The sequence below is a fragment of the Numida meleagris genome, chromosome 1 (assembly GCF_002078875.1).
Source record: "Numida meleagris isolate 19003 breed g44 Domestic line chromosome 1, NumMel1.0, whole genome shotgun sequence".
Classification (NCBI taxonomy): Eukaryota; Metazoa; Chordata; class Aves; order Galliformes; family Numididae; genus Numida; species Numida meleagris.
The window spans coordinates 114,347,746-114,419,834 of record NC_034409.1 but is presented as its reverse complement, the minus strand read 5'-3'; the positions used below and the strand labels follow the sequence as shown (position 1 = coordinate 114,419,834).

Genomic DNA, 72,089 nt, shown 5'->3' with positions numbered 1-72,089 from the left:
TTGAGGGGGAGGATCACCTCCCTCGACCTGCTGGCCATGCTCTTTTTAATGCACTCCAGGATACCATTGGCCTTCTTGGCCACAAGGGCACACACAAGGGTTCCTCTACAGGATAATCCTAATTAGTAGTTACAAGCATTTCTTATAGCTTTGCTTTAAAATAGAACCTTATATGATACTACAGGTTGCCATAATACCATATCACATTCCTTTATGATAAAACTTTAGGTGGAGGTATGCTTTTTCGTTCAAATGCTTCTTGTGTTCTAAAACCAAATTATTTCTGAACAGGATCAAAAGCAGGAGTATCAGAATGGAGAAGCTACCATGAAGCTTCTCAGGTAACAGTAATGATAGTAAAAATTAACTGCAGTAATTCAGGATTAGTCATAAGTTCTCAGAATCATACCTTTTGTTTTATGCTGTGCCTTACAAAAGGCACCCCAGATTATTTTCATTACATGATGATCAGAACATGGCTTTTTATTTTAAGATCTTTAGCTGCCATAAACTGGACTAGATTCATTACCTGCAAAGGCATATCTCTTAATGATCTTTCAGCTATGTTAGCAGTAGTTTTTGTGCACTGTGCACTGTCGAAAGAGTTAGAATTATCAAAATATCACAGTATATAATTTGATAGATTTTCATGTTTCAAGATGCAAAAGTTTGTTCTGAGAAGTGAAAAGAATGATTCCATTAGGTAGCTATTGATATTTATTTGAGGGCAAATCACATTTTTGTGTGCATTAAACACAGCATATCCAACTGGTCCAGGGAGGAAACTTTCTCATTATAATTAGCATTGATGTGGCATCACCCAAAGTACTGTGTGCAGTTCTGGGCTCCAGCACATAGAAAGGATGTTATGGTCCTTGAAATCATCCAGAGGAGGGCACCAGAGGTGGTAACAGGGCTGGAGGCATGTCCTGTGAGAGGAGGCTGAGATCACTTGGTCTGCCCAGCCTGGAAAGCTCCCTGAGGAGGAGAGGCAGAGGGAGATGCTGGGCTCTTCTCCTGTCAGTGACGGGAGGGGAATGGCACAAAACTGCCAGGAAAGGGCCAAAATGGGCATTAGGGATTTTTTTTTTACCTTGCGGATGGTCAAACACTAGAATAAGCTTCCTAGTGTGGTGGTTGATGTCCCCAGCCTGTCAGCGCTCAAGAGGCATTTGAGATCCTGGTATTGGTCTGCTGTTCACTTTTTAAAAAATCACACTTCCTGCGTCTCAGCATCACCTTTACAAACCAGTTGTTAGTTGTTTTTTTAAAAAATTTAATTATACTGTGCAATTAAGATTATTTTCTGCAGTTCAACTAAGAATCAAAAGTAGTAACACTCATATTACTGTTTTTTCTTCAAGAAGGTTGAGTCCATATCCATCATATTAAGTATTAAATACTTAAAAAATAATAATGTTGAAGAACTCGCATGCATTCATTCTTCTGATATAGGAAATGATTCATTTCCTTCATTTTATCAAAGTGTAAAATCATTTTTTACTTAAATATTTAAGATTATCAGTGAAGTTATCATCAATCAATTCATACTTAATTTTTAAATTGGCTCTTCCCAACCTATTTTTAAAGTTGTGGTTGTAAAAGAATGTCCTTTCCTTTTATCTAGAAGAAAATGAAGTATTCAAAGATTCAGTTGTCCATCTTTGATTCTTTGGTAACACAAAGACTTTCTTCACCACATTTTTCTACGCATATTCTAGCTTCAGTTTTTCAGATATCATGTTGCCATGATATTTGCTTGACAACAAAGTAACTTTCTAGAAACTCTATTATTATTTTTAAATGTAAAATTCATTCTGTGTTTGTTGGAAGACTCTCTGATATTGCTAGGTCTAATATCCATTAGTACCTTAAACTGATAGTAGGATATCCCAGAATTTTAACATGTAAACTCTTACTTGTGTAAACTGTATTCATGCAACATATTCTAAAGCATTCAATGTCTATAAACTTCTGTACAGTGAGAACATCTTCCAAGATGGGCAATGATACAAGTCAATCATTTGTGACCCCTGCAGCGATGCCAGAGCTGCATAATACCTTGTTATGGCCATTAAGAGCCATAACATCCTGGATTCATAAATCATCTGGTTCTGTTTGTAGTTGTTTGTTTCTTTTACACCAGCCCCTAGGGAAAGATGCTGCCACAGAGCAGAACTGTAGAAGGTTTAGGCTAATTCCTTAAATTCCACCCACCTCTCCCTGTGCTGTAACCATTCCACCTCATGGCTATCTGCAAGCCCGCAGGTGAGAAAACAAGATGTTCCAGGAGAAAAGACCTTTGTGTGCTGCTAACGTAATGAAAAGATCTGGGTTTTGTAGGGTTTTAGAAGTAAAATTCTAAATGTAATGCTATGTATTGTACAAACTTCAGCTTAAGTAATGACTTCTAGAAGAAATTAAAGAAAAATAAGATTTAGTTCACGAAAGCTTTCACTAGAATAGTTACAGATGCAATTAGTAAAGCTAGCTTGTGGATACTGAGTAATTTCATCCAAAAAAAAAGTTATCATAAACAGGCAGAACTGGAATAAAATATTGATATTGAGACCACTGTTAACAATCCTTAACAACTCACTTCTCAGAAATTTGGATCCCAAGGATAAATTTTACAAACAGATTATAAGAATCATCTACTCTTTTAAGTTAGATCCAAGCTTTCCATCACACTTAAGTGATATTTTAATGTGGTGGCAGAAATGTATGTCTATTTCTAATTCTACTTTTATTTCTTGATGCCCTTTTAAAGGCTTCATTGTATTTATTTTTTTTACTTCTTACGAAACCTCTCTCAGTCCAATACTATCATTGGGAAAAAATCCACACCAAAAGCATGGCATAGGTAGTGAATGTATTAACTTCAAAGCTCCAGGTCATGTTCATTCTTTATTTCTTCTCTTAATGATTACCCTGACTCTAACACAAAGGTTTGTTAATCTTTATTATTGTTATTATTGTTGTTGTTGTTATTATTGGTGATTTTTTTTGCTTGTTTGCTTGTTTCATTGTTTGTTTGAACAGGCTTGAAAAAAAAAAAAGGGTTTTGATTCCAGATGGTAAATATTTATTGCAGGCACTTCCATTGTGCATTTTCATAACCTGCAGCATGGGCTCTGATGACCACAAAAATTGTCCAAGGAGAAGATATACAATTCACAGTATTTTTTTTTTTTTTTCTTTCCGGGGAGTTTACCCTGCATGTTTGCTAAACCAGAAAAGTTTGCTGTATATGTTTGCTAAACTAGCACAAGATGTGTTAAGTGAAGTTTTTTAAAGTAGTATAATATTAGTGTAAAAGAAGGAGATGCTCTAGCCTGGGAGAGTGTCTGGTGTCAGAGTAGATGCCCTGAGAACATCTTCCTGAGTATTCCCCATGAAGATTTTAGTGTGTTTTCCAGAACAGTGCAGGTTTCTCGCATACGCATGTCTGCAAACGTTTTGCAAATCTTAGGACACTAAAAACCACACTCAACATCACCTTCTGTGGAATTGCTCCTACAAAATGCCTTAGAATCAGTCAATACCGTAGCCTTTCCATAGAATTCGTAACTGATGCTAGATAATACAATAACTTTTTCATTTTTTTTTAAATCTAACACATTATTTGTAAGTTGGCTTGGTTTCTGTCCTCACTGTGATAGTTTGAGAATGCAAGCTGAAGAACTTAGCTGTCTCAGAATCCTATATTCTGTCAACTGAACAAGCTTTTATTATTTCACCTATTGTGAATGTAAAGAGATTAACTGAGTTAACACTACACTGAAATTATAACTAAGAACAAAAGCCAGTGGTCTTGATTCTTAATGTCTTGCACAAATACAGTTTCTGTGTTGTTGCTGTGAGTGCCTCATCATCTCTGGTTCTTCTTAGAGGAATTGTAAGATATGCATTTTGTAAGGATTTTAATTTTCCAACGTGATTGATACATCTCTTGATATCACAAAAAGCTCTGTTTTGTTTGCGTGTCTGTCTGTTTTTGTTCTTTTTAATAGTAGTTCTAACATTGTGAAGGAGAGATATAGGGACAAGAACTCTGAAATTGATGTGTATAGCTTTCCAAAGGAGTCATCATGCTCCATTTTATAATCTGTTTTTTAACTGTATATATTTGCCACTGAATTTATTGGATTCAATTGAAAATCACGTTAGATGGAATAGTAGAATCTGATTTGTCATGAATTTTTCCTTGGCTTAAATAATTGTGATTATGCTAAAGCAAAGATCTAATGGCAATATATCTGCTAAATGCTGTATTTTTAATCAAGAATTGTGCGATTCTTTCAGATTTAAAAAATATTAAGATAGGAGGAGAAAAAAAATAATTAGTGGAAGGGTTCATAGTGTGGTTTCTGTGAATAGTCACAAAAATTAGAGGAAAATGTTTTTATGTTTTCTTTAACCATGATAGTAATTCAACTTGCTCAGCAGAATCAGAGTGCATTGAATGTAATGAAATGTAAACTGGTGTGAAAAAAAATAATAATTATAAAACTTTGAATGTTTACTTGTTCTTTTTCACAGCTGCTGATGGAGAAGGTATGTTGGAGAGGTAGTTTCACTTGTTTTATTTGGAAAGTCATGTGCAGCAACGGCGTTATTCTTGAACTTTCTGAGACTGATGAAATGCTTCACAAAAGAACAAAAAAAGAAATCTACAAAAGTGAAATCAAATCTTTATCCATTGAAATTTTGCCTGAATTGTCAATGGCAACTTCTATTAATGAGGTCAATTCTTTGATCTCTAAATAGAGTAGCATATACTTTAACCTATCTCGTAAAAATAGGTAGACAAACAAATTCAAAACACAAATCTAAGCATATTCTTGCTATACTAGATTGCTATCATTAATCTATTTTGACTATTAAAATTTTCGTGTTCCCAATTAAGCAACCCTTCCAAAAATTTACAAAAATGTGTCAGGTTTTAGTATGTAGGTTAGATGCAGAAATGTGGAAAATAATGGGAAAGCATGTTTGAGGACACTTTCTGTTAAAGAGCTAAAATTCTGTACTGCAGAAAGGTGAGTTTTGCTTTGATCTTGTTGTTGCTTTGTTAAAAGAAAGAGAGAAATATCCTTTAGGTGAAACTCTTTATGGGAACTTGCTTAACTGAACTCTATCCCTAGAACTCCATGGTTGCATTCTAGGCCAGTAATCATACAGAATATGAGGATTAAAAAAAGAGATATTTCATTGTCTATGTTTTCTAAGACAGAAATCCTGCATTTTCTTTTCTTTTTTTCTTTTTTTTAATAGCTGTGATCTATTCAGACAAATAAACTTAACATTTTCTTCTACCCACGTGTGTAATCAAGAATATAATCTTAAGATATTTTTATTACAAAGAAAACAATGAAGTTGAAATGTATTTTCTGATTCATGCAAGTGAATCATCATAACTGTAAGTTTATTAGCACTGAAATAAATAAATTGTTCACACACTGACGCCCAAATTTTCTTCCAAACTACATTTTCATTAGTGATAAGAAATTTGAACCTCGTCAGATCTGCTGTCACAGTCAGATCTTACAAGTTTTATTCATGGAGGAAGACTCCAACGCTGTTCAGGGTGACTGCATCTTAAAGAAGAAAATATAATTTTAGTTAGCACTTCAGATGCTCATAGCAACTTTTTATATGAAAAGGGGATTTGGAGGCATAGGAGTTCTTAGTTGTACAGCCTGAAACACACAGTCAAAAACCTTTGAAGTTCAAGCCAATTGCATATTAGCATTTGCTGAGCTTTTTATCTCAATGCAACAGTGATCTAAGGTCATTTGTACTAATATCTGCTTTTGATCCAAACAGTGACATTATTTTGAAATGTCATTGCTGCCTAACAAGTTTATTAGAACACGCATTCTGGCAAGGTGAGCATTCCAATTTGCAAAATTATCTAAAATACAAAAGTTTTTCAAAGGTGTTCAGTACCTACCATTTAAAACCATTTAGTCTGTAAACACTGGTATTCTCAGACTGAAAGAACTGTTTTCCAGAGTAGCCAGTGCCATCTAGCATGTAGGTGGTTAAATCAGCTCATGAAGATGTAATGTAGAACTATTAAAGGAGTTTCCAAATATTAAAGATGTTAACTTGCAGTTTATTTTATCTGAGAACAAGAGATAATTGACAGTATACTATCTGCTTCTTTATAGCTTTTTCAAAATATGTTATGTCCTTGTTAGTATAAAAAAGGTAAAGAATGTCATCAGTCTGCTATGAAATAAACAATTCTGTGTCCAGGTGCTGAGCTACTAAATGAAAAGATGCTATATAATTTTCTTTATTTCTTATGATATTTTTATTAGGCAAATGTTTCACCATTATGTTAGTATAAAATGTACTAACATTTAAGGGGAGGATTTTCCTTTTATTCCTTAGTCACTACAAAATTTGTTAGGATGCATTTACTGGTAGGCACTGTATAAATGCAGCATGTTTGCTGACCCAGCAGAGATTAAACTAAATGAGAACACACTAGCTATAAATTTGACAGAGTTCATTTTCTAAAGTGACTGCTTTATGCATCTGCAAATGGCCAGAAATAGAGCATGAAGCTCTTAATTCTTTCTACACAAATAAAAACTGAAGTACTGAATGTCTTCATTTAACATCTTCCAAGCAGCATTATTTTTATTAGATACGAGAGCAGAGTACAATTTGTAAAAATGAGGGAGATCATATAGGGTTTTTATATTATACACCTTAAATAAAAATGACCTGGATTTTGTTTATTTGTTTGTTTAATGATCTGTATCAATTCTTAAAATGTGGCACAAATCACTGGATTCCAATTTTTTTCAAACTTCTGTATTAACAGCTGTCTGGGGGTAGAACATTATGTAAGTTTCATTGGAACATGAAAAGTATTTTTCTATGGGATTTTATTTGTGATTCAGTCAATTTCCAATTCAAGTCACTAACAGCAATTCTACTGACTAGAACAGAATGGCATTATTAAAATTTGTATCAGTTACTGTACATAAGGTGATTGAATTTAAAGGCAGTAATAGGCTTTGTGGCAGTTACCTCTTTCAAAACAAATATCTCAAATAGCCAGGTACTGTAAACGTAAGTACTATCTCTTAGAAAAAGTAATAGTTCCTCTCCTATGCTCTTCCTGGGTACTTGTTGGCTTTTGGTGGCATATAGCAAAATAAAGCAAAATGTAATATGTGGTCATTATTACTTATTGTAGACTTAATTCTTCAAAATTCACAGCGTCCAAAAGGATTATTTACAATGAGTTGGGCCTTTAAATTACATCATACAAATTGAAAGAAATTGCTGTTATCCTATCATGTTATATAAAAGAAAATATAAAAAGGTTAGTCTTACACTAAAAAAACACAAAAGTCACAAACTCATATAGGTTTAAGATGAAAATGAAAATAGTGAAACAGAAGGACCCTGAAGAGGTTATTTAATGCATTCTAAAGATAAGTAAGAAAGATGTCTTACATGAGGATAGTTCTCAAATGAAAGAGATGTCTGAGAGTAAAGACACTAAAAAAAAACAGTAAAAGAATATCAGATTATCAGAACTTCAGTAAGGTGTTGTCAAAAGAAAATGTTTTGATTTTTTATTTCTCTTTAATATCAGTTAAATACTGGAACTGCTAAACTGGAGATGATACTAGAAATTTTTTGTTTCTCAGAAACTTTCAGGATAGTATGTTACATTTTATGTAAAAAATTATAACAGGAAATCAGATAAGGTTGCTACAATGATAACCCTGTAAAATCTTTCAAATCTATGCATGACCATAATAAAATCTTGTATTTTATTTTTTTGTGTTTTTCTCTCACTTTAAAAAATAGTCTAATGTTGTGTTAGAATATCATGTTGCTTAGAATATAGATAGTAGTTAAAAACATAGTGATTCAGCATTGTATAGAAATAAAATTTTGGTTTCTTAGCTTGTTATATTTCTTGTGATGTTAATGTATGTTAATTTCCCCCTAGTTATAATCTGACTATCAAATGTAGTTATATTTAGTACTTTTTTTTTTTTTTTTTTTTACCATTAACAATGAGTCATATATACTTCTCCTGACAGGAATGTTGGTTGAATAAATGGAAACAAAATATGTGTGTGTGTGTATGTATGTGTATTAATAGTACACTTCTATTCCCGGAAGAAAGTGTTATTTTTAATTTATATTTTACAAAGAACAGTAACATTTAACTTTGAAGGAAAATGTAACTACTAGTTCTTTATGGATGCTTTACTGTATGTGCACTACCTTTATAATATTATGCCTATTTATTAGATTTTATTTGGGTTGAATAATAGTATTAGTACTTCCACCTGGGGGAAAGGAGATGTGTAATATCACAGTGTTAAGATATTGTACTGCAAATCCTTAAGCTGGGAGGGAAAACTGGTTATGAAAATAGTGATTGTACTTCTTCCTGCATTTGAAGTGAAGAGAGAAATGGCAGAGCAGGGAATCAACTGTACTCTAAGTCTAAAATGCCAAGAGATTAGGCATGCCAAGGCATCTCAAGAACTGTGAGCACTAGAAATACATTGAAGACTTTCAGTATATTGGCTTCAGTGTCGTAGATTCTCATAGGGGAAGAAAAAAATCTCCACTTATATGGCATGGAGCTTGGAAGTCCACTGTGACTGCATTTCATTCACAGGTGTAGAAGTAATATATCAGATATTAAAATTATAGAGATTTGGCTCTGTGGCATGGACCCTAAAATTACTAAGGCTTCTGGCTCACTGGGGCTTCTGTAGCTCCCAGCCTCTGGTTTTAGTGTGATCAGTTTTCATGGGAATGTACAGTTTTATGGCATAATGAAAAGTACTATTGTCAAGAACTTATCTGTTTTGTCTGAAACACTTATCCCAAATGATATGCTGACTTGTCACTCAAGATTTTTCACAGTCAGATAGAAATTGTTCATCTCTGCTCTCCATCTCTCTCAGCACCTTTTAACTCTATGCCACTAAGAGTATCTTTGTCATTGGAAGGGATCAGGATCTTACCACTACCGGTAGCAACTCTTAACTGTACGCTCAGGGGAGTGTTAGTCAAATAGCAAAAAAGTTTTGTTTTTCTCCCTGAGCCCAAACAAGCTCACACACATTTCATTATATGAGATGGTACTAAAATTGTATAAAAGTCCATATGGTAACATCTGTAGAAATGACAAATATAAGCAACTTCACTCTTTGATGTGAGTTAGGATTCAGGGAAGATAATGTGATTCTGCATTCACTAACATTTTGGACATTAATTTATTTTTTTCCTATTCAACTGGATATTAATATTACTATTTTTCAGCCTAAGTACACCTTTTTTCGTACTTTTTTTTGGCTTAGTTTGTATGTATGTTTGGCAATAGTACCCCTAGTTACTCTTCCAATTGGAAAGTCGTATGTGGATAAAAAAATATGTGTACACAAGACTAATTGCACCCTGAATGGGTGCACTTTTTGGGAAGGTGCGTCATGTGAACATGCTCTAGGCCTTAGGATATATGTTCTGTGCCGGAAAATTCAATGCAATTTTCAGGAGATAAGTAATTTGTTTTATAGCTTGTTTTCAGAAATTGCTTTTGGAATGTTAAAATTTATTTTTCTTAGCTGATAAGTCAAAAATTTGTCTTTTCATTCACTGTCTATGTTTATTGTCACATTAAAAATTGGTGCTTACCGGCAGAAGACTGAATTACAAGTAAAATTCAACTTTTTTTTTCAAAATGTTTATGCTCCCCCTCCACTCCACCCTCCACATTTGCAAGCCTTCAAACATTCCAGGTTTATACAGCTTAAGTCTTATTTATTCTTAAAGTAGATGATGTTTACTCAGGTATTGTGGCATTGAGCTTTTGTTCTTGTAATATAAGTGTCACATTTAAAGAGACATAAATAGCCACGAGTTGTTTAACCAGGTACTATAGACTGTAATTGGTTAGAATAATTCCCTGTTCTTTAAATACATACCCAAACTAAATGAAATAACTTAGTGTGGCCACTAAATTCTAAACTAGTGCTAAGCCAGAAACAAATATATTATATGTTATGTTAATTAGTTTACATGTTTTAGTCAAAGTTGCGAAGCACATCTGTAAGTGAATATCCTTGTTTTCCTCAGTATACCAATCTAAACTGAAACCCAGGAAAACATCTATGACATAGATGTCAGATGCTCAACACTGTCTGTGTCAACTTCTGTTACACATTCTGTGTATTTGTTGTGGTGGTAAGAAGCCAGAGCTCTGTGATTTCAAGGGTGTTTTGTCTAATTTTATTATTTTTTTACTTATGGAATAAAACTAGCAATTTGCTAAGAGCTGTATCTTTCGTGCATTTCCAATTAAATCTGTTCCTGCCCTCACAAACACTAAAGGAATAAACTGTATTAGGTAGATATTATTCAGGAAAGTCTCTGATGTATTATTAACAGTCTACAATGTGTTTGGAACTTACGAATTCTTAAACTGTTTTTATTTAATAGACAAAATGATGAAGCAAACCTCCCATAATATAAATATAGTCTTTGAAGAACAGATTTCACATGAAAGCTGACTAGATACACTGAAATAACTGTTTCACTGGAAAATTTTCCAGATGCACTATATAAATAGAGTTTTGCCTTCCAGTTTAGAATGCTGTGAAACTAAAGCTCTCCTTTCTATTTTTTATGACTATAATAATCTGTAAACAAGTATTATGTAAACTGAGCAAGTTTATTCTGTGCCTGGAAATATTAATAGGATTTTGTATGCAAGGAACTTTACAGGATCTATTCGGTATCATCATGATTGTCTAAGCATTTTCATGTGGGTTAAATACTTATAGCACCCAACTCCTGATATCTGAATTGTGAGCTATTGTCCCTTCGATCTTTCTGTAGAAAATGGAAAAAGAGGATCACTTCCAGTGGGTGATTCAGACTACTTAGTTAGGCTCTTCATTCAGACACCAAGTTTAGGGTGATGATAAGCTGTCTTATTCCTTCCCTCTTCTCACCCCCTCAAATGATGTGAAACATTCATCTAACACCTGGAAGTTTACAGAAGTTTAGAGAACCAGTAATGGTTAGAGATGTTATGGAGAAGATATCTTCATTACCTTTAATTCCATTTTTTTGTTGCTGTTCCCAAATTATTGCCATTTTAAATGTTTAAACAAGTGTGTTGCTGAGGAAATAGAGATGCATATAAAGGTAAATTTTTGCCACAAATAGTGTTCACTCTGAAGAGAGAGACAAGGGCATGTAAAAGCTTCAGTTGATTTTTCCATAAAAAATTCACGTCCCAATGCCCCTAATGATTTAATCTCATTTTCATAACAGCAGCAACTTTACAAAAAAGGAGAAAAAAAAGGGACTACTGTGAGAAGCAAGAGCTCAGGATCTTATGATCTGACAAATCTTTGAATACGGTGTAACTCCAAATAATTCTCTGAAGTGGTAAGCTTTTCAGAAAATGGCTTTCTGCTCTGAATGGCAATAGACCATTATTTTAAAGTAACAGTTTTGTAGGTGAAAATACAGCATAAGATTAGATTTGTAACCTAGTATTGACTGAAATACTGGGGGGGAATCAGCAGCCAAACCATATGTCACAGGGTTCAGTGACTTGATTTACGTCCATTCTAAAGCATAACAGCAGGAGTATGCTATTGCATTAAATGTTCACATGAATAAACATACAGCATCCTGAGAGCCACGAGCTCCAGTTTTCTCCTCCCTACAATGCTGTAGCTTCTCCACAAGTCTTTTACAAGATAGACCAAAGCCTACAGACATAACATGGCTTTAGCATTCATAGTCGAGGCAGCTTTTATCCCATTTTCCTTCCCTTTTACAATGTTCTTATCACCTATTGGTGTTCAATTCCAATTTGACATTAATTAAAGGGGGCAAAAATTGCTTTCTGACAATTAATAGTGAAATGGCTTCAGAAACTCGCCTTGGACTTTCATTCATTTCTCACGAAACCTCAACCAAAGGTTTATTTGCAGAAGAGCAGAGCTGGAGGCTGGAAGAGTGCTGGCACATAACCATGCTATGAGGCCTTTTTTTCTTATTTAGACATCTGCTGTTGTCCAGTGTGGGAAGGAAACTTGTTTTTATGGTCTCCATGAGCTTTCGATATGACTCAGTGTAGCCATTTCTGTGTTCTTCTATACTTTCAGAAAGTGTGTCAAGTACAGAATTAGCAGATTTTTCATCAGTATCTTGCATGATACCTAAGAGAACCCTGAAATACCAGCATTCTTGATTAGAAAAATAAAATAAAAAGTCCTGTTCCTAATAAAGTCCTGCACCAAAAATATCAGTAATTTCTCCCCAGTTTCTTTTTCTTCCTGAACATTGTGCTTATTCAAGATGCATAACACTTGACCATTCTGGAGTTCAACCATGTGTGCAGCACACCTGCTTACAGTGGTAATATTTGTAAATTGTTTTTCTCCTATAGCTGAATATTTAAAACATCTAAAATGATCTGGAATTAGATAGTCCATCTCAAGGGACCACTTAGTAGTATTGCTGAAAATTGCAAAAATTAAACCTCAATAAACTGTACTATGTTAACTGTGAATTAAAATAAAATAATATATAATTTAGCATCAATAAGTGGTACTTGTTTCTTCTTCATTGGTCATGAGTGTCTCCAAATCTTATAACTTTTCAGATTTATATTTTCCCTGCAGAGATACTAAAAGGTATGAAATTGATTTTTCCAACACAAAGATGTGTTCTTGAATATAGATTTTTATTACCCTATGTCCATAGCTATTTGGACCATCTAAATGCTAGAAAATTTTATTCATTAAAGAAACATATCTTTCATAATGCTAAATTCCTAAGAGAAAATCCTGTACTTGCAGTAAGGCAAATTTTTGCTTGATTTGTTAGGCTTTACAAATCCCTCACAGAGTCCAATAGAATCCTATCAATGCCAAGTTGGCAGTGGCTGCAGTATTAGCTACAAGAGAGCTTAAGAAAGACACTGTCAACATTTCCTCCTACAGGCCCTAAATAGCTATGGGACATGAACAGAGCTTTGTATAAAAATGTGCTCTTGTCCAGCACGTAAAGAAAATCAATTCTGAATTCATGCTCTTGTGTATCATGACAGTGCCTCTCCTCCTCTTCACTAGGTTTTTTACTCTGTAAAGCTACAGCAGAATAGTCTGAGTCTGCCCATTCTGAATTTTCATAATTTCAGTAGACTGAAATGGTTAGATTAAGTCTTGTAAAAATGGTATATTCTCTCTTCCTTTTTCTGTAGCATTTTCTCTCTCAAAAATAAAAAGACAAATACAGTAGAGCAATTCCTGAAAAATGCAGATTTTTGGGGAGCAGTGGAGTGCTTTAGGCTTAGAGAGAGGTGAATCATGATTCATCATCATTGTTTCACTTTAGGAGTAAGTTAAATTCTGTGACTTGAGGAAAAGTGCTGCTTCTTCTGGACCACTGAACATAAATCCATGTATCAGCGCTGCCCTTCCTTTATCTCTTGAAACAGTCAGATCTCTTTGTGATAGATGTCTTTGTTTTCCTACACCTGTCCAGTAGAGTGGCTGTTATATATTGCCACAGAACATCATCTCATTTTAAATAAGATTCAAGATATTCATCTTCAAAAATAAGCCAGTATAATGTCAGTGTACAGGATCAGGCATTCGATCTTTGTCTGTGACAGCTCCCAGTCAAATATTAAATATTACCGACAGTGACAAAACTTAAGGAGAAAGTAGGGTACTTCACAGCCCACAGGCAATCCTTGTCATAACAAATACGTTTTCAGTTCTTCCAAACTGCATGTGACATTTAACAGGGCTTATACCCTGTTAAAATAATTAGTGGCTATGCCAAAGTTAGGCAGATAGAGATTTATGAGGAATTAATTAGTTAATTTATTTTATTTTGCAAAATATAACAGCTGAGAAAAGTAAAAAAAAAAAATAAAAAAAAATCAACCCAAACTGAAAACATAAATTTCATGTTGAAATACTAAATGTTAGTATGGTAGTTACTGAAGTATTTTACAGTTTACAGAGTACAACTAAATAGGAGCAGGTCTCTTGTGCAGTATGTAAGTATACATATTTGAATAGTGTAAGGATCTTTCTACTGAATTCTTTCAACCACTGGATAAGCACAAATACTTAATTTCTAGCACAAGGCATTTTGTAACATTATTATTTTCCTTAGCACTACAGAAGGAAAGCTCTTACAAACTCTGTCTCAATATTGAGATGCCTGTTTTTGGTGTTGTTGCATTCTCACCGTGTGATTGGTAGTTTTGTGTGAAAAAAAATGAAGATGTTTAGCCAAAAATCCAACATGCAAATTAACTTTATATATAGTTTATGTGCTACTACTCATTAAATACTACTTCCTTCTTTTTAAGATACTTTTGAGAAATTTTTTTGATATACTGGAGTCAGAAGTTTTCTGAAATTCAGCTTCTCCAATGAACTTCTAATGTGATATTTCAAAATTTTGTTCTTTTGACTTAAAATGATGAATAAAAGTGTTGTCTTCTCTGTCATGATGGAGAAAAAGGCACCGGGGAATCCACTTTGACCTTTCAAACTAAATGCTTACTTTCTGAAAGACTGCTAAAGGTAAATAAGAAAATATAACTCTTCTTTTTCTACCTTTTGAGAGATTAGTCTTTCCCAGGTCCTTCATAACTCAGCTACTACATCTGTAATTTTCAGCAGAAGTTTTTCTTCCATGATGCGGAAGTCATTCATTCTTCTGGAGGATTTTATTTTCTGTTCATTTTGTACTCATACTGAGTATTATAGAATTTCCAATTTAAATATTTTCACTTTTATTTTTGACCCCTCTTCATGAACAATTCATTAACTTTTACTGCATTTAAGACTCATTGACTGATGTTGGTGTTTCTTTTGTGGACTCCAAATAGTCTACTCAAACACTGTATAAGGAGGCCAGGATAACATTCAAGAACGAGGTGCCTGATTTCAGTTGTCTCTGCATAGGCAACTGCAGTTCTGCCATGCATTCAGAATTTCCTTATAAATGGAGACCTGATCAACAAAATCAGTATATTTAGACAACAACTCATCTCCTGCTGAAGATGTCATAGTAAAGACCACTGCCTGTATTATCTAGGAGTAGGTTTCTCCCACATGCAGCAGGAGAGCTAGTATATTGAAGACATCCCAATGCTATCATGTGACAGAGCCTGCAGAGACTTGAACCTCTCTGGGAGCAACTATTCATATCAAGGAGGGAAATGTTGCGTATGGCAATAAATACATTTGCATAGGCAGTTCAATCACACTCTCAAAAATATATAATCAAATTACTATTAAGGATTTCCTTACTACCAATACAGTGCTTAATTTACTGCTTAATATTTCTACAAAATAATATATGTTTGAAGGTATGTGTCTGTTTTGTGGAAAAGCTTCTACTGTTCCAGTTAAACAAGATTTGAGGTTTGTGACTTCAGCGTGAGTTGAGATCTTATGAGAAGCATGTACTGCATCTGTAAATGTTAGTTTCTTATGTTTATATGGTTTTAGATCCCTAAGTTCATCTTAAAATTTAGGGACTTAGTTTACAACATATCTGAGATTTCTTCTTTGACAGCCACTGAGTCATTTGACTTTAAAAGAATTTGTACTTTTATTTCTCTTTCTTCTTTGAAAATGTGAGCTGATGAATTGCTAATGAAACCAAGTAAATAAAACAGATGGAAACTTTTTCTAATGGATACAGAAGGAAATGTCTGATTCTCTTACTGTAACCACTCAGTCAGAATATATTACCTGGGTTTACGTATGGATAATAAGAACTCATGAAAGTGTTACTTTAAAATAAATTTAGGATTTACAATGTCAGAAGCTAAAGTCACTTATTTCTAGGTTGTACATCATCTGGCGTTGCTGGATTAACAGTTTGTCTACTGTGTTGTCAGAAATGGCTGAAATGTTATTTTATGAGTAGAAATTGTTTGTTACAGATGCATTCGCTTTCAGCTAATAAGGCCATATTATGTGTGGGTTTGTGGCTGTGTGGGTTTATCCCTACATGAGATTGTAAATGAAGAATGACAGAGGAAAAAAGCCCTTTAGTTATATCATTTTAAACCAAAATAAAGCTGTTAGATGAATGACAATAAGATATCACACAACTGCCAGCATTGCTAATTAATAGGCTTTGTAATATTGTGCAGTATGACTTTTGTTTGTGGCTAAAACTGAATGCTAATGATCTATGTAGTTTTACAATATAGATAGCAGATTGTGAAAAACTGTTATAAATGCAAAGTCTCATTTGTACGAAATCTGTAAGGACAAATAAATATATCTGTGATTCTCTATTAAGTGATTATCCTCTCAGTTTTGTGTTGCAAAATCCTAGTTCTAAATCTCTGTGTGGCTGTTTTCATATGTAAGATGCTCAACCTTAATGCTCCTCTATAAAGTCTTATCTTGTTCATTAAACTGAGGTCCATCTTTACTCCTGCTGAAGTTAATATCAACTTCCTTGTTTAATTTGCCAAGTATGAGTTTGACATCCCTTTATTCCATTAATGATAACCCTCTTGCAAATTAAATAATAACTTCTGTTTTCTATAGGAGTATAAGCAAGAGGTTATTGCAACATATATATATATAACTTCTCTTTTTAGCTGCATATAATAATCATATATAGTGCATATACATAAACCAGTGTATGGTAAGAATATATCTTATTCCTTAGCCAGACATAATACAGTTCAGTACTTTGTATAATTCATCAGCCTTCTAGTTTTCTGGAACCTGAGTGAGTCCTGGGAGGCAACATATACTAATTTGAAGGTGCAATCATGTATGACGTTTAGCCATTCACTTTTTAAAACCCTACTCAACATAAAATATATATGTATTTATTAAAGAGAAAAATTGAGTAAGAAGCTGCTGAAAGACACATATAGAAAAAAAAAAAAAAGACTAATAACAAGTTTAGACTTTTCTGGGAATTTCCATTTCTCGTAGGTAAACAATAAGCAGAATCAGAAATTCAGAAATGTCAGCCATATTCAACTGTCCTTCAGTCAACCTACATCCTAGAACATTTTAAATATATCCACTGGGATTTTTAGCACCAAAATATTGTGGCACCTATCTGAAAACTACATTTAACATATGTCAGTAAAAGTATTTTTTAAAAGAATACTTTTTAGTTGACAGCAGTATTTCAAAATTCTGTAAATCCAAGTATATTTGTCTTTAAGCTTCATAAACCCTCATGGGAAAATGATCCAAAGGATTAGTCATGATGAAGTGAGGAAGAATTGACCCTGCAGGGAAAAGATCATCTTATTCTTTTTCCATTTTGATTTGTTAGGGTAAATAATATCTAACAGACAGAGGTAGATTAAGTCTGAAGAAACAGAAAATCTGACTGAAGATAGGAACCTTGTTAAGGAAGTTAAAGAATAAAGTTTGGAGAGCAATAGGGACAGGTCAAGATGGTAAACCACTGGGAATTTGGGGAAAAAAGTCTGTACTCCTTGACTGGGAAACCTTGGACCTAAGAAGTCAATCCAATGCAAGCTACAGGAGTTTGTATAAGACTTGGAAAGATAAATAGAAGGAAGAGGAGGAACTGATTTAGGAAGGGATTAGATTTTAGGTAGAGCCAAGATTGTAATCTCTTCCTGCCAGTGGATTTGATTTAGCTCCCTAAAAATTCAATTGTCTGTTACAACCTATTGTAGATATATCACTTAAAAAACAACAAGGACTTTTAAATATTAAGTTGATGTCTTTCCTTCCCATTGCTGCAGAACTTCTTTGGTTAATCCATACCTTTGACTAAATCTGAACTACAGTACTTCTCTTGTATTTGCTGGAATGAAAGAATATATATATGTATGCATATATATATATATAAACAAGACAAAAATGAACAAGCAGACTACTTTGTTAATTATTCAACATTATTGGACAGCAACAAATGCATCTTGATGTTTGGGGACTTTTGTGAATCGGTTAATAGGATATTCAGATAGTGAAAAGAAGACTGCTGAGAAATGGAGGATTAGTAGCCTGCTACCTGTATGAAAAAGACAAACAAAAAAACCACAAAACATTTATTTGAAAAGAAAGTCTGTGAATACAAGATTTTCTTACCTTGTATTATGAATATTTATATTTTATGGAAAGAATACCAATCATCTACTATGCTCACTGCTAGTACCAGCACTCCTACCAATACTTATTTATTTGCCTTTAGTTCATGCTCATGTGCTCTCTAAAATCTGAATTGTATAAATAAATAGCTGCCTTTTCTTTGAGTAGCATCTTGTTGAAGATTCTCTGGGATAGCACTATCTATTTTCTTTGATAAGCAAGGGTGCAGAGGGATCTGGAAGGCTGGATTGCTGGGCTGAGGCCAACGGGATGAAATTCAACAAGACTAAGTGCCGGGTCCTGCAGTTTGGCCACAACAGCCCCAGGCAACGCTACAGGCTTGGGGCAGAGTGGCTGGAAGACTGTGGAGGTAACAGACCTGGCGGTATTGGTCGACGCCAAGGTAGCCAAGAAGGCCAATGGCATCCTGGCTTGTATCAGAAATAGTGATGCCAGCAGGAGCAGGGAGGTAATTGTCGCTCTGTACTCAGCACTGGTGAGGCCTCTCCTTGAGTACTGTGTTCAGTTTTTGGCCTCTCACTACAGGGAAGACATTGAGGCCCTGGAGCATGTCCAGAGAATGGCAATGAAGCTGTGAGGGGTCTGGAGCACTAGTCTTACAGGGAGTGGCTGAGAGTGCTGGGATTGTTTAGCCTGGAGAAGAGGAGGCTCAGGGGAGACCTTATCACTCTCTCAGCTACCTGAAAGGAGGATATGTCAAGGTGGGAGTCAGCATCTTCTCCCATGTAACTAGTGATAGGACTAGAGGGAACGGGCTCAAGTTACGCCAGGGGAGATTCAGTTTGAATGTTAGGAAAAACTTCTTCTTCGAAACAGTGGACAGGCTCTGGCACAGGCTGCCCAGGGAGGTGGTGGAGTCACCATCTGTGGAGATGTTCAAGAAATTTTTAGATGCTATACTGAGGGACATGCTTTAGTGGGAAACATTGGTGATAGGTGGTTTGTTGGACTGGATGATCTTGGAGGTCTTTACCAACCTTGGTGATTCTATGATTCTGTGATACATTTTTCATTTTGAAATCACACTCAGCACTGACATAGTCATCAGTTTATAAATTCACATGGTGCTAATCATAAGAATATAGTCACCTTCTTGCACCTTGTACCTTCTGTTTTTTGGAAGTACACTTCGAGTATATGAAATTTTTCAGATATGTCTCAGTATTCTCATATTTTACCATAATGTTAATTAATGTTCCTAAGGAGAATCGATATAGATCAAGCTGTGAATGTTATACTTTACCTAATAAGTACTGCTTGACATTTTTTTTTTCTTTTTTGTTATATTAATTCAGATTTGGGCCATGGAAGACTTGGAGAACACTTTTTCTGAATTACTGAGAAAAGCAGTTATATGCTAGATGTTCATGGAGAAACTGGCTATTCTTAAGTGAAATGAAATCAAATATTTAAATTCCTCAGAGTTTACCTACTGTGATCCATGTCACTTATTTTATTCTATTTACTCTAAAGCTGTTGCGTTTACAACAGTTTATAAAAGGCTCTGATGATCTGCAGTGGGCATGCTGTGATTTCACTGATCCCATTAGATATTCATTTGGAGTATCTATCATTTTGTTCCTGAGGTTGCTGAGATTTCTGCTGCATTCTTTGTCCATGAGAGGACCAGCAGCTGAAAAATGGGAAGGATTTTTCACTTGTACTCAAAAGTTTTTTTGTATGATCAGTTTCTGTGATATTAATAAATAATTAGTGATCCAGTGATCCAACCCCCATCCCATGGCATGAATCTATTCTGTAGACAGCATTACAAGAACCTTGAGTATATCTGGAATGTAAAGCGTATCTTAAATAAGGGAGAAGCTATGTGTAGGATGTAGGAGAGAGTAACTATGGAAAACTACCCTTGTTTCAATGGGGCGTTTTTCTTTCTTTTTCTTGTTTCTCCCCACTCTCCCTCCCCTCCCCCAGTGAATCAGAAGATAGATGTGATTGGCTAGTTCACTTTTGCCTTTCTGTGAAAGGGCACCACTAAGCTCCCACAGTCCTGAGTCAGTTGTAGTAGTGATGAACTTACGTTCCCTTTGCTACTTGGATTTGAAGGGTGGAAGTTATTCTCTCTCTCTGTTCAGGTGAAGAAAGAGTGTGCACAGGGATGGCATGGTTAGGAACTGCAGATCCCTAACTAAATAATTCATTGTCTTTTGGGGAATGTGATGGAGGAAAATTATAATATACACGTTTTTGTAGTCTTGTCACTAAACATATAGTTAGCCAAATTGTAGACACTGTCATGGATATTTTTCATCAGGTTTTAAAGGTTCAGAAGATAGGAAAGCTACTGATTTTCTTTACAGAATGTAATGTGTGTTAAATTGTATGTAATTGCTTGGAACATACAGTAATGGTGTTGCAAGGAAAATCTGAAATCTTCGCTAGTCAGCAAAAAGCCTTTGCTGCTCTGCTTGATATCGGTATGTTTGCTATGTGATTGGAATATTTATGAAAGACAATGTCTGTTTTATATGGTAGATCTTGCTTACAAAAGAAAGAATTTAACTAAAAAAGAAATTATAGAGCATTACAGTTACCGATCCTGACTAGACTGATACTGGCTTTCAATTACTTCAGTGAGATTAAATGCACTCAGAATATTAAGAGCAGTATATTGATCAGATATCATAAACATGTAGAAGAGATCTGCTGATTTCAGAGAGCTCTTCTTTATTGTTGATCACTTTACCAGCTGGAATATTTTAAAATAAAAGAAGTTCATCTACACAGGAATCTCCCAGAATACAGCTGAAGACTCTTGCAATTATCTCCCCTAATAGGAGCTGTTTGGATTTTTTTTTTTTTTTTCTGTTCTAAGTAGTTGTGTAGACATCTTTTAAAGTCAAGGAGAGATACCAGAACTTCCAGAAGGCACATTCACTTCACTCATTTTAGCTAACTCTGTCTTATTAGCTTTTTTCTCCCCATTAAGCAACTGGAATACTTAGAAAAACAATTCAAAATAGTTAAAGTTAGATAAAGTGAATTCAACTAAGTTATCCTGAAAGCTGATTAAGTCTCAATGAGTCTATCTGGCTGTTTTTTCCCATTCTACCTATGTGGGCTTTTTTTTTGTTAGCTTCTACAGCAGTGGTAGAGGTTAAAATCAGATTTATAAAAGGGGTCTTCTCCTTCACAGGTAATCCAGTTAACACTATAACTGAAGAAAATTGATGCACTAAGAAAAATCAGCAGCATTAGAGAGAACATTAATGTTTACTATAAGTCTTCTTATCTACGGTAGCTAAAGTGATTGACTATTTTAATTTGAATCTTAGAATGCACTAAAAGGTAGTGACGCTCATCTTACTGGAAGATTAGTTACAAGTTTACTGACATCTACACATATACTTTTCAGTCTAATACAGATTGTACTGACTATGGGGAATTCACTTGAATTTTTTACACTGAAAAATCTATCAGTACACAGAATATTTATTAAGAATACATACTTTAAATGTTCCATAATTACCAGTATATATTTGTATTTATCTGCCTGTTGTATTTTATGGCTCAGTGCATATTCATGATCTAATGCATATGAACAAAGTTTAAGGAGATTTTTAGAAAACTTTTTAGAATTTTGTTTTAATAATATAAGGCAACAAAGCAATGATCAGAAGTTAGACAAAGGAAACAGAAACAGAACATCGTGAGTTTATTTAATCATTTACCTCAACTGATATCATTTTCTTATTAGTTAGGTTCTGATATAGCAGTTTATTACTATTTAAAATAACATTTGAAACTAATAAATATTGTTGATTGAATATGAATTACCCAAATATTGTTTTAAATAGAATCCTGACTGATATTTAATTTAACAAAGTTTAATTCTGATTTTTATTATGCATTAAAATAAAGATGTAGGGCAAAATCAGCATGAAAGATAGTCAAACTGTTTGAGACAAAATACATATCCATAAAATGTTTTTTAAAAAGGAAATCTTTCCTTTTCTCTTCCGCTCTAATTTCTAAAAAAGAGTGACTCCCTCAAGTTAATGGCAAAAGTCCAGTGGCTTTGATATTTTTACTCTTTGATGACATTGTTCAGTTCAAGCTGGTTTTCCAGTACCTGACCTTCAGCATCAGATCACTGAGTACATCCTACCTTTGTAACCTCTTAAAAGCAAATGACTCTATCACACATTTTTCTCATGTGTAATATATCACTTCCAACGACCACAAAGGGATAAAGTAATAGTGTAACAGATATGCACAGTGGGAAGACAGAATGACTGCAGTCCAGGTGTTGTGGTTAGTGTATGACCAGTGATTCATTTTTACTAAAATTTTCTATATTTTGTGTAAGGGGAATTGATTCATTGCTAATGTAACTCTAAGTGATTTTAACATTTATCCTGCAAGTATTACAGGTGTTCCAGCCTGTCCCATTTATTAGAGCACTTTGTATTTCTCTCTCGAGTATCTTCCTTTGAAAGGGATATCTGCCACGTTTCTGTATCGTATCCAGCATCAATCACTTTGATTAGGGTCTCACTCCACAAACCGAACAGCTTTTCTTCCATGGCAGCTCCATATGTTTGCTGCAGCTGTTACACTTTCCAGGCGGAATCCGACTGTGCTCTGATCATGGACTGTACCGATGTCAAAGAGGCAGTAAATTATTCCTCTCTGCTTTGATTTGCCTTGAAATTAAGTGGCTTGAAATCTGTCCTACAGTTAGTCTACTGTTGCCTCCAAAGCATAGATGAAATTGCATCTGCATGATCTTTTCCTAACTGATCTGGAGAGTGTATGCTTCCTAGGTTTGTTCCCAGTGAACTGTTTGAGTACCAACTCAGAGGTTACTCCAGGGAGATTTTTAATATGGACCCAGTGGTGGAGGAATTGCTGTCAGTTGCAGGCTTTGTTGATAGACGTGGAATTTTATTTATGATTTTACGTTTTGTCTCATAGGAAACTATTTCTGTTTTGTTTATCATCTTGTACTGAAGCAGTATGTAAAACTACATATTACAGCACTACAATACTAATTACTAAAGCACACTGAACACATTGCAAAGAATACACTGTCTTGGAGATTAATCTCTATTTGCAGAAATATTGAATATTTCCTTGAAGTACACCCTCACCAGTTCACTATGCTTTTGCAGAAGTAATACCTACATCTTTGAAGTACAGAAGCTCAAGTTATTAAAACATGTTGACTGCCAAGATGAATTTGCAGTAGATCATTAAATTTTAGAAACCATGAACTCAATTTGGCTTGTCTAAAATATGTTTGTAGTGAAACTTGCAATAGTTTTCGTGTTCATGTGACTGGTATTTTTAAAATCCCCATGTGCCCAGGGGGCTTTTAAAAGCACCTTTTGATAATTAAGGTGCACTGCTTATGAATAAATGTAGGGTATTCACTATTCTAGCAGTGTGAAAAGTGACCTTGGTGTCAGAATAACTTATTTTGCACAGATCCTCTGCCTCTGTGATTTCACATTACGGCTGTGTTTTTAGCAACTCAGCAGTTAGTGGAGATGAATGTTGTTCGTGACACTGATGTGCAGTGTTTCTCTGTATGATTTCTTGATGACTGTAAGTAGTTGAGCTGTCATAACACAGAAGCTTCATCTCTCCCACCAAGAAAGAAAAGCGGAAAGCACATGCAGGCATTCATACAAATGCACAGTGATAGCAATAGAATGACTCTTCCAGGAGCTGAGACTGTTGACACAATAAAACTAGAGATATGAAAAATCCCCCCAAAATCTTTTAAGACAGCTTTCTTTCTCAGCGTACAAAGCCTCTGTCTGCAGTTTTGAATTCATTAAAGTAGACCACTGTCAGATAATTTTTTCCTTCCTTCCCATGAAATGTAAATTTTGGCTGAATATGAAAAAAAACCAACTTTGCATTTTGTTTAATGTACAGGAAACAGTCACCTAGGAGCAGAAGATTATATTATTTGAGTTTTGGATCAATTTTTTGGTAAAATGCTTAACCTTTTCGCTGAATGCAGAAATTTTCTACCCTAGCTTTAAGTCAGAGTATTTTTTTGTCGTTTACATAAAAAGGCTTTAAAAAAAAAAAGCAACAACCTAACAAACCTTTTCCAAAAGGAATGCTCCTGAGCTGGAGTAGGAAAATTAAACATATTATGTATATTAACATTCTTGTCCAACAAAGCACTTAGCTTTAAAGTATGGACACCACTGATTTCAGAGACCCATCCAGGATGTTTTAGTACTTCTCTGAACAAGGTTACAGAGGGGAAGTTTTTGAATAGCTAAATTTGCAGATGGACACATCTCACTTTATGAGAGCCATAAAAATTATCAGTTGTGCCTTTGAATACTCAGCTGATCCTTTCCCTAGATATTAAGCACTAAGTGGGTATTCTTGTTGTGTACACACAGGAAGAGGTGAAAGGAGGAAATGCATTGGAGTGATCAGGTAGTGGGCAGAAGCCCATCTAGGGCAAGGGGCTGAGGCTTTCTGCAGCAACTGTAGTCTGGCAGCACTGGACATGATGTGAAAAGCTAGTATGATTTCTGGTCCCTCAGGAAGATTAAATGCTTACAGATACGTGCCAGCTCTAAGCCAGTTTGTGTTCCAGATTCAAGCTCTTGTATTCTAGCTAAAATCATATTCCCTCTGTAACTGTGACATAAATGACATTTGGAAATCATATTTTGTAAGTCAGTCCCGGTTATTAGCTCAGACCTCAAAATGCCAGCACCTGATGGAGCAGACTTCTTAACTGCCTCAAACTGACTGGTGTTTTTGAAGCAGTAGACACTGTGTATCACTTCGTAGGGGAGAATCTCAGTAGCAGTATACAAAATGTTCTGAGAATGTAATTAGTGCTTATTTTGGCTAGAAATCATCAACTGTGGGAAACATACTGCAGTGTGTGGAAATAAGACTAGACATCCCTGTAGAATCTTAGTACTCACTATTGCCCAGTCATTTTTGCCAAAATGCCTCTGTTCCATGCTTGGTCCTGTTATTTAGGTTTTTATGTCCATTGTGTCAAAGTCTAGTCTTAGAGACATGGACAAAGAACGTATTTTCAGCAAGATATTCTAAAATATGGATAGTCCACAGGTGTATACTGAATTCTTACATTTTCTTTCCCTAAAAACAACAGTAAACTTAATCTTATCTTTGTGCACAATCAATCAGTCAGACTTCTTTCAATGAACAGCTTTAGTTGTACTCATTTTAAGAGATAGCGATGTTGTTTTCCAGTCCCTAAGTGACTTAACCAAAAGCATAGCACAGTACTTCCCCAAAGACAATGGAGCAAAGGTAGTTTGTCATTAGAATCATACATGTAATTTATTGATATCTTGGATTTACTGTACACAAAAAGCTTGACTGTACTTTGTAACATAATATTTGAGTATATACAAGAAAACAAAATCTACATTTAAAAAGACACAATAAGTCAGGCTGCTTCCAGATTAAACAGAATATGGCCTGAATTTAGGAACAGGTGTTACCCCTTGGATCTCAAGCACTTGGATCCAGTATCACTTGGTACAGTGTCTTAACAATTTTTGTTTTCAGATGTTGAAATAAATTCTCTGTGGCTGTAATGAATTCTTTCCTTTCTGGCAGGTTATAATATGATTCCCTAATATTGATTCAGTTCCCTTGAATATTCAGTGCAGAACCATTGGAGATTTGTTATGAGAAGAATTAACATGCACCAAAAAGGAAGTACATCAGGGAGATTATATTTGCAAATAGATTTTTTTTTCTGCTATGCTAAATGATGTTTTTTCTCTATAGATCTTTGTTAACACTGCCAATTCAGCATCTTTAACCTGATTGTTTCATTTGCATGCTTTGCCTTTGTGATTGGATTACAGTTTGTTTTACTTTACTCAATATTATTAGCTCTCTGGATATATAATTAAGGTTTATTACTTAACATTCAATTTACTTTGATCAGTGTTTGAATATAAAACGTTACACAAAAGCAACTGCAGATAGCTTTTTCTGCTCTTGCAAGTTCTTGTGCAGTCCTTCAGTTCTGCCTCTGTAACTTTGGGAAAAATGTAATTTGCAAATGAAATGTACTACTGCAGTAGTTATGGTCAGTGGAGGAACTGAAAGGTAGGCTTCAGTTGCTATTTGAATCGATCATACCTTTTTGTAATCAATTGTTCATGTCATTTATGAGCTCCTTATAGACCTCCAAAGGAGATTTTGTAGCACTCTCCCTTCCCCCACCCTAATAAATAGTGAATGCTTTTAAAATTGTCATTATTTATCTAATTTTATGTATTGTTAAAATAAAAGAGTTAACTTGGTCATTTTTCATAAAGACTGCAAGAGAAACAAGTCTACTTGTAAAGATTTTTTTAAAAGTCAGTTTCTAGAAGTGTTAAAGAAAGTAATGATAAAATAAAGACAAAAGAAAAATACTTTTAAAAGTATTTTTGTTGTTTCAAAATAAGATCATAAAAAGCTTATTAGCTCACTTCCTGCTGCTTCTTTATCATGGATAAATATGTTCCCATGACATAATGTCAAATTTTACAGTCACTGTTGGCTGTTGTTTAGAAAAGACTTGCAAGAAACTAGGCAAATAAAATAGAACTCTAGAAAAGTACATATAAGAATTTTTTTTTTTAACTCAGATTGTCCCAGCTACTTTGCATTAGCACAGTGAATAGAAACAAGTCAAATGATAGAATAATGCAGACAAATTATTTGGCTCAGTGGATTAATAAAAATTATTATTATTATTTATAATTATTAATAATGTTTAAATAATAATAATTTGTTATTAAGAATAAGGCTTTATTAACCAAAATAGCTGTGATTCCCAAATTTGAGCAGACAGTCATTATTTGAATAGATTGTAAATTTAATTTGAATTGGATGATGGTTATTATACAAAGGCATTGGCCATTTAATCATGAATCTGAAAAAATACAGTAATCAAAGTGCTCAACTTCAAACATGTCGTTTAACAGATGCTAACGAAGAGAAAACAAAAAGCGGCAAATAAGATCTAATTATTCAGATATGCTTTACAGTAGTAAAACAATCTCCTGGGCAATTATTACATGGAATTTCTAATTTACCTAGAAGCCATTTTGCTAAAGAGCTGGCAACTGACCAGTGAGTTTGGGCAAACTAGAAGAATACAGTAGATTGTTTATCTCAAATAGTTTCCTAGGCCTAATCAGTGACTCCTGGGGCATTAGAAGGATGATAGGGTTTTTGTCTGTTTGTTTTACAAAAGGATCTTCTTCAGTCATCGTTTTAAGATCATACACCCATGGTCATGGAATAAAAAAAAAGACAAACATTCATTACAGGCCAGGTGAAGAGGAAGCAACTAGAAATCTGTTGCAGACTTAATTATGCCTGAAAATCAGCTCCAAATTTAAGTAACAGAGCTTTAAAGTCTGCTATCTTCAGACCCAGCTAAGGCAAGCTGGCAAACATTTAACAGATCACTATAAAACCCGTGTGACTAAGCAGTAGCGTTATGTCTAGCCCTCTGTAGTCGCTGCTTAATGAGCGAATGGCTACAGCAAATTTACAGCATTGTGTAAGTTGAATAAAGACGTTGACTAGGCAAAACCATTTTACACACACACACACAATAGTTGATTCTGAGGCTTCTCAAATGCTAACCTTTAAAGTTGCTTCTGTTTTGAACTATTAAAAATCTTTAAAAGTAAATATTGTTTGGAGATAGCCTGTATCCATTTTTTTTGTGCTTGTGAGCATGGAAGCAAATGCACTTTGTAACAAATTTGAGGAAGAAAGAAAATAATGAATCTGTAAATTTTATGCCCTCATCTTTGTATTACAGGAATAATTTTAAAGCTTTTAACATGAAAAACAAGCAAACGTTTCTGAAAAAGTGAAGAATTATTTAAGAAAAATAAGTCCTTTTTATATCATTGAAATAATTTTTAGTTAGCAACATTATCTTTAAACTGTATCTAAACTAAGGGTTTTATATGCTGAGTTTTTTTTTTTCCATTAAGCATCTCTTTTATAAATTAAATGTGGATACCATACAAATTTCAACAGAGTATATATAGAGATATAACAATATTACTATTGCTAAGCAACCAGTTCCTCCTGCCTGCTGCTCTGATGAAAAGTGCATTTACTAGAGCTACGTGAAATTGTATTTATCCTGAGAAGTCCTTGTGTTGAGACTGGGAGGGATTTAGTCATAGACTTTTTAAGGATAATTGATGGAACTGCGTTAGAATTAACACTTTCACAATATTGTTGAGAAATCCGAAACAGTGATTCAACAAACTCAGTTCACCCTGCCTCCCGGTAGTTTCAACAAACGGAAAGATAATCTTGAGTAGCTTTAATTTTTATCTTTAGAGTTATCTATGCTGTTTTTAGGAAAGAGGTTGATTGATTTTACATAGATATATGTGAGCTTGCCATACAGTTTCAATGTATTGTCTAGAGCATCAACACAATGATATTACTGTTAAATAAACATATTTCCCTATTTTCCTTTCAGTTTAGGGCATTTTCACCTTGAAAACAATTCATGGTCCTTACCCAAAAAGCACCAAGCCAACCAAAATAAGCATTCAACATTCTTGCAGAGGGCACCAGTTATTTTCATATCCTAGAAGTTATAAGTTTGAATTTTCCATTGTTCACTGTTTTAAAATGATATTACTAGTGAATGTTTTGAAGATCTTTCCTACCTTGAAGAATAGCTCTAAAATAGCTGGGCAAAAGGACAAATACAAGCTTTCCTGACAACATAAATCAGGACATCTTGCCAAGTGAGATGTCTCTCTTTGCTTATTTGTGTTTTGAATTGACTTGGATATCTTATAAGCAGTGTAAATATGTAGTTGGCTAAAGCAGGCTAATACCATAAAAATGTAGAGGTAAAATACCCAAACCGAACCAAAAGAAAAACAGGAAATAAGTTTTTTTTTTTTTTCAGTGCCAGTGTGTTTACTTCCTTAGCTTCTACTTAGGCTTTTTGCAGTAGTTGCTGTATAGGTATATAATTTGTATGGAAGCATCCAAAGATTCTGTAAAGTCTTAGTAGCTCATTCTTCTTAATTATTATTCTAAGGGGAAAAAAGTCCCAGTCCTTGGGATCTTACAGACCTGTTATGATCAAGGTCTTGTGCGAAAGTGATTAAAATAAAGGGTATCTCATATAAATTCTATATATCCTGAAATCTATAAAGCATATCCTAATGGGGCTATATGCTTGGGGACTAGATCAGAAAAGTTATTGTTTGGAAAAATCCCACCTTCTGCCCCTAAGAAGCTCTATTCACTGCCTATTAGTCACATCTATGCTTCTCTGGATTTTGTCTTACTATGAACACTCAGAACAGATGTCTAAACAAGCACTGCACAGTGACTAGAGATAAAGCAAGACTCAGAAACTCCAGGCTGACACGCACACACACACACAAAAAGTGTTCAGAAGAACTTCCTTGTAAAAATTTCAAATGTTACAGGAAGTGGTAAAAAAGCAGTAAATAGGGCAAGAAAGGGTGAAAGGTCCCTGTGTTATTTTAAAAAATACATGACCAGTATCATCCATCTGGGGAATTTAGACCCAAAATAACAGATCATAAACTCAGTTATTTCTCGTTGGCATCTTTGTTGAGACCTGTACTGTGAGACGCTAGATCTGAGTCAATACTTTCAGAAATCCATCATACTTCATAGTGGTCCAATTACAGATTTTCAGTTATCTCTGCATTGTGTTCTTGAGCTCTCACCCTGACCTCTCACAAGGAACATAGTTGTTCTGTGTAGGATTTCTCATGTCGCTAGCAGAGCTGACCTGCTCAATTGCTACCATTAATAATCCTCTGATTTTTTTTGTTGATGAGAGCAGTTTCTACACAACAAGTTCTTAATGCAAAGATATTTGCGTTCTAAAACTTTAAAACTTGTAATTGTTTTTCCAGTATCCTCTTTATTTAACAGATAAGCAATACAAACTTACATAAGAAAATGAAGTTTCCTGGTTTCAGAAATACTATGTGTCTTGTTCTCCTACATCCACTGAGCCATTCTGTGATGAAGAAGAAACCATTTAGTGTGACTGCTGATAAAGAATTAAATATCTCTGCGCACTAGTTACTCAGTACAGAATACTGAGTATTACCTACTTAGTGTTGTACAGCATATTTAGATCTCTGGGCTAAAATGTGCTGTAGAAGTAGAAGCATTGCATTCATCTTCATTGCATGTATAAAGACATTCATAGTGGTAATTTCAAAGGTAGGTAGTGCCTTTCAAAGGCCTTGTAGCGATAAGCAGGACTAACGCAATGGAAACAGCGTTACAAAAGGTGGAAAGAAAATACAGCGCTCACCCAGATCGGAAGATTTGGGGCTCACAGGAAAAGGCTCCCACCAAGGAGGGATCTCCAGGCAGAGATCCTTCCTCAGGGGCAGTCAGCCCTTAAATGAGGCCTAAGAGGGGTGGAGCCAGGCTCCACCCCTTCTGGTTGCACAGGTGAATTGCCTTCACCTGTGCTCCCAAGGCTGACTGGGTCTTTCCTCCAGGTGCTCAATCAGCGGTTCAGGCTATGACTCAGCAGTTCCCATACAGCCTTTAGAAGATCAAAGCTTTTCCTACTACCTAGTTAATTTTCTAAATTTTTGCATACTATGATGTCCATCTCATCACAATAGTTTTTTCAAAAAGTGCTATACTACCCATGATTAATAATGCTATAGCATATAAAAAAGGTAAATAATCTTTTTTTATATGTCACAGAAAAGCGCATACTTCGTTGCTTGATAAATATAGGAAGCATATGGATAGTTTTCTTAAAGTTGTACATCAAAATTTTGATACAATGAGCAGGACAGAATCCCTGTCAAATCTGTTACTTGAGTGCCAACATGTAGTGCTCTTAATTTCTGGGAATATCACAAATACAATAAATACATGGTTTTTGTTTCATTTCATCACTAATCCAAAAAGGATTCTGAGGTTGCTAGCCATATTTGAGTTGGCTGTAAAGATCACTACATCCACCACTGAAATGGAAAGTGGCAGCTGCTGAGGAGTGCATAGTGATAATTCCTTTCTCACACTGCTGAGCAGAGTATTGCATCCAATGGGGATTTCAGGAATAACACTTCTAGTTCTGTGAAAAGTGTTGTATGATAATTAGCAACCCAAATAGTTAATGTGTCCATCACATCTAAGTTCCAGATAGAAACATTTACCTCAATACAGTTGGTTTTAACTATTCTTTTGTGGACTTGAAAGAGACACTGTGATTTCTGCACATCTTGCATCTTGGCTGTTCCAACCGCACATGCCTATGAAATTCATCCAGGACGTCATAAAATTAGACTTCAGTTGTACAGTGAGAATATGTAAATAGATTATAAGGTAATCCTGGTTTATATATGAAATTGTATTAGGACTTGTCTACAGAAAGACAATCAGGAAAGTTAACCCAAATTGACTAAAGCTGTGAATTCAGAGCATCAAAATTAAAGTAGATTAGGGGATTCACATCCTGAATAAATTAAATTAAACCAAATGCAAGCCTCTTTAATTCTGTATGAGAGTGTCCAGGCAGGAGTTTAATGCAGTTTAACTAATCAATTTTAAAAGTTAATTCTGATTGATTTTGATGAGTGTTCATAAAAACAAGGGATGTTAAGGGGTATGTGTGCATGCATACAGAATCCTAAAGAAATTTAATAAACTTACTAAAATACAACTTCGTTCATATACGTTTGGGGGTTGGATTCGATGATTTCTAAGGGTTCCTTCCAACCTCTACAATTCTGTGATTACAGTTCTGTGTTTTGCCATTTCATGGAGTGGTAAAGATAAAAAGGTTCCAGGTTTCCAGAGATACTATGTTTCTAAGAATAATGAACCTCCCAGGTCAAACTCTATGTAGGGAAGCATTATTCACTTTTGCGTGTGGATCAATCTCATTCAGCTTCCTACTACCTTTAATAGGAGTGTTAGTCTACAGAGGCAACATGAGTAATGGTCTATGCAGAAAACTTTAAACAAGGTAGCACTATATACTATAAATAAAAACATAAATAAAATAAAACTTGGACATTATTTTATACACATACTATTACTTGAATGAAGATAATCAGTTCTTAGTGCATCTTCAAATGGAGAAATTGAACAGGGAAAAATTAGAAGATATAAGAAATGCAGACATAAGAACAAAATAGATTGCAAGCTTGTTTATAACCTCCTGTTTATTTTTAACTTCCTGGTTTGTTTGCCACATATATTCCCTATGCAGCTTTTACTGCTGAAAACTTTTCCTTCTTTGTGCAAATTCTAAGATGTGTTTTTGGCACAATTGGAAGTGTGCTACGCTTGTCTTTCCTTACTATAAATGTGCCTTAATATTTACATAGTTACTTATACAAAATTTGCTATTGCAGTTGCTACTTTCTGAATAATTTAGTTCCTCAGAGTAATTACCTATATGTTCAGAGCACTTTTTTAGCAGCTAGGAAATTTTCTAAAGAAGCAGATTTTTATATGCTGAATAGCTAACATAGTAAAAATGTGAAGCATTTATACTGAATTACTATTTATAACACGTATTAATCTCAAATTCATATTCCCCGATGCAGCAATTTGCTGCAATAAAGTAATGGAAACAGTAAATTTATTCTGAATGATTGTAAATTTGAGCCCAAAATCAGAGACATTTAATGTAAAATGGGAATATTTTCATACACAAATGGACAAAAGAAAAAAAAATGTGTAAGAAGTGAAATTTCTGTTCCTGGGTAGAAGATTAGTGTACTGTACATCTGAACATATTGATGACCTAATCTCTAAAAACGACAGGGAAGTTCAATTTGTGAAGCTTAATAATAGTGTGAACAATAGGAAATATCAGATATCTTATTACTGAGCTTGTCATTGCCTAGAAAGATTTGTAGACGTGGTATTAGTAAAGTATGTTTTCATTTTGATCGTGTGAGACTGCTCCCAGTTTTTCTTTTCTTCCTTCCTTCAAATTCTTAGAATTCTATAAACTGAATAAGAGAAATCTTCAGCCAAATTGAAATTCTGAATTTTCACCTGGAAATTCTCATTGCTGAAATTTCATTATATCCTGCGAATAAAGCCATATCTGTGCAATCATATATGTATGATATGATATATATGATTCTGTAAGATTATTATTCAGCTGTGTATATTGGAGCTGTTGTCAGCTTCTGTCTCATACAGCAATGTCCAAGTGTCCCCATGCAACCAAGACTGAACTGCATTCAATCTTTCCTCTCTTTGCCCTTGTTTCTAGTGAAAAGGAGCAAAGATGTGTAGGCCCAAAGCATTCACGGATGTGGGAGAGTTGAAAATTGTGGGACAGCAGACCTGCACTTGCCCTACAGATTCACTAAACAATTCATAACTCCAGAATTTGGCTTCTGGGAGTTTATAGTCTGGCTGTTTCCATGAAAATACTGGAGTGCACAGCTATGAAGTGGTTGGGTTAATTAGTCTCCTTCTTGTATGAAGCCTAGGGAGTATTATTTCAGAAAGGAAGTCATAACAGTTTGTATGCTAAATTTTCAGCATACTTAATAGGAAATGTCAAATACTGTGATATACCTTAATGCTTTTTGCTCTTCAAAGGGCTTTGGCATAGAATTTGTGAGTACAGAAATAGCCTGTGTTGTTTGGATTCACAGTTTAACTATTAGTCTTTATTTAGACAGCCAAGTTTCTTCTTTAAAAAATGAAACAGCAATTGTTTTCCTTCTAAACCACAATGACTACAGGGTTTTTTTGTTTGTTTGTTTGTTTTTTTTTTTAATGAGCTGTCTCTCTGCCAGCACCAGAAGGTTTCCAGATCTGTCACATTAACCCACACTGTGGGAGATGTGGATTCCACCATCTGCATTAGAAGTAGTTAAAACATACAACTTTCCACTTGCTTCTCTGAGGTAGGGGTGCTCATTCGTTTAGGATGGGTAACTTTTTTTTTTTTTTTAAGGCAAGAATTCATGTATCATGTCAAAGAGAAGAGGCACCAGGAAACATGACAATGTAGGCCAGGATAGAGAACTGTTGTATTAGAAGTGAGTTTTGATCCCTGTTCTTGGGGCTGCATACTGTTGTTATCCAGCAGATTCAGTGTACACAAACTGAACAAACTGTGGTGTGCGGTAAAGGAAGAATGAAGAATGCACTTGCTATTTCTATTCTTTGTCATACGCTCAGTGAAAGTTGCCGTCTTTTTTTTGTCTAGCTCAGAGCTGTTCCTAAAGGCTTTTGGACCACTTGAGAAGGGGACAGAGTTGGAGGATTAGATTTCAAGCAGTCAGCCTTGTCTATTAACTTCTTCACTGGGACATGGTTCAGGATGGAAATACCAGAATTTGTTGTGTCTGTATACAGGATCTGTATGTAAAATCTGTGTGTAAAAAAAGTAATTATTCAATTTTTTAGTCTAAACATAAGTACAATGCTGTTTGAGACGTACTAGCAATGCCCCCAGGCTGTTTGGTAGACAGATGGGAGATTCAGACTCCCCTGGAAGGACAGCTGAACTGAAGTGGGATGCTAGAGTTCATCTGAAATGGCTTTATATCATCTGTACTTGGATACCAAGAAAATTGTATTGAGCCCTAGCTATCCCTTTAACAAAATACCATTTTTTATCAACTCTCAGCCCCCTATTTTAAAGACACCGCTAACTTCGAGGCTGGTCAGCCTCACCTCTATCCATGGAAAGGTGATAGAACAACTTGTTCTGGATACCTTCTCCAAGCAATTGGAAGAGAAGAAGGGTTATCAGGAGTAGTCAGCATGGGTTCACCAAGGAGAAATCATACTTCACCAACCTCATAGCCTTCTATGATGTCATGACAGGCTGGGTAGATGCGGGGAGAGCAGTGGATGTTCTGTGCCTTGACTTCAGCAATGCACTTGACACTGTCTCCCACAACATTCTTGTTATGAAACTTAGAAAGTGTGGGGATAGATGAGTGGACAGTGAGGTGGATTGAGAACTGATTGACTGGCAGAGCTCAGAGGATTCTCATCAGCAGCGCACAGTGGTTGAAGGCCTGTAACTAGCTGTGTTCCCAGGGATAGGTGCTCGGTCCAGTCTTGTTCAACATCTTCATCAATGACCTGGATGAAGAGATACAGTCTACCATCAGCAAGTTTGCTGAGGATACAAAGCTGGGAGGAGCTGTTGACACCCAACAAGGCTGTGCTACCATTCAATAAGTCCTGGACAGACTGGAGAGTTGGGAAGGGAGGAACCTGATGAGGTTGAACAAGAGCAAGTGTAAAGCCTTGCACCTACAAGAGGAAAAATGCATTCATCAGTACAGGTTAGGGGATGACCTCCTGGAGAGGAGCTCTGCAGAGAAGGACCTGGATGCTCTGGTGGACAACAGGTTGGCCATAAGCCAGCAGTGTGTCCTTGTGGCTAAGAAGGCCAGTGGTATCCTGGGGTGCATTAAAAACAGCATGACCAGCAGGTCAAGGGAGGCAATCGTCCCCTTCTACTCTGCCTTGGTGAGGCCACATTTATACTACTGTGTCCAGTTCTGGGCTCCCCATTTCAAAAAAGACCATTTTCTCCTAGAAGGAGTCCAGCAGAGTCACAAACATGATGAAGGATGTGGAGCATCTCCCTTATGAGTAAAGGCTGAGTAACCTGGGTCTGTTCAGCCTGAGGAAAAGAAGACTGAGGGGGTATCTGATTAATGTTTATAAATATCTAAATGGGGGTTGGAGGCAAATGGATGAGGCCAGGCTCTTCTCAGCGGTGCTTAGTGGTAGAACAAGGAACAATGGCCTAAAATTTCAGCACAGGAAGTTCCATACAAACATGTGAAAAAAACTTCTTTACAGTAATGGTGATGGAGCACTGAAACAGGTTGCCCAGAGAGGTTGTGGAGTCTCCTTCTATGGAGATATTCAAGACACATCTGGACGCCTACCTGTGTGACCCATTGTAGGTGATACCTGCTTTGGCAGGGTGGCTGGACTCAATGATCTCTTGAGGTCCCTTCCAACCCCTGTGATTCTGTGATTCTGTGATTCCATGAATTGAATCCCACCAATAATGTGTAACTAAGTAGTACTAGTACCTAGTACTAGTACTAATACCTAGTACTAACTATACTTTTCAAGTTTAAACATTGTATAAATCATGATGTTCTGAATCTTTACTGAAATAATACTATGTCTCAGTACAAAAGTAGCTCTATATACTTAAATACTTTGGGGATGATGTAGGATGGAATGTCCTTTTTTCTTGAAATTTCTTCATTTCAGTTACCACCTGCTCAATAGCTTGAGCACATCCTGCAGACATATCTTACAGCCCCCAACCAACATTAACCTTACTCAATGTTATTTCAATTCTATTTCAGTTGTCTTTTACTTAATCTAAATCAGACATATCGATTGCCCCATTTCCTTAGTTAACAGAACATAGTGTGACTTACAAAGCCCTGTTCTTTTTGACTGAAAGGTGATCTGATAGGTTTTAAAATAGAATAAAATAGAAGTACAATCTCTTCTAGGAAACCTGATTTACTGGCAATACTTCAATTGTTTCACAATATGTATTTATTACTATCTCTCATTTATTTCCTTTTACATAATTTGGAGTTATGTTACATGTAGTATGTCGGAATGGATCTCATTTGGCATATGAATGAGGTAGTAATGCATCAGCAAACACGCACACATTCCCTACTTGATATTTGAAATTTATTTCTTCTCCTCCTGTGAGGTAAGGTTTGATGCTGTACTGAGATAATGCTAGCATTCCTTATGGATCCCAGTATGAACAGTACTACTATAAGGTATTAACTAAAATACTATGTATCGGAGCCATCACAAGAAAGAGCATAGTAATCCCAGATACTGGGAATACTGAACTGTGCAGCACTGCATGGTCCTATGGTTTAGTCATGGCATGCTGCACAAATCCTATTCAGGAAGAGTTCATCAGCACTGTGGACTCTTTCCTCAACACTGTTAGCATATACTTAGCTTTTATCACAATAAATGTTGAGTTTTATTTCTTCAGTTGACACGCATTCACCTAGACACATTTATGCACTCATCTGCTCATTCACACATCCCATCACATTTATACTCCAGTTGAATGAAGAAGTCTTTCAAATCCTGTATTTTCTCCTTCAACACAGAGAAGAGCCCATGTGACAAGTAGTTATTTTATCTATGGAGCTTTTAGAGGAAGGAAGATGAAAGGGAAGGTGCCAACTTATATACTATGTTATTGGTTTTTTCACTAAAATTCCTATTTTGACATACAGACGTAGGTTCTAAAATTCTCATGCTTTGTAACCACAAATTCATGCAGTTACAATGCAAGCAAATTCATAAATAACTAAAAATAGCAGGGATAACAGGAAGAACTGCAGATTAGCATTTAGTTGAAAAAGCTGAAGAGCTTCTCATGTTGTGGAAGAATGTAACTTGTGCAAATCATGTTGTCTGAGGTGGAAAAGGGTCTGACTTAGCCATTACATTTTAATAGTTTGATTGCTAGCTGTGAGAACAGTTTTGATAAAGTTTGCAAGTTATTTGTTTCTAGTTGTGTTGAAACATACATTAACATGTTTTCTGAGATCTGTGATAACTGTGGCATAAACAAAGCTGTAGTTTTGCCCTTTTGGAAAGGTCAGTTGCGTTGTTTCCTAAGCTGCTGGTTAAAGTCACAGAGCAAGGAAGGGTGGAAGAAATATTCAGAGGGAATATGGAATGCAGAACCAAAAACAGTGTGCTGTAAGTTAAGGTTAAAATTGAGCAAAGAGGCATAAACACAACAGTCTGACGATGAGCACTTGTGGCAGCTCAGGTCTCAGATAGTGGAAGATGGATAAACTGCATTGTCCAAATTAAACAAACTGAATTTTTTTTTCAGTACTAAAGCTTGATTATTCCTCTGTCTCAGTAATAAATGTCACTTGGAAAAGAGTAAGGGGATAAAATCCCAATGGTTTCCTGGTTGTACCAAGCTCTTGAAATAGAAATAGGATGTGTCACTTAACTTTTTGTCTGATATTTTTGTGATTATGTAAGTACGGTGATTACTAGACTTGAACCAGGTACGGGATTTCCCTGCACACAAACATACTCCCATGTAAAACATTGCTTATGATCTACATTTCATGAGTCTTAGACTTTCTTTAACTGAGACTAAATCTGTACTTTACCAGGGGAATTTCATTCCAAGCTTATAAGCTGTGTTCAACTGAGGTGAATACATAGGGTAGCAGAAATGCTAAGTCACAGCCTGAAACAATGATTGAGCACCTGATGGGAAGGCAGGGCCAACCCAGGGGAGCTCAGGTGCATGCAATTCACCTGAGTGACTGGAAGGGGAGGAGCCAGGATCCACCCATTCCCAGCCCTCATTTAAGGGTTGGCAGTAGAGGTGAGGGTATCTTATCTGGAGATCTCTGTATACCTGTGGCCTTCTGAAGGTAAGTGGCTGCTTTCCTTTATTTTTGTGCTTATTGCTGTGCTTTCTTTTGTGTTACACATACATATATAAATATGTTTTTTTATCAGTGAATTTTTTCATCTTTGCTGAAATGTATTCCTATTCCTTTTAGTTTTAGGGAGAACTGCTGAAATTGAAGGCACTGTGTGGTGACAGTTTTTTTTTTTTTTCTCTCCCCTCAAAGTAAAGAGCTGATCATGAAGTGCGAATTTCTACTGTGCGTTTTGGTTTTCGTCTAACTCAATTACTGGTGAATCTGGTTCTCTGTTTAATTTAATCCAACTTGAGGGAACCAAATAACTCGTATTAATAAGAACATAACTTCCCCATTTTAATGTGGATTAATTTTTACTAATTAGGGTAGGTACTAAGATAATTCAATCACTGGCAGGAAAATCTGAGTAAGAGAAAAAACATTCAAGAAGGATCAAAAAGCAATCAGATAACAAATTCATGTCTCAGGTGTTGTCACTGGCATTGCATGTGGCTATCTTTTTCTCCAGAAGATGTGCTAGCATGTGTGTTCTCATAGCTGTGGGCTTAGACTGATCAAGAGTTTTGTTTTTTTTTTTACTCAAAGTGATTGAAAAATAAAAGGAGGGCTAGGTCTGAGCTGAGAGAATCTGCTTTCTGCCATCTCGCTGTCTGCTAAGGACAGGGATTGCTAAAAGCCATGCTTAGATGAGTCAACAGGGCCTTTTCTGTGTTGTCACACTCCTGAAACAGCTGTCAGTGGTGTCCAGTTACAACATTTCAGTAACCATTATATTAAACTGTACAGTTTTAACTTTTTCCTACTAAGTGATGAGAACAGGAATGGTGGTACTGCTTCAGTCTGCTGTGATCTATGGAACCGTCAGCTTTTGTTGTGTCTTTCTAAAAGCTGTTACCGTTTTTTCTTAAAAAACGAAACAATACAAACACCTACAACTCAGTTTTAAAGAAACATTTTTAGTCTTAAGTGTATCCCAGAAATAAAATATTGGTGTTTTTACTTTTATGTATTATAAAATGCTATATTTAATATTGAATCAATGTGGAATTAAACCACTTGACTTGTCCAAAACATATTTTAAACTCAGACTAGAACTTTCCCAATATAAGTGATTTGATTAACCCTTTTTTTCTACCCCTTTTGGAAACATCTTGATTAAATTTTAAACATTTCTTTTCCCAATAATCTTTGAAAAGAGTAAGTGTCCTTACCATTCTTTCTCCGCAAATCATTTCAGATTTGAAATTGTTTTCTCAGAAAGAGAACATTCACTACAAAATACTTAACTGCTGTATTTCTAGAACTAGACTACATTGCCTACACGTAACTGTGGGTCTTACCTCTTGGCCATCCTACATCTGTCATAACTATCAAATGTCACATGTCAATGGCTAGTGCCCATCACAGTAGAAACCATAATGCATCCAAAAATATTGCAGAACAAAATAAGTGCAACAAAGCAAAAACCCTATCATTAAACTCAACTTGCTGAGAAAAAAGACAAAATGTCCAAAGGCAAAAGTTACAGTATTATAATTCTCACACAGTGGGATTTAATTTAATACAAAATGTTACTCACTGGATAAATTCATCAATATTTCATTTTTTCCACTCAAAATGAAGTGAAGTAACATAGTATTAATTTGCCTTTCAGAGGTTGACTTGCTTTTGTCTGTCATGTTCCCTAGATCTAGAAATTCACTCTTCTGCTGTGGCAAAACTCCAGATCTGGTGACTTTAAGGCAGTGATATAACACTGTTCACGTTTCCCATGGTGGATTGGAATGTATATTGAGGAAAATTTTAAAGAAAAATCCAGTCAGTTCTTTAAGAGGTATCTTTATGTGAAATGTATTGGGAGAATGTATAGTCAAATGGAGTTGGTAACTTTTCACATTGTGATTTTAGCATTGTGTCTTTCATAAAAGCATTTACAATGTGAAATATTTACTTCAAATGTAAATCCCAAAAAATACAAATGAGTGCTGCCCCTCCGTGTCTTCTGAATCCCTGTCATTTGTAATGTATATTATTTTCTTCTGAGCTGTATTTTACGCTATAATCTCAACCAGTAGGTTGTATGAAGAACAAAAGGAAGGTAAAAATTAGTGCCAACTTTTACCAAGAAATAAAAAACAGTTAAGAAACTTGGAGTGTTGGAGCTCAAAACTAGTCATCAGGGCTTTGGCTGTATCTTAAGAAATAGCTTGGCTGCACGGAGGAAATTATGGAAGGGTAACTATGAAGATATGAAACTTTCAGTATTAAAAATTTTATTGCATCTGTGGGAGTTCAGGTACTGAAAATTACCTAGAAACATATTCAGAGCTGAGTTGTCATGAATGGTGAAACCACTAATTTATTTTTGTTCTTCTAAATAAAATCCGATACATTTTCAGTGACAAATGCATTTTTTTTTGTGAAACTTTTATAGTTCAAAATTTCTATGTCTCAGAAAATGCCTCTTCTGTGATTCATCTTGTTTAAGTTGGATGTAGAACAAATCTGCAACGGAAGAGAAAAACCAGGTTGGGGAGTCTGGGGTGAAGAGAGGGGGGAGAGAACAAATAAAACCTAGTAGTGTGAACCTTCTCCTAAATACATTTTTTTTTTTTTGTTATAGCAGTTTCAAATCCAAGTTAATATACAGGTAGTAGAACTTTCCAGGCAGATGGGAATGCAAGAGACTAGTATCTGCTCTCTGTTCACAAAACAGATTTACACAAAATGATCAAGGCGGCCCCCTTGGGACAATTCTCCTTTGGATAAATAAGTCACTTCTTCATTCTTTTCTCAGCCTGACTGGCTGAGTCTACAAGTAAATACCATGACACTTCCCTACTGACCACTGTAGGCCAGCATCCACACTGTCCCGTATTGGCCCTCATCAGAGTGAGAATTACATCTTTCCAGTGGAGCCTTTATTGTAGCCTATCAGAAGATAATTTCTTCTGGGGGCAATTTGCCTTCTTGACAGTTACAGATTATCAGAATAAGGGGACAGAGTCAGAGAATCATAGAAAAATGTAGGCAGATACTGTAGACATTTCCAGCTCCAGTGCTCTGCTATTTCTTACATCTCACTAGTAATCTTGCTATTTATACCTGTCTACTAACCTAACATTATGGAGCAGAAACATTTTTCCTAGCAACTCTTCCATGCCCTTGCTACACTTAACTGCTGAAAATGTACCATTCCCTTGTACACATTTATTCTTGTGTGCATTCTTTGTTTTCTGATGAGACTATTAGTTTCCTCTTGGATATCTTTTTATTTCTTTTTCCGTTCATGTGAAATTCAGTTTAGTATGTAAGTGGCACACAAGTGTCTAGAAGTAGTCCATTTTGTAATGCCAGAACTGGAGTCAGATCTGGGAACTTAAGTGCATATGAAATAGACGTCATTAGTTTTTTGAGCCATGCATTGCTCTTACAGTATTCTAAGTATTGTTCTACCACTTATCATCATCAGTAGTTTGGAAAACATTAGCATATGACAGAATTCAATTCTAGCAGGGGAAACAATGTTATAAATTAATAGCCCAAGGAAAATTAGAAAATTGGATGAGAGGGATGGATGGAAACTTTCCAAGAATACTTTCCATCAGAAAAGAGATACCATTCATTCAAAAGCCAGTTTTCTATTTCACTTGTAAGTTGTTCTATGGTTTTAAAGAATTAACCTCAAAAATTAATTTTCTTTTTCAAAATTAAAGGGTAGTGTTACTCCAGATAACGCTTGAATTGGTAGTATACTTACTGTATATTTTAAAAGGGATAAATGTCTACATGAAATATTTCAGAATTCTAAGAACAATAAATTCAAGCTTACAGAATCCATTTTTTAAGTATTATTTATTTGTTATTTTTGGTTGGGTTAGGAGCTCTCAGACTTCTTTAGAATAGATAACTTTCCTTTCTCAGCCTTTTGAGTTAGTGCATTATGAACACCTGAGGGACAAAAGAAAAGCTCTGAATTTGTTACTCATTTCTTATCTTCATAGTTTGAGTAAAACTCCTCTATGAGTGTTCTCAGAGGATTATAAGATAATTATCATGAAATACTTGCTTTTACTTCAATGTAAGAGGTGTATGATTTTTAAAGTTTATGAGTAAATTGAAGTAGTAATAACTTCTGCTAAGGGATAGCATACTATAGCCAAGCTTGCTAGGTTAAAAAAAAAAAAACTGCAACTTGTAGTGTAGTAGTGGAGGAGTATTAGCATATATGTTTGAGTGGTTCATGTGGAGGATGTGTAGGACAAATGTAGCTGGGAATCTTATAACTTTGTTCTAAACAGCTCATTCATTCTGGACCGGGCTTGTTCAGCAGTGTGTCAGATTAGTGTTCAGATTCAAGAAAGCTGCATCCTTACACAACAGTAGAGCACTACTGAATGGATATTTAAAAAAAATTACATTGAGAATTTTCGGTTTGCTTCAATGTAACTTTTCATTTCAGAAATAGATTTTACATAGATTACATGCATTCTACTCTGCTCTTGCAAGATCCCACCTGGAGTATTGTGTCTCCTTCTGGGGCCCCCAACACAAGAAGGACATGGAGCTGTTGGAGTGGGTCCAGCAGAGGGCCACAAAGATGATGAGAGGGCTGGAGCACCTCCACTACAAGGACAGGCTGAGAGAGCTGGAGGTCTTCAGGCTGGTGAAGAGAAGGCTATGAGGAGACCTTATAGCAGCTTTCCGGTACCTGAAGGGGGCCTACAGGAAAGCTGGGGGGGGATTTCTATAAGGGCTGGTAGTGACAGGACAAGGGGAAATGGTTTTAAACTGGAAGGGGGTGGGTTTATATTAGATATCAGGAAGAAATTCTTTTACTGTGAGAGTGGTGAGAACATGTTCCCCAGTGAGGTAGTGAATGCCCCCTCTCTGGAAGCATTCAAGGCTAGGCTGGATGGGGCTGTGAGCAATCTGGTCTAGAGGGAGATGTTCCTGCCTATAGCAGAGGGGTTGGAACTAGATGATCTTAAAGGTCCCTTCTAACCCTAATCATTCTATGATGAGGAATCACTGCACAACCTTAACTTCGCTGTAGTTCTTCTGCAGTTGTGTTAGACTATAATAATGTATTTCTGTTATATCACTATTATCACTGTTATTATTACATCACTATATACAGTTTTGAATCAAGGTAAAAGTAAACTTATCCATTTTTCATACATTTCAATCTCCACTGTTTTTTAATGAACTTCTTGAAAATGTGCATCAAATGTAGACTTAGGAACATATACAGTGTTAAAAGAAAAATACTTAAAAGAATCAGATCCTTTCTATTGCTTGCTAAAATTAAAAATAATCATTCAACATGATTTTTGACTGTGGGCAAAACATTGGTACCAAATGTTATCTGTTGTAAATTATGTTTGCTTGTCATTAACACAAGTGAGCTGACACAGATTCCTTATCTGCTGATTTTGGTAACTGAGCTGTAGAGTCATTCTTATCCAAGAGCATTCTGAGGTAGAAAATGTCATTTATCACAATACTTCCTCAGTTTCACTTTTTCTGACAATTTGCAGCTGTAAACTTTGTTCTGAGGGTTCTTAGGACTAAGAACTATATTGATTTTTATAAACATAGTATAAGAAACTTTAACTCATCTTTGTGACTAAAATCAGAGATTCTGGCACTACTTCAGCACTGTTAGCAAATCTGAAAGGACTTCTCAGCTGCTGCAGAGAGCACTATAATTTTATGCAAGGAAAAAACAATCAGTACTCCATGTGTAAGTTAACTAAGATAGAAGGGATCAAAGATCTTTAAACTCAGGAGTCTAAAATTAGAACTCCAAGTTGTCAGTAATCACTTTTATACAACCTTCTATTTTCATTTTTTTTTTAAACCTCCTCCTTGAAGTTAGAGAGAGAGAAGAAGAAAGGAAACAGTATGGATGCCATGCTTCTAAGGAGGGAAAATTAGGTTATTACCTATGGTCTTGCTATAGTCTAATTTTCAAATGTCTATCCATCTTTTCAGAGCTGTAGTCTTTGCTTCTTTTAACAGGTTGAATTTTTTTCTGTAATACCTTAACTGATATCACTAAAGCATTTCAAAATATAGTCAGAAAGAGGAAGTATGAATATCTGAGCATGGAGAGTTGCTTCAGAATGATTAAAAATAAAAACTTAATATGATTACACAGAGGAACACGTAAAAGTAAAGCATTTCTTGATCTTTACATTATAATGTAGTACTAAAGAAATAATCTTTAGTTGTGATTTTCCCCATTCATGAAAGTGGAAAATCTGCTACTTCATCAAGTCTCAGTGGATTTGCATGGAATAATAATAATAATAATAAAATGTTTCCTAGATGTTAGATTCAAACCTTGCAGCCTGCTGTCATGTAGGGATTTCTTCATACCAGGATTTTTACTTTTTAAATAGTGGAAGTGTCTAGACAGATCATGCTTCCATTACTGCCATTCCCCCTGCATTATTGGAAACATAAGCTGTATGAATAGTAGCAAGAGAATGTGTCCTCTAAACTTTACACAGAGGCTTACATGCTTTAGCTTTGTAGTATCAACATTTATATAATAATTGCAAGTCACTTTAGACATAGTAATATTATGTAGCGGCACATAGTAAAATCGGGGATGTTTTCCTTTTATGGGTCAGTGTACTTGCATGTTTAAGAAAGCCCATAAACTTTTTCTACTTGGTGGTTTTCCATCTATTTCTTTTCTTTACAATAAGCATGTATGAGTTTTGTCTCTGCCACCTTAGTGAATGATAAGCCCTCAATTCTACCCTTCCTTTGATTTGTACCTGAGCTGAAATACTGATGCAAATCTTACTATTTTTCCTGGTGGAAAGGATATCATTCGGAACTTCATGTATGGTTAGGTTCTGGTTCTATTTGATATCACAGACTCTAGGAGTTGCTTTTTTTTATTTAAAAAAAAAAAAAGGCAAGATGCTGCCTTAGAACAATTGTGGTATAGCATAAGATAAACCATCCTACCTGAAGAGAATGAGACAAGCAAAGGTGGAAAACACATTGTTGTAGATATACACATATATGTGATTTTCCTAGTGACACAAAAGATTGAAATAGCTTTCATTGCTTTTGTCTAAAAGACGGGCATTTATTTCTCTAATCATCTGTTGGTATTTAACAGAATGAAGTTAAATAGAAGTTTGTGATAAAACTGAGAAAAATATTACTTAGCACCATCAGATTAAATGTTCATGAAAATTTCATCCTTTTTAAAGTATTAAATCTTCCATAACTCTGTCAAAGTGAACAAAATGATGCATCATCTTATGCATATTAGCTTTCATTCCCAGAAGCTTCTGGTTAGTACATATGCACTGTGCCTTATGAACACACGATGATATGAACTGAAGGATACTATGGAGGACTTGCTCATTGCTTCTTTCTCTAGAAGAAGAATAAATAAGCAGTGATTATTTTCCTCTCATCTGTAACTCATGAAAAACTCTACCTTGTGGGTCTTTATTTTTTTTTTTCCCTCTTCCCCCCCCCCCCCAGTAATAATTGTTTCTCTTTAGTAGTACAGGACGCATTCCCAATGTCTTGTGTGGTGCTTTTTGTATTCATACCAACAAGGGAGCAGGGCACACCTTTTGTGTAATGCATGAAAAAAATTTGACAGCTTGCCCAGAGACAAGCTATTCCAGGTGGTGGAACAGAAAGGAACAATGGAAGCACTTGGAACTCAAGTGAATATATGTAGATTTGCCTTCATCAAAACAAGTTCAGGAATCAGTATTTCTGTTAAAGTGGTTTATCTGTACTCCTGGGCTTGTCATTGCTATCAGTGCATCTTGAAAACTGTTTGTCTTGTGAGTGGTTTGCACAATTTAGAAACACTTCGCAATTGTTTTCCTGTCGCAGTAGCAAGGGCTACATACTTTCAGAAAGCAGTGGTGAACCAGTAATGGAGTGTTCAGAATTCTATTTGCATGCTACAACTGAACAAAATCCCTCATCTGAGATTTTGGAAAAAAATAAATAGTGACTTTCTTTCACTGGAGTGGGTGTGTCCCCTACAGTAGGCATAAACATTAGCGGTCATCTGCATGTACTATATACAAAAAATGTTTAAAAAATGAATTTGTCAAGGATCATTGAGTCAATTTGAAATATTTATTTTAGATTTCACTTTGTGATCAGTTAAAAAAAAAATTACATTCTTCTTATCAAAAAAATATGAAAAGAGAGATTCCAAATGATTTCTCCTGGAGCAAAAAATCAATTTCTCTGGAGATCTTGAGCAATTATGTAAAAACGACAACAACAAAACTCCAGGGAAAATATCTTCTCATTATTGCATCTTCTGTGGAAAGGAGAAACTGTGATCCTTTAGATAGGAAATCAGACCTGTAATGTCACCTCTGTAAGAGTTCTTTCTCACAGAGGCAACACCTGGGTGTGAAGGTGTTCTTTGAGCTGGTACCCAAATGGTTTTGGTTACTGTTAGAACAGTTACTACTTGCTGATAGAAATCCATTTTCTGGGTACGTGTTTCCACTGTCACTGTGGACAGTGGTGTATGGTGCCTGGGCAACGTATGGAAACCAGCAGATCAATATGGGGGGAAATGATTGAAGTCAGAGAACATTTTTCCTTTTAGGGGGTATTTGTTTTCTAATAAGCTGTGACTGAATAGATTTGTACCTGTATAAGCTTCATTAGTATTTAAGGTTAGGTATGACAATAAGTTTTTATCCACTAACTGTCACATAGAATCATAGAATCATAGAATGAGCTAGGTTGGAAAAGACCTACAAGATCACCTAGTCAAACCATCCACCCACCACCAACAACCCCACTAAACTATGTCTCCCAACGCTATATCTAAACGTTTCTTGAACACCTCCAGGGACGGTGACTCCACCACCTCCCTGGGCAGCCCGTTCCAGTGCCTGACCACTCTTTTGGGAAAAGCAGTATTTCTTAATGTCCAGCCTAAATCTCCCCTGGCGCAACTTGAAGCCATTCCCTCTCATCCTGTTGCTAGTTACAAGAGAGAAGAGGCTGACCCCAGCTCACTACAACCTCCCTTCAGGTAGTTATAGAGAGCGATGAGGTCTCCCCTGAGCCTCCTCTTCTCCAGACTGAACAATCCCAGCTCCCTCAGCCGCTCCTCATAAGCCCTGTGCTCCAGACCCCTCACCAGCTTTGTCGCCCTCCTCTGAACATGCTCCAGACCTCAATGTCTTTTTTGCAGTGAGGGGCCCAAAACTGGACACAGTACTCGAGGTGGAGCCTCACTAGGGCTGAGTACAGAGGGACAATGACTTCCCTACTCCTACTGATACAAGCCAGGATGCCATTGGCCTTCTTGGCCACCTGGGCACACTGCTGGCTCATGCTCAGCTGAGCATCAACTAATACCCCCAGGTCCGTTTCCTCCACACAACTTTCGAGCCACTCTGCCCCAAGCCTGTAGCATTGCCTGGGGTTGTTGTGGCCAAAGTGCAGGACCCGGCACTTGGTCTTGTTGAACCTCATCCCACTGGCTTCAGCCCAGAGATCCAGCCTGTCCAGATCTCTCTGTAGGGCTTCTCTACCCCCAGGCAGATTGACAGTTCCTGCCAGCTTGGTGTCATCTGCAAACTTACTGAGGGTGCTCTCAATGCCCTCATCCAGGTCATCAATAAAGATATTGAAGAGGACAGGCCCCAGCACCGACCCCTGGGGAACACCACTCGTGACCGGTCACCAGCTGGATTTAACTCCATTCACCACCACTGTCTGGGCCCGGCCCTCCAGCCAGCTCCTTACCCAGCAAAGGGTGTACCTGTCCAAGCCACGGGCTACCAGCTTCTCCAAGAGAATACTGTGGGAGACAGTGTCAAAGGCTTTGCTGAAGTCTAGGTAGACCACATCAACAGCCTTTTCCCTCATCCACCAGACAGGTCACTCGATCATAGAAGGGGAGATCAGGTTCGTCAAGCAGGACCTGCCCTTCACAAACCCATGCTGGCTGGGCCTGATCCCCTGGTTGTCCTGCAAATGCCGCGTGATCTCCCTCAGGACAATCTGTTCCGTAACCTTCCCTGGCACTGAGGTCAGGCTGACAGGCCTGGAGTTCCCCAGATCCTCCTTACGACCCTTCTTGTAGATAGGAGTCACACTGGCAAGTTTCCAGTCTTCTGGGACCTCTCCAGTTGACCAGGAACGCCGATAGATGATGGAAAGCGGCTTGGCTATCTCTTCTGAGATAGCCTTAGATGTATTGCATGAGGTAGGTGGGGAATCGTGGGGGGGGAAAAAAAATGGTACTGTACTAAGTACAGAAATCCTGCTTCACCCTATGCTGTTTATTAACACTTTTTTCCCCCATTTATTTTACTTACAGATTTCCTCTAACAGTTAAATGAAATATTCAGATCCAAAGGCATGAGTTTAAATAAGTCAAGATTAGGGGGTTTTGTTGTTTTGTTTTGAGAGAGTCTGATCACTAAGTATGTTTGACCTCATTCTGTTGAGCAGTAAATATTAATATTCAGGAGGTTGTATTTTTTAAGGTCAAGTTCCTGTGAGGAGTGCATGTTTCTTCTTGGGAACTTTCCTTTTAGTATTTTGTTACAAGGAAACTTTTCCAGCACAATGAAAACTGAAGACTAGACCTCAGTGTTAACATAAATTAGCCTCTGGCATAGAAGACAGATCACTTTTTTAAGATAGCTTTGCATAAAGATTAAGTTTGAAATGAATATAATTCTTTTAAAGCGAAGTAAAATCGATTAAAATATGATGTAAAAGGACATCACTGAAAAAATCTTTCTCCTATTTACAGAATGTAATCTAAATATCATGATTTAGGAGGAAAGACAACTTGTGTAGGGGAAGAAAATTAAAAGGTATCTGATATAATTAATTTAATTATATTTCCATAGAGAATAATATCTACATTTCTGAATCTTGATAGAGATGCTTAAGCGAGTCGTCTTCAGTTTGCTAGGACTTTCTTTTGTTGATTTGTATTTGGAAGGACATTAGTTACACTCTTATTAAGCTGATAAAATTTTATTTAGCTGTATCTTCCCTGTAGATAGCAGGAATTGAATTTTCCTTTGACAACTTCAGTTATTGTTGGGTGTTTCATTGAATGTGAAGCACAAAAGAGTTTAAAAATTTACATTTTTGTCTTGATGTTTTAGTGGATTTTATGGGGAACAATAGCATGAAATAATACAACCTTGATTTTTTTGGATAAGTTTACTTCCTTTTCTGAATTGAATTCATTGTCTAGATACCTGAATATCACATCAATATGTGCACATATATTAGTTATAAAAGTGTAAAGAATGTGCACACAGTGTGCGGCTGCCTGGAATTTTTTCTTTTCACACCATCAATGCTCCTACCTAGTTGAAATAATGGAAACTAATTAATCTGTAGTATATTCCAATGAGCTCAACCACAGAAAGCAGTGCAAGGTAGGCACAAAAAGAATCAAACATTCTAGTCTGCTTTCATTTCCCAGTTGGTTTACTCTGATATTTTCTTTCTACTTAAATGTCATATTTAACATATTAAACTTCCAATAATGTACTAATGAATCAAGTCTAAGTCAAATGCATGATACTGAGACAACAAAGCATTGGTTTGGGTCTTTACCTGTTTTTATCTTCCTTGTATCATGGAAGGTGTCTTGGTCCAAATTTAAGCTTATGATGTAGCTATCTGGTGTTCTATGCATAGCGGAGAAGAAGGCACCTGTAGAAGACAGATCACGTTACCAATGGATGGAAAGCTACAAGAGTTCAGCAGAGCTGCAAACTGGTTTTCATTACCTCTTTAAGTGCAAGAGGAAGCACATACCTGGAGAGCTTACTTAAAGAATAAAATTCTGTCATCATCTGTAGTCCTTACTTAGTAACATTTATTTTTTGTGATATTCAGTCCTGTGTACTGGACCTACAAAAATGTGTGATACATGTAACTCATAATGGGTATGTTAAGTATATACATACTCTATTTAGTAATATTTTAAATAAGTATTACATGTCTCCAAATGGTACTACAGGGCATGTCAACTGCTGTTCATGTGGTACAGGCCCATGAAGTGCTGTATCTTTCAACTCAGAAATAATGGTACTTGATGTGTTAGCCATTGGATGAACCTGTAGTTTATGGCTTTGCTGTATTTGATGTTTTTTTTCTATTATAGAAATGGATAGAATCTGTTGTAAAATTGACATAGTTAATTGCAGCGGTTCCTTGGAGCATGTGTGAACTGTTACATAATCTTCTGCAATCGAAGGAATTCTGAAGTAAATGTGATCTTTAGTAGACCATGTCAAATCAGTCACATAGGGAAATACTGAGTTATGAAACATGATGTAGAGGGGATGAATAGATAGAATGCCTAATATCAATTGGATTGTCATTTAATGACCTTCATTCTAGAGTATCATTTTGTTTAATAGCATTTACCAGTAAGACTGTAGAAACCATTAGAATTATTTTATAACAGTATTATGTTGTTTTGACGTGCATATATGTAGATTATATCGAAGGTCAGATTTTTTTCCATAGTTTAAGTAAAACATTTTTGAAGTCACAGACAAGATCTGTCAACTAGCTTTCCACTATAATTTAAGTGTTATTCTTGTATAAGGGCTTTTAAGGAACAATTAACTCACCTTAACAATGAAAGGCATTTAGTGTTGTGATATACTCAGCAATGCCTTTTATGGTCTCCAGTTGCCTGTCCAGAGATGAGGTACTCCTACCACAGTGCCATGTCTGCCATTTAACTTAGGCATATCTGTTTTATTTTAGATTTGCTATTCTGTACATAAGCAGCTGAACCCCACCCTGAAGATTCATCTTTTTTTTTAATGATAACATCATATACAGAATGACTATGTAACAAACTTTGCTCCTTTAGAAAATTCTAAAGGCTGTGTAATGGAAGACAATAGCATACTGGTAAGAAATGGCCTTGGTCACTAGTGTATTTAAAATTATAAAGCTAAGATTTGTTTTTTTCAAAAGTAAGTAGCTTACAGCAGCAGAATTTTTTATTAGATCTTTTAATAAGTATTTTATACTTGCTAATGAAAAGTTTAAGCCCTTAATTCAAACAGTAGTTACTTTCACGCTAAGTCAAAAAGGAAAAACATTCATTAAAATGAAGTGGATAGATATGTTTTTCAGAGTAGCTGAAACAGGGTGGGTGAACAAATAATTCTTGTTAGATTTTAGTAACTAGGCACTCTGGAAAACAGCCAGACAGTCTCTGCAAAAATGTGATCTTCAGAACTCAGTAATCTTCAGAACTTATTTTAAATCATTACAAAAAGCATAACACTAGATAAGAATACCATATTTTTATTATTATATTTTGAAGGTGTTTTTTTGTTTGGCATGTTTTTGGGGAGGGCCTTTTTTCTTTTGCAGAATGCTTTAAAAACATGGCTATAAATTTTTGACTTACTTGGTTATGTGCATATGACTTGCTAAGAGTGTACAATACTGAATTTAGTGATGGAAGTGAGACTGCAGTCAAGCCAGTAGGAAAGTGGAACAAAAATTTACAAATGCAGAACAAAAGAAATGTGAAAATCCTATGATTGGTGAAAGCTTGCTTTCTTGTTCTCCAGCATTAGAGTAACTCTTGTCTGATGCCATTCTGAACTAATGACTTCTTGGCATGCAGTGATATGAATAATGATGTGAATGCCTTACTTTATTGACAGTTCAAAGAATTACTCAGGACAGATGAAACCTCAGGGGTCCAACCTCTTGCTTAAAGCGCTGAATTCAAACCAACTCAGTCAGGGGTTTGTTTTCTCAGGTTGTGGAAACCAGCCAGTACTAATATTCCACAGCTTTTCTGGACATCTCTGTCCAGTCCTTCATTGTCCTCACAGGGAATTTTTTCTCTTAAATGCAGCCTGAACCTCTCCTGTTTATGATTATCACCTTTAAACAAGTTGTTAAAAACATATTTCAAAAGCAACAAAGGAAATAAGTAACGTCTGAAAAACTAGTATTTTTTGGTTCCCTTTTCTCACTGTCTTTGCATTGTCTGTTAAGTGCTATGCATGTGTTCTCCCACCTTGTAATAACAGCAAAATGAAGGTTAATTGGAATGAATATTGTCTATTGATCATTTACAGCACAGAGTTTTTTCAACACTTCCTTCCCTACTGAAAAAAGATAATGGAAACAGATCTTTCTCTGAGATGTCAGGGTTTGTGAAAAATCATTGTGATTCTTGATACATTACTCCTTTTCCATCAGAAAGACATTTTTAATCAATGTATTGTTAAAATCCCCTGACTTTGTCTGCTCTTCAGAAAGATATGTTGGTATGATTTATTCTGCAGTGTACTTAGTAGACAAAATGTTGTCCAAAGCATAGGATTCACTGGCAAGGCCATTGTAATTCAAGCCAAAAAGTACTGAAACCCATATGACTGCGATTTTGATAAAGGTATGCCAGCTGAATCTGTGTGCACTTGAAAAATCTATATAGTGCATAAGTGAAATAGTATTGATCCTGGCTGCCTAGGAGAGTTATTGGCTTGTAGTTCTGTGAAGGAAATGGTTTTCTTTCTTCTGCAAAAACGAACCATGTGGAAGGAAATTGGTCTAGAAATCATAGGAAACATGGATATCATACAGGGTGTGCGATCAAAGGAAGGTGAGGCTTTATGTGAAGGAGCAAGTCACATTTTGAAGGAAGCTTTCCTGGGTACAAGGTGAGTGGAGAAAAATGCCATTTTGTTTGCAGACCTATTTTTTCACACATTCAGGATACACAATCTGCATGTGTTAATTTTGATCCTCACAATGTGCACTGATCTTAAGTGCACTCTGACAATCTGCAGTGGAGTTATTAAGCACTGCGGAATTAAAATTCCTGATGTGCAAATTAGAAAGGAATAACAAATTCATGTTTTAGTCTGCAGCATTTATGACAGCAACTAAAATCAAACAGTAGAGCACAGGCTGCATACCTCATACAAGGATATAATTATGATTTCCTAACATATAGGGAAAGATGCAAAAATCATAGGTCTCAAAATCTCATGCTGTATTTTAAAAGAAACCCACAGATATAGAAATATGTAAGAAAACAGCCACTTGACAAAGCACCAAGAGAATCTTTTTTTTTTTAAAGAAATGGAAGCATCCTTGATTTAATCTCTGACAAGTTGGCATCTCAGCAGACTTACTGTGTGAGCTATTGTGTGATGGCTTCAGCATGGGAACTGTGAAATTGGAGTGCAGACTACACATTTAATTACAATCTCCTGCTTTTGCAACCTCTTATCTATAAACAGGTATCCTTATATACATGTATAAACTACATGTAATAAAAAGGCTACCATAGGAAAACTTGTCTTAAATAATCATGTCATCGTACTAGGTTGAAAAGAGAATGGAGAATATTCTACAGGGTATGGTTCTGGAGACGCCTGATTTCCCTGTACTGACAATATAATCTGATTCAAAACAATAAAATGTTTTTCCAGCCAGTCAACAATTCATTATGCATTAGCATAGACCAGCTTTAAAGAACTGTTTTAATATTTGATAGCACAGAGCAGAATGCCAAATAGGTTATGTTAGGATGGGTATGAGCGTTTTTGTCCAATGCTTGTAATCTGAGGCCGGAAGGTAAGGGCAAGAGTGTATCACCACTCTGCTATTTAGAACAAAAATAGCACTTCTGAATGTAATTCACCAAAGAAAAGGTGATACATAATTCAGAGTGGTATTTCTGAGTTAGCTTAAAACAGTAACAGCAAATGGAAATTTAGATGTCTGATAGTGATGAAAATCAGATTTGGAAACACTGAATGTTCATAAACCAGTGGGCCTACAGGCATGCGAGGTGATGTTAAGTTGAAAAGAGCACTGTCAAGTAGAACTCATATGTAGTTGAAGGAAACATATATGTTGGTACAAAGAGTTCTTTGCATGAACTTGATATTTCTCTGTGGTTAAATTGGTAGAAGATTGATTCTTTGCATCTCTTTGTTTTTTTTGAAGTCACTTGGCTTTGTGCATTTGATAACAAATTGTCTCTATCACCTTCATAAGTGCTTGGCTGGTTGACATTTTTCTCTCTGTCTCCGTTGCTAGATAATTCAGCAATGGCAGGGGAAGCTGAAAAGTGGGAATGAGCTGGTCTTAAAGAAAGCTTTAAGATTAACTACAAACTAAGAAAGAAGGGACTTGGAAGGGACTTGGAAAAAGAAGGTAGACAAATATGGGGTAGTAAATAAAGCAGGAGTATAAAATTCAGGAAGCGGGGGAAAATTCGAGGAGCATAGAGAATACAAGGAGAGGGAAATAATATGTGAATACACTTTGAAAGATAGTGAAGATGGAGACAGAAGGAACAGCAGGTTTTAGTATTGTTTTGCTTTTTAATCTTTTCTCCTCTTCTACCTGTGGAATTGTTAAGCTCTCACGTCAATAGGAGTACAGTAGTAATAGCCCTTTCCCAAAATGATGTTTTTCTAACTCTTTGACAATGTATTAGCTAAAAGATAGGAAGTTATGTTGAGACTTGGGCACAGAGATTTTAAGGATGGGCTTCTGATTGAAAATGTTTTTTTGAATGTATGTGATATTACACAGTGCTGGAGAAGTACAACAAAGTTAATCATGGAATTATAGAATGGCTTGGGTTGGAAAAGACCACTAAGCCCACGCAGCCCCAACTCCTGCTGGAGGCAGGGCAGCCCACCACCAGCGCAGGCTGCCCAGGGTCCCATCCAACCTGGCCTTGAGCACCTCCAGGGATGGGGCACCACAGCTTCTCTGGGCAGCTGTGCCAGGGCCTCAGCACTCTAAAATGACTATTGTATACACAGCACTACTGTTGGAGAATGCCATTGGGTGAAGGTACTGCGTATCTGGGCTCAGGGAGTCCTGAGGGGAATGAAGAAACATCTAATTCTTGTGGTGTTGGTCAAAAATGCTGAAAAGCAAGAAAAGGAGTAGCTTCTCTTCTCTTTTGTTCCTTTCTAGTATGGCCCCAGTGGCAGTTTGGTGCCCCTCAGGGGTCTGTGGCAGCAAGTGAGAGAAAACAAAGTCCTGGTACTGTTCTCAGCTCTTAGAGCTCTTGTGCCAAATGGGTAATGCAGCTGGTGCTTGTGATGGATATGTTATTTGGCGTTTATTTCAGGCAGATCTCAACTGCATCTCCAGCATCACTGTGGACTGACTTTGTTGCGGAACTTTTGGTGTATTTCTGGTTATGGTGCTTTATTTTCTGCAAGATAGCTTTATATCTTCCTCTGCTATTTAGACAGAATTTCCATTGAAATTCTATCCGTGCATTGACTGGAAAAAAAAATAAAACACAAAGCAATTTGCATTAGAAAATGAGATACTTTCTCCCAAACATATCCTGTTTTTCTTTTGCTTGAAATTCTGAACACGCATCTCAACTAAGTGTAACAGCAATATGCTCAAAAGTTATGTAAAGAGGAGTTAGGATACCCTAAGGTCAGTTTATTTCCTGTCTTTGCTAGCATGATAAAAATATGAAGCTAATGAAGTAAAAAATTATTTATCAACTGTCAGGATATACAAAAACTTCCTAGCAAAAATGACACAAGGGAGAAAACTTATTGGGAAAAACCCACTAAGCTTCCTTTTAAAATAGTAAATTTGGGACAAAAATGTTTGGCTGTTTTATGCCAAAAGCATAATGACCTTAAGTATATGAAATTTGTCTATAACTGCTTAATTATCACAAGGCACTGAAGCAGTATACACTTTTTATTGAAAATAGAGAACGTCCCCTCAATCTAAATTCTTTAAAACTAATGAAGAATTGCAGACTATTTATTTTTTCTTAGTAAATGACTGAAATAAACAGTGGCCTCTCTTTCTCAAAGGCTGCATTCATTGTAATAGATCTGAAGTTAATCAACTCGATAGATGTGGGTATACTTTCCTATCAGTTAAAATGAAACTATCAGTAGTGGAAGAAAAGTGTTCTCAGATAAGGCTTTATTACTTCTGGATTAATATAACTAAATTATTCGTGGAGGAGGAGTGAGAAGGGGGAGGATGTTCTATCATCTGCTTAAGATATTCTATATTATTCTAATGATATATAGAAATAATATATCCTCTCCTACAGTAAATTAGCTGTTTATCAACCTATACCTTGCTTCTGTTTCTGTTCAACCCTTTTAACATTTTTCATAATCCTATAGGTGCTTCCAGAAAGTTAAGTAACCCACTTCTCTATTTTGTTACTTTCTGATTATCATTACCTTGTTATTTCCTGTGAATGCGATCTGTTCTGTGACTGAGGAGAGTTAAGCCCACTCTGTCTCTTGTACTTCTTCAAATTGTAAATTATTCAAAGAGCAATATGTCTTGCATTGCCACAAATAAGAACACATTTAAGTCTTACCTTCACATACAATATTCCAGAGCAATGCATTGAACAACTTTTACAAGTACCACGTACTTGGTAAAATATATTAAACTGAGAAAAATAATTAATTAAAAACGCTTGTGTTTTTGTGTTTTCTGATTAAAGCTGTGTATTGTTTCTAATTTCTTTTTTTAAAAAAGTGCAGGGAAGTGTAAGATGGTGGATCTTATTCCAAGACAAGAATAGACAAAGCTAGAAATTCCTACTTGAAAAAGTTCCTAATAAAAAATTTGGTTTGTTTTGAAGTCTTGAGTCAATAGAGTATGTATATTAAAAGTGTATTTTCTTTCATTCTAATTAGAGCATACTTTAAAAAGAAATATTTTTGTTCCAGGAAAAAAAAAGCATGTGTTTCTTTGAGAACATTGGCCTAGAGTATCAATAGTTGACACATCTGTATTGTGAAACAGGAAAGTCATAAAACACTTCTGCTATGTGCCTGTTTGGAATCTGGGTTCAATTCTATTATGGAAAGTTGAAGAATCTCCTTAACACTTATGAGGTGTATTTTGGAACAGTAATATTTTGCCAGAAGGGAAAAAGTTTGGCTTCACATCCATGCTAAGTTTTTTTGCTGAATCAAAAATGACGGAAGACTTTTTTCTGTCGTTATTTTCCTAGCATTTGGGATTTCAGTGATTTTTATCGAAGAAGGATGTGAATTCTTCATTAAAGTTCAGAAATGAATTCTATACTCATACTACCTATTATCATTAGGAATCACTACACATTTTAATTATAGGAAAATGTCCCCCTAACCAAGTAGAAAATTACTAAGGATAATTGTACAAAATAATTTATCACACTCTTGTGTATGTACTATATGTGTTTATATATATGCAATCACATAAATACTTGTATGTTTTGAAACATTTAAGTATCAGTATAGTAACTTTGAAAAACTAGAAAATATTTTAAAAATTGAAAAAATGTATTATCTTAAAAAACAACAGGAATTATCACGAGGAGGACAAGATACAGGAAGCAATCCTAGAAAAAAGATTAGGAAATGGCATTGTAACACTTAAAATAATATTGTATAATACTCAGAGTAGTTATAGCAGGTCAGAAAACACAATGCATCTAGTTCAGCATCTTAATTTGGGTACTTTTCTGAGGCAGACAGGGAAGAGACAAGAACGGCCAACCATATGCTTATACTTTTCAGGTGTACTCATACTCCCCATTGGGTGGAATTGTCTGAAACCACTCTTTCTGACTGAATTTGGATTTGTTTTGCTTTGGTGGGTTTTTTTCCCCATGAGTTAGGATGAATGTTTTAAGTCTATGTAAACTTCATCATTTGCTGGCAGGCAGAGAGTTTTTTTGCTCATACTCAAAGTATGAGCAAATTGTTAGCATACCTCCTATTTCAAACTTTGAGTTTGATTATTTAAGTCCTTTAATTTCTTTTTTGTTTTATGACAAACAGTGAACACTCATTCCTTACCTGCCTTTTTCATGGCATCTGTGGTTCTAGAGACTTCTCTTACATGTCTGAAATTTGAAAGTTAGCTCTCATACAGTAGTGTTTAAATCTCTGACAATACTTGCTGACCTTTTTTTCCTAGTATTATTGTTCTTTTGGTGCTGTGAGGATCAGAACTATTTTTTTTGTTTTCCTTATTCTTAAACAGGTTTTATTTTTTTTTTACCCATTCTTCCTTCTTAGCTAATATTTTCATAGCACTCGTCATTTTACTTGAAATGCTTTTGCCAAGTATTAAGGTCAGCAACTGGTTAAACAGTCCTGGAAAAAAATCAGACTGTTTTCTCCAGTGTGCATTTTATTATTTTAAGCAATGGTTTATATGTGGTGTGAGGTACTATCATATTACTCTTCTGCACCTTTTGACACTTTTTTCAGAACTGTAACTACTCCATTAATAAATATTTACATTTGGGGTTTAAATTTGTGCTTCAGAATTTCAATATATAAAAATAATCAGTTGTATTTTATCTCTACCATGGGTGTGTTTTGAATATGGTCAGTAGAGCAATGCAGCATATCTTTACCCCAGTTCCCAGAACGTGATTCTTTACCAAAAATGAATCCTCCTAACCACTGGCTACATTTATACTTAGTCATACATTGTACTATTTTCTGAAGGATAGCTTGTAATTCTCTGTATTTTTGGGGAAATAGGAAGCAGACAAGATCAGACTTCAGTCTGTTATTTTTCTCTTTGATGCTGTCAAATATAATATATTTCTAAAAGTACTGTAGCAGGCACATTCACAGCAACCCATTTGCAAAGTGTATTTCCTTTTATATTTGTCATACTTTCCAGTTTGAAACAGGAAGTTTCAATCCTTCATCCTTAAAGTCATAACCATCACTCCTCTAGGGACAAGTTAATCTTTAACTGACAAGAGCACAAAGATATGTTTTAAGGAGCCAGGTTACTCTGTCGTTTTCCACCATGGGTAGGTTGCATCTTCCTCTGAAATATGCAGCCCTGGCTAGTGTTAAAAACAAGAGTGCTAAACAGGTCTGCTCCAGCAATTCATATAAATGTCATGATGATCCAGTGTGCATACAGCATTTCCTATCAACAGTACATAAGAATTTAATTCCAGCTAAAAATGCATAGTAATGAGTATATCAAAAAGCCAATTGACATGTAATACTTCATATACATGTATTAAATTTCATACTCAAGGTGCGAGCTTTATTTTTTGTGGAAGACATTTGCTATTTCTTTTTGCACGTGAGAGAAACTTTACAATTATAAAAAAAAATTCTTTACTGTGTATTAAATAGAGAAGATATCTGCAGACTGGAATTGCAGGATGTTCCATCATAATCTCTTTTTACGTGTACTTGTATGTGTATGCTACCTGTCAGTGCTTCCATAATTTAAAACAGCCACTCATAACTGAAAATAGTAATTATTCTTTGTCTGCAAAAATATTTCTGAAACTGAGACTATTCAGTTTCCGATTCCATTTGAGTAAATAACTGTTCTATGTTCAGTAAATCATCAGGCACCTACTTGCCAACTAAAAATGAGGATGATTATGTCTTTTTAACTGACACTTATGAGTTAGAAATGCACTAAAGCCATTAACAATGCTAGTGATAATCTAATGAAAGATTTGAGATCAGTGATCATCCTTTCCTGTACAGGTGTCAGAGCACTAGCACAAGTTACCCAAAAAGGCTGTAGAATCTCCTCCTTGGAGATCTTCAAAAGCTGTGTGAAGCAGTTCTGCCCAAAGTGACTGGACCAGGTGACCTCCAGAGGTCTCTTCCCTCCTGTGATCTTTGGTTCTGTAATCCAGCACAGTTTTCTGTCAAAATCCTTGGTTATTCTTTACTGAAGTTCCTTCAGAAGAGAAATAGTGATTATCCAAACATTTTCAATATGTATTGACAGTCTGTATGTACTATGAAAGATTAAAAATGTTTATATTGATCTTTGCTCCTTTGACTTCTAACCCTGCTTTATTGTATTCACAGCAACTTGTGTGCAGGAGTTCAGTCTCTTTTTACCTGTCTCCTTCACAGGTGACCTCTTGTGATGGGGAAAACTCTTCTTTCGCTTCCTAAATTAATATTATCATATATATGCTATACTATCTGCATTGCAGAAATCAAACTTACCCTATGAGATTTTTACAGTGGATAACAGTAGTTGTGAGACAGGATAGAATAAAAGGATTTGGATTGTCTCTGAACTTCAACATCCAGAGTGATGCAGATAAAGAAAGTCTATGCTAAAAAAATGGCTTGTATCTGGTAAACTGCAGGGAAGTGTTTACTGAATTATGTTATATAAATAGCTTCCTGTTTAAAAAAAAAAAACCAAAAAACTGCCTATTAGAAACCAACTTAAACCCTTGTTGACAAAACATAGTATGTACTGAAGACTAAAAATGGTATAAACCCCCTTGCCTGTAAAGAAATACATCCAGATTCTGCTCTTACCTGTATATACACAAGGACAGAACGTGTCTGTCTGTGTGAAAATCTTGTAAAATAAACGTCTCTTCTGTGATGCAGCTTGCATGAGTAAGAGTAGAATAAGTGTCACAGCTGCTTATTAAGTAAGACATGTGTTAGGTGAAGGAAAAATACACCGAGAAGTGTGCTGCTAGTTAAGATAATGATTAGCATTCTGTTCCAACTTCTTTTTCCAGAAGAGCATACAAGAATGCTGGTGGCTTTTAATACTTCTTGTACTAGAGTCCACAGTCAGAACTGCTAGGAAGCTTTTTTTTATGGCAATATGCTGTTAAGGACATGGACCTTTAATCCATTCCTTCCAAAAATCACAACTTTTTGATACATATGTCTCCTGTTTCCACTCCATTGAATCATTTTCAACATTTCTGGTTCAAATTCTTATTTGTTTTAAAAGTAGTGATTCTGTAATATAGACTTATTAGTCAGTATTGTCTACAGTTTTAATGAATTCAGTGAATAGATCTGTGAAGACAAATATTTAAGTGCCTTATATCTTCTCATTGCCATTGGCTTAGGAAATGACTGGTTTTAAAGAATATGGTGACCTGTTTTGCTCTGGAGTAACTTATCTCAATAGCTTTCAAATGATGCTTTGTAGGTTTGCTAGTTTTTATTTGCTTGATGGTTTTAGAGAGCTGTACAGAATGTACTCTTCCTCTGAATTCTTCTTTTATCAGAGAATACCATGTATTTTTTTAAGCATTTGTTATTTTTATCATTATTATTGGAGCTTTTCACACACTTGGAGACTCTGCATAGACTTACATAACTGTATACATCTGTTTTGAATTTTTTAGCTTTTTTCAAGCATTTTCTAGGAACAATGAACTTCTTGATTATTCTTCATGACCTTTCATTGTGATCACCAACTTTCCTCCATAGATAAATGTATATGGTGACCATGTTAGTTTGTGTATGAATCAAATATTTGTGTATATTCACAAATGTGTATGCATTTATACAGATGTATACACAGTTGTGTGTATGTATAGTAACACATTTAGAATATACTGATCTGCATAATAACATTTAGGCATATAAAGCGGCACAAAGACCTTAGCTGTCAGAGTGACTAGCTTAGTAAAATTATCATGGAGCATAATTTTCTTTCTATGCTCTTTTCGATGACTGCAGCTTTTCAAGACACTTTCATAAGTGAATAGTAGTATCTGTTCATCACTATGACAAAGCATTTTTGTCTTCTGCAAATTGAAGTACATTACATTAGTGCTGATGTTCTCTCAGCGGGTGGTCGATGTCAATTATTTTTACTTCTGTATAATAAAAGCTGCTACATACTCATTTCAATTCTGTTGCAGAGCTCTGAAGTTCTGACAAGCTGTGAGCAGTTCTTCAATCAGGTAATCTTATGACCAGCTTCATACTAGTCAGAATCATCATGTCCTGACTAACCTGGGTTTCTCACAACTTGTCTTTATGTTTGCCTCATACCTGGTGATTAGGTTCTTTTTTTCCTTTTTTTACTTTTTAGAGCTTGTGTCAGCAAACAGGCATCTAAACCTGACTTGTTCACTTGCAACAGCTCTTTCCAGACATGGGACAAGCTGAATATGTTGCAGTGCTATGCTCAAGGTAGTTCCCATTGATCTGACACTTGAACCATTTCCTCATGGACAACCTACCTTGCCCTTGTCCAAGCCAGCAGAGTCTCTAATCAGATCAAGCTGAGTTTTGCACCTCTGGCAATAAAACCCTTTCTCTCAGGACTGGAATCCTGGCTACCCTTAGCAGTCAGATGGACATGAAACAACTTGATCTTAAATCTTGAATGAAGTGCTTCTTAATCATGCTGCATTCAAATGAAAAAGCACCAGCTTATGACCATGTGATGCTAGATTTAAAAACTCTGTTTCATCAACTATTCCACCTGCTGCAGTGCTCAAATTCCTAATTTCACTCATAGGAGCTTGCCTTAACTCTGATATTTTATACATATATTTGTATATCTGTATTTATGTCTTTATCTCTGAGTATTTGAAAAATATTTTTAACAGATTCAAATTTTTCTAGAAACTTAAGTTTTCTTCTTCCGTAGTCTTGTTTCTCTTGTCACCAATGACAGGAACGATAACTCATCCCATGCTCTTATTACTCCAACAACTAAATCCATTGAGGAAGATCAGGGTAATTGGATGTTATTGCCATGTGTATGTCTGTTACCTGAGCACTCTCTGTAGCATATAGAAATACATTGCCAGTGATCAATCAGGTTGTAGGATCAAACTAATGGAACACCAAACATAAAGAAAAGAGGTGAAAAGATTCAGTTAATGTAGCTGAAAAATTGGTGTTTATAGTGGAAATCAGGAAGAGTATAACAGCTGTGGAGCTACCACTATTTGACAGAATTGGTTATTTTGACTTATGTAATACTGTGTGCATTAGGTAGGTAAAAAAAAAAAAAAAGGTTTTGGGACTATAAAATCATCTGTCATATTGACAAGTTTAATGTGAAGGAATCATGAAGGAAGAGATTGCAATATAGAGATAATCTTGTGGAAAAGGGATTTTAAGAGTTGCATAAATTCTTCATTAAAACACAATTTTAGGCTGTCATACTGGCTGAGGTAGAAAGACATTCTGGAGATCATCTTTCAACTCCTTGCTCTAAGCAGGGTCGGAAGGCGGGTTGTTCAGGACCATGTCCAGTTAGTCTTTGAATATCTCCAGGGATAGAAATTTCACAGCTTCTCTATACAACCTACTCCATTGTTGGACCACCCTGACAGTAAAGACAATATTTCTTAAGTGGAATTTCCTGTTGTGGTCATTGACTCTTCCTGTCACTGGTTACATCTGGGAAGAATCTGTCTCTCTCTTTCTCTCTCTCTGTCTGTCAGGTATTTATACACATGGGGAAGAACCCCCTGAACTTTCTCCAGGCTGTGTAGTCTCAGCTCTCTCAGCCCCCATTCCAACCTTTTCATCATCTTTGTGGTTCCTTCAGTTTGTCTATGTATTTCCTGTACTGTGAAGACCAGAACAGATGCATATGATAAGGACTGAGCAGAGGGAAAAAAATAAACTCTCAACCTTCTAGCAGTGCTTTAACCAGTGTGCCATCAGCCTTCATTGCCTCAGGGATTCAGTGCTTGCCCAGGGTTGATGTGATGTTCCAGATGCAGCAAGTACGTACACCCCAGGGGGTTGAAGTTATTCCTTCTTATAGCCAGGACTTGGCATTTCCCTTTGCTGATTTTCATGAAGCAATTTAACTCAGTAGCGTGCGTTAGTCAGTGAATTTTCACTAGATGGGCGTCTAAAAGGAAGACTTGTCAGATGATAAAGAGCTTTTATAGTTTATTATAGTTTGTTAGTCCTTTTTGGAGTTCAGTAGTTATTTTTACTTCAGGAGGGTTTTATATTTACTTTGCTCAGTTCTGCAAAGTTCTGTAGACATTATCAAGAAGTGATGGGTTCCCTGAGGATCCAGGAGGGAATATTTAACACTTTGTTGAATTAGTTGTCTAATGCAGATTATTTCCTACCATTTATAAATGTGCATTAGTAATATTCTCCTGTATTCTTCCAAGCATAGTGAGCCAGTTTGATCTTTCCGAAGTTGTTACATTGGGTGGCTATAAACTTGTCAGACTTCTTTGCACTGAGACACTTTTTCTCACACTCCTCTTTGTTATTTCATAATCAGCTGTTCCTTCATGTAGGAAGCAAATATACATACACAGTAGCAGAAAATCAGTGTTTTAGTAGTGAAACTTCATTGTATTTCCTTCCTTATCCTAGCACATCTCTTGCAGTAGACTAAAATTCTACTGCAATCTTATTGAATAACTGTTCTTGTTATTGTGCACTTGGAAGACAAGGATTAGCAAAGATATGTCTTTCAATCAAAGATGGCAACATCTGAGGCAGTAAGGTAATGCTGAGTAGGGGGAGGACAGAAATAAAAGGGAGTATTAAGTATATCTGTAAATAATGTTAGTACAGCATCACAAAAGGTTTTAGCACAAGGCTTTAGTTAAGAACTGCTCCTTGTGATGTCCATATGAACACTTTTAAAACAAACTGTTGTTTCATCTGTTTGTATCATTCAAGTGTACAAATTATTTCTATTTTACAGAATTTATCCCTTATGGCCAGTGAGAATCTAACTGCTTAAACTAGCAAAAATATTAGGAAATTGCCCCTGTCATGCTTCTCATATACTACGTAGTTACAAATCTGCCACAGTTTAGCCTTCTAGCCACTTTGCTAGCCTTCTTTCATTTAAGAGGATATTCTGTTTCTTTAATAACCCTTAAAGTCCTTCTCTGTAAAGTATCAGTAGATCTGCACGTAGGTAATGTAGGCAGATAGAGAAGCTCAGATGCTATAGTATCATTGCTAATTCAATTTTCTATATGCAAATTCTTAAAAGACCTGTAGGCTAACAATTAAGTCCCTGATCTGAAAAGAAGATGACCTACATACAAAAAAAAAGAAGGGTGAGGAAGATCCTCAAGTTTGTACCTTTTATGAATGTCTTTGCTCAGAATATCAGCAATTATTAAAATCTTGTACTCAAATAAGTAACATTAAAACCAGCAGACCCCTGTTGGTTTTTAGCTCTGTGGCTATTTAACTTTCTGTTTTATTGAACCATTAACGGAACTATTTTTTTCCTAAAAATTATTACGGCTCTGTCACAGTCTATAGGTGCTGTAATGAGAAAATTCAGGAACTAACTGTGTATGCTACCAGCAATGTAAATGCTCAGGAATTAGTACAGATGGTGCCAGTCTGCAGCACTTCTACTCAACAGGCCAAAAATTGTTGATTCTCTTGAAACGCTTTAGATATGAGAGGATGCCTTTCCAACCACTGTGCTCCTTTTTCACTTTCTACTTCTATAACGTTAGAATCAAGGATATTCCTTCTTTCTGAAATGGCTTCTTCTCAGGCGAGGTTTGAAACACTGATAGTCATGATGACCAGGGATTTCTCCTGTCTCTCCTTGTTAATATACCACAAGTAACTGATTTTTTCTTTTTACATTAATCTATTTTTTCAGCTTTAAGAAAGGAGTCTGATTGAAGCATCCATCATTTTTAGTAAAACAAAAATGTTATGTTTTTCTACTTAGATCATAAGTTTAGAGAAATTTTACAATATATCTGTTTATGAGGCTTCATTAAAACCACAAGACACCAAAAAAAAAAACATTATAGCTGTCTTTTCTTTCTTACTACCATCCTTTGACACAAATGATGAAAAATCTTTTTGGACTTCTTCACTCTACTGATCTGTTACTGAAGTATATTCCACTAAGTATTAAAATTACATGACAGAAAATAGTGCAAAATTTTAGGGGAAAAGACCACAAAATAATTATAGCAATGTTAGTTTTAGAGTTATGTGCAGAGTTATATTGAGTTATTTTGGGTTTTAATGATATTCTTGAAATTTCTAAAAAAGATTGAATAGAGACAGAATTGAATCTCTACCACATGGCTTACAGTAAATATAGAGTAAATATGTAAGGCTACACACCTGTTACCATTATGGAAAATCTTCTGTAGGTAAATATAAAAAAGAAAGCTTCTAGGTTCTGTCAATCCACAATAATTCATGCTCAGTAACTAATTTGAAATAAAGTTACTGATTTTTTTTTACTAGACTGTCATGGTTTTTATTGGTATTCTGTACCATAACATCATGCTGTAAGCTATCAGTACTGATTGCTTTACATCATGTTTATGGGACTTGCAGTATTCATCTTGGTATTGAACACTTTTATAACTAATACTATGAAAAGTGACATAGGAATAAAATGTAAAATAAAAATGTCCTTTAGAACAAAATACAGCGGAGCTGTAATCTCTGACTATCATGATTCATATATAACAGTGTCATCAACATTACACTGGCGTTACAATTGGAAGGAAGAAAATACATTTCTATATGTTTCTCTAGGAAAAAAAACCCATAAATTTGACTTGATCATTTTCTTCATGCAAATATATGGCACAGTAAGGGCCCTTGTCAATCCAATTAAGAGCATATGAAATTGCTTAAGTGAATACTGAAACAATAAGAATATGGTTAGCAATGAACTGGCACGTGTATTCATTGGTAGGGAACAAAATGCCCTTTGTATATAGCTTATAAAAACCTTAAGAAATATACAACTTATATAGTTCTATACTCCTGTGGCTTGGGCAAGTACCCATGAATCTGGAGTTCAAGAATGAAAAGGACTGGAGAAGCTTTATCTGTAAAGCTGATACTGAGAAAACGCTTAATTGCAAAGAAAGGAATACCTTTCAGGGAGCTATTAGTTCTAGGTTTATCTGTGTTTCTTGACTGCTGTGAAATTGTAGAGTTTGTTCATGACTTAAAATAAATTGCTGCTATGTTAGACATCAAAGTGGATAGTCTGCTGTCTTTCTGGCATTTTCTTTTTCATTTTGGCTTTCTAATATTGAAATCATGAACACAAAATGAAGGCTGGAAAAGCATCTTTCAGTTTTCCATTTTACTGTAGATTCTGTAAGGTTGTTTTGTAACTTCTCTGCAACAAACTTTTTGTTGATCAACAGTATGATAGCTTGGATCATCTGATTAGCGGTTTTTCATGGGACACTGAAATAAACCCTTTTTTCCGTAGTTTTCTGTCTTTGTAGGAGATACATGCTGTCACCTGCATGTTTTCCTTAATTTTCAGTTAAAACAATCTTTTTTTCTGTTATGTGACTTTTTCTAAAAAATATTGATGGTCTTTTAAATGTTGAACCTTTTCTGTGTGTGTGTGCACCAAGCTGGAGATATTTGAACACAAATGCTTTTTTTTTTCAGTACACGTAGTCCTAGTGGATTTATTATCTTAGAAGTTAGGATACAACAAAGCAGTACTTATTTCAACTAAATCATTTAGCAATTAATTTTTGAGGCCTTCAGGTAAAGATGAAAGCTCCTTGCAAAGAATAATGTTTAATCAGATAAAGTATTTTCTTTGTTTTCTCTTGACCAGCATTTCACAGTCTATTTCCACACTTCATCAGTTTAATTTGTCTGTGAATAAAGCAAAAATCAGAGTATTTTTCACCTATTGCTTGGTCAGCTCAAGATCAAGGAAACAAAATTATATGAGCTTTGGGACAGCTAAGCAAGCAGCAGAAAAGAGATGAGAGAAACCTCATGAAGATCATGAAAAGGAAATTTTGCCACTTCTTTGACCCAGGAAGGAATAACCGCAGGCATTATCACAGGCTCTGGGCCAACCAGCTCAGGAGCAGAGAAGGACTTTTGAGTCCTGGCTGCCCTTGTATGCTGACAGCATCCTGGCTTACAGCCAGGAGATAAACTTTCCTCTCTTGTCACTGGTGGAATACATCTGGGGTGCTATGTCCTGTGCTGAGCTCCCAGTACTAGGCATTGATAATCAGAAGTAAAGCTAGTAGGGGCTAGGGCATACAGACAAGAACAGACTGAATGAAGAGGGTTTGCTTAATTAGGAGAAGGCTCTTTAACTACATAGAGGGAAAACAGAGAGGCAGCTTGTTCTCAGAAGTGCACCATGAAAGAAGAACTAGAAGGTGCAATACAAGAATTTCTGAATAAATGTCAGGAAAAAAAAATTCCACTATGAATGGTCAAACACTTAAATAGATTCCCAGAAATCTTGTGAAATCTCCATTCCCAGAATTACTCGAGGTTCAACAGGAGAAAGCCCTGAGTAGCCTGTTCTGCACTGGAGTTAGTTATGTCATGAGGAAAGTTTGTATTGTGTGATCCAACAACCAGTTGCTTTTCATACATAAATTATTCCGTGTTGAAATGATCTCTTATATTTTCACTGCTAAGAACAAGTACTGTAGAACTTGATTGGAAAACTGGGACAGGAATCAGAGGTGATTCTTTTGAAGAAATAGAAAATCCTTCTTATATCCACTTATTATAGTGGATAATTCTGAATAATGTTCTCATAGGAGAAAATTCCTCTTAATGCTATTCATCAGGGCAATATTTTCAGTAGTATGTAAGAGATTTAGTAGACTACCTCCCATTATAACCAGGGCTTGCGCACTTGGCTGTTTACCTCTAACTAAAATTTAGTCTCCTAAGAATGAGGTTAGTGAGGGTATTTAAGTGCTTAATGATGAACAAAGGGACTTCAGAAAATTTAAAATCTATGAGAGGGTAAGCTAGTTTATAAAATTCTTCAGGTATATCAGTAGTGAATATTCTTGCCTGTTTCCCTGGCTTGCAACCAATCATAATAACCAAAAAATCCTGGATTTCCTAATCCAAACTGAACTAAATGGTCTCTTCTGAGAGACTATTTCAATTAAAATTAAATTACAGACAACAGTGCTTATTTTCTAAGTAGGTAAACAATGGAAGGGAATCAATAAAGGACAGATTGAAAGGGGAAAATATTAACTGAAATCTTAATTTCTCATTTTGTGAAAAGATATTTTTCTAAATACGTTAACTGTTTAATGATTATCCTTTCCTATAAAGATATAAAGACGTAAGCACTGGTGACAAACATTGAAGTTATGAAGTTTCTTCTCTTTAAAATATTTAATTACATTAGGAGAATAAACATTTTACTTTGTCTTTAACAAAGAATTTCAGTTTTAAAATACGTAATAAAGAATATATGAGAGGCTTACTACCAAAAATTGAAGCTCACACTATCATAGCAAGCATCATCTCTCCCACAGAAAAAGTGGGAAGAAACCTTCATAGTTCTGAGATGTCTTTCACAACAGTTAAGTAAAGTCAAAATAAGGCTCTTGCAATGCTGTCAAGATCAGTAAGGCTTACTCCTTTCATTCAATTTGGCTCTTAGGAAAAAAAATCTTCTCAGAAAGTGGTGAGGTATCGAAACAGGCTGCCCAGGGAGGTGATGAAGTCACTGTTCCTGGAAGTGTTCCAGAAACACATAGATGTGGCACTGAAGGACATGGTCAGTGGGCATGGTGGGGATGGGCTGACAGTTGGAGCCCATCATCTGATCTTAGAGGTCTTTTCCAACCTTAATGATTCTACGATTCTGCAGTACATACAGAGACTTGCAGGAATTACTTTTGATAAATTACGCACCAAGAACTTCAGAGTTTGATGGTATTTTAAGACAGTGCTTTAAAAAATCTCAAGGGCATAACAGTTCAGACTATTGATCCATGTCTTGGGGATTCAACTAATTATCTCCAAACTTCCCAGTTAGGTGGATTAATTCAGGTGATCTATAGTGTTTCCTCCTTAGGATCGAGTATGAAACTTTGTAGAAATGGTTTTTATAGTAATGCAGCTCTTCTGACTCCTGCCGGAATTGGAAAGTGTATAAAGCCTAAAGAGAAAAAAATATGTATATTAAGAGAATTAAGCAAATTTCCTGGAACTTTCAGTTCCCTCTCATGTCTTCAGAAATTTATTTTATTACCATATTGCCCTCCAGTTATCCTTTAATTTGAAATAGTTTTGCTGTAAATTCAACCTTTTTACTTCTTTAGCTCCTTCTGCTTTGGGAGTATATCCTTTTGTGAGCATCAAATACCAAGAATGTATATCTGTAAACCAAGTATATTTAAAAAAAAGAAAAAAAGGAACATATAACTTTGCTTTTTAATTTCAAATGTAAAAATAAAACCTAGTTTTGGCACAGTTAGGGGAAGGACTGCACAGTTAGGGATAGAGTATTTTGAAAGTGCTGAAATGTATGAAAAACAGAAACTAAAAGAAAAGACAAGGGGAAAAAAACAATAAATGTGTTTTGTGTTCCTGATGTTTTGTTTTGTTTTTTCTATGTAGACCAACTGCAGACAAATTTAACCACTGGTGGCCAGTAACCATAAGGATGATGTGATGTGTCTTTCTGTTTGTTCCTAATCCTATATTCAACATTGTAGTGAAGTCTGTTAAACACTGATAAGATGTTTTTTGTGCTGTACGTCCTCTGAGAATTTGATATTTGTGCCTAAATGCTGGAGAAGCCTGAGTTAGTTTGAAGCATTGTTGAGGTGGTTTAGATACACCTCACTCTTTCCAAGTGGGACCATGAGCCTGACTGCATATTAAAATTGCAATCATTGTAATGATTAGCTGGCTAGAAGAATCTTAATACTCCTAAATTCAGTGTAAATTTCCGATGCTCATTCTTCAATATGCCAAATGAACTTTGTCATCCTTAAGATCGAGGACATATCTAAGGTACTGGAAGTTCAGAGAACTTCTGATGTACAAACCTTTGTTTCACTTTCCTTTTTATGCAGAATTTTCAACCCACATACCACATTGGTTCCAAAGTGGTTTATCTCTGTTTTTTTTCTTCTTGTTTTTTTGTCAGAGGTAAGAACTTGTTCATTTCTTTGGCGCAGTATTTCTCTATTAGGCATATGTTTTGTACATGGAAAAAAACTTAGTATACAGCCTGTTTTAGGTGAAGAATTTTTTTTTTGTTGTTCTTGTTTTGCAGGGGATACCTTTAAGGAAAACGGAAACCCTGCAGTATTAACATAGTCCACCTTTATATTTTTCAATGTCATTTTTTGAAGTCTAGTATTTTGACTCCATGCAATACGTCAAAGCAGTATCTCCTTATCTGCTTGTTGATACAAATCGGTGAAGGAAAGAGACATGTATGCCAATTTCTGAATGCAAAAAAATCCCGGTAGAGCATTTACTCAGTGGTGCTGTAGAGTACAAAAGCATAATAAACACATAATGCTCTGATTTGGTACCTTGAAAATAGATTGTTTATCACTTTTGAAAATTTATTCAGTATTATCTTATTTAAAGGGTTTAAAAATGTAAAGAACTTGTGTTAACTAACTAATGGAAAGTGAATTGTATCCAATAGAAAGGACATCTATATATCCGTACATATAAAGAAAGCTCATTGGACTTAGCAATACTAAACCACATTAATCTACCTGTTAGTATTTGGAACAAGATAAGGACTACTTTCTCTAGCAGCTGCCAATTTTCAGTTTGTCTTGGAAGCCTGAATTATGAAAAGATAAAAATTCATTTATATTTTACTTAAAATGATAAAGTAAATTAATGTCAAAATA

General features: G+C 35.6%; 1 long non-coding RNA gene across 1 annotated transcript; it reads left to right on the top strand.

Moving 5' to 3' along the window:
* Positions 38,612-64,287, top strand: LOC110404242. The gene is made up of 3 exons (XR_002442117.1): positions 38,612-38,638; positions 62,367-62,408; positions 62,540-64,287. It is a non-coding gene; the product is annotated as an uncharacterized LOC110404242 (long non-coding RNA).